The 72,089-nt window shown below is 36.4% G+C and overlaps 3 protein-coding genes across 3 annotated transcripts; all 3 read right to left on the reverse strand.

Moving 5' to 3' along the window:
* Positions 1 to 20,716: 20,716 nt before the first annotated feature.
* LOC145164910 (uncharacterized) lies at positions 20,717 to 22,627 on the reverse strand. Its single transcript, XM_079083568.1, has 4 exons — positions 22,507 to 22,627; positions 22,242 to 22,336; positions 21,688 to 22,162; positions 20,717 to 21,609 (listed from the first exon to the last, which is right to left on the reverse strand). The coding sequence occupies exons 1-4, from the start codon at positions 22,625 to 22,627 to the stop codon at positions 20,717 to 20,719; spliced, it is 1,584 nt and encodes a 527-aa protein (XP_078939694.1).
* Positions 22,628 to 22,783: 156 nt separating this feature from the next.
* On the reverse strand, positions 22,784 to 24,013 carry LOC145164911 (uncharacterized). Its single transcript, XM_079083569.1, has one exon. The coding sequence runs from the start codon at positions 24,011 to 24,013 to the stop codon at positions 22,784 to 22,786; it is 1,230 nt and encodes a 409-aa protein (XP_078939695.1).
* Positions 24,014 to 29,047: 5,034 nt separating this feature from the next.
* On the reverse strand, positions 29,048 to 31,756 carry LOC145163149 (WAT1-related protein At4g08300-like). Its single transcript, XM_079082020.1, has 7 exons — positions 31,456 to 31,756; positions 31,069 to 31,131; positions 30,578 to 30,694; positions 30,106 to 30,337; positions 29,823 to 29,981; positions 29,589 to 29,740; positions 29,048 to 29,355 (listed from the first exon to the last, which is right to left on the reverse strand). Exons 1-7 carry the CDS (start codon positions 31,647 to 31,649, stop codon positions 29,217 to 29,219), a joined length of 1,056 nt encoding a protein of 351 aa, XP_078938146.1. The 5' UTR covers positions 31,650 to 31,756; the 3' UTR covers positions 29,048 to 29,216.
* Between the last annotated feature and the right edge of the window lie 40,333 nt (positions 31,757 to 72,089).

Here is a 72,089-nt window from a genome sequence, read left to right on the forward strand (position 1 = left end):
CGAACCATGTCTAACAAGGTTCGATTACGCCTCTCAGCTACACCATTTAACTGTGGTGTCCTAGGAGGAGTCAATTGTGAGACTATCCCACATTCTTTCAGATAGTCGTTAAACTCGATACTAAGATACTCCCCGCCTCTATCGGATCTAAGTATCTTTATCTTTCTGCCCAATTGATTTTCGACTTCATGCTTAAACTCTTTGAACTTTTCAAAAGTTTCTGACTTATGCTTGATCAAGTAGATATATCCATATCTGCTATAATCGTCAGTGAAAGTCACATAGAATCGATTAGCATCTCTTGTAGTTGATCTGAAGGGCCCACACACATCCGTGTGTATGAGATCCAACAGACCTTCACCTCTTTCACAAGACCCTGTGAATGGTGATTTTGTCATCTTTCCCAAAAGACAAGATTCACACATATCATCTGACTTTAGGTTAAATGATTCCAACACTCCATCCTTTTGGAGTTGGGCTATGCGTTTCTTGTTAATGTGTCCAAGACGACAATGCCACAAGCATGCCTTGTCTACACTATTAGACAAGTCAATATTAAGTACACTATTTCCTAAGCTATCAACACAAGTCACTGTTTCATACACACCATTACAAGGCAAAGCTTCAAACATAAAAACACCATTCTTATAAACAGAAATTGAACCATTCAAATCATTAAAAGAATATGTAAAACCTTGTCTGAACAATGCATGAAATGAAATAATGTTTCTCGTCATCTCAGACGAATAGCAACAATTTATTAAATCTAATCTAACATCATTACTAAGCAGAAGCTGATAAACTCCGATCTTGGTTACTGGTGAAGACTTTCTGTTTCCCATGATCAGGTTTATCCTTCCTCGCTCTATCTCCTCACTTTCCTTTAGACCCTGCAAATCAGAACAGATATGAAAACCACATCCTGTATCAAGGACCCATGAACGAGAAGATAATGAGTTATTAGCAGAAATAGTGTAAATACCTGCCGAAGATGGCTTCACTTTGCCATCCTTGATATCTTGCAGATATTGTGGGCAAGATCTCTTCCAATGCCCCTTTTGGTTGCAGTAAAAGCAAACTGCCTCTTTTGGATCAGAAACATGGGGAGTGGAACCATTGGGCTTAGCCTTTGGGCCATTACTAGATGACCCAGCTTGAGCCTTGCTCTTCCAGTTTTGTTTGGGAGGACCTTTCCTCTTTTTCCCCTTTCCCTGTCCAATAGCCAAAACAGGGGCACTAGCAGGTGTGGAGGGTATACTTTTACCCTTCATCCCTGCCTCAGCTGTCTGCAACAAGTTGTGCAATTGGGCCAAGGTCTGCTCAGTATTGTTCAAATGGTAAGTTAGAATAAACTGACCATAACATTCAGGAAGTGAGTTCAAGACCATGTCAATGGCCAATTCCTCATCAAAGTGAATATTGAGCTTGACCAAACGCTCTATGTAGCGTTGCATTCTTTGCACATGTGACACAACCGACTCCCCATCTTTCATCTTGCAAGCCATGAGTGACTTGACTACTTCGAACTTTTCTTGACGAGCTCGCTTATGGTACTTTTCCATAAGGTCCTTGTTCATCTCGAAAGGCCAGTAGTCCTCATAGTACCTCTGCAGTTCTGGGGACATAGTTGCCACCATGATGCATGCCACTTTGGTAGCATCATCGTAATGTTTCTTGTAGGCAGCAAGATCTTCAGGAGTAGCTTCATTCTCATCAAGCTCTTTGAGCTCCTTTTCAAGAACATATTCTTTGTTCTCGAAACGAAGAGTCATCTTGATGTTGCGCATCCAATCGTTATAGTTTGAGCCATCCATAACGACTTTGGAGCATATATTGAGCAAGGAGAAGTTCTGGTTGGAGGAGGATGAAGTAGAAGTGTTTCCAGGAGTAGACATCTGAAAAGAAAGAAAGTTTTAGTTAGATTTCAAGATACCTTAATAGAATAACCCAAAGATATAATATCAAGGTTAGGATCCAACTATGAAGATTCACAACTCAGAAATGGGATGCCGAGATCCAAGTGCAAATTTCATAAAGGTAGGCGAATGACGATTCACCAATTCCACCATTAGACGAAACAAACGAAGTGAAATTCCTAATTCTTTTGAGATACATTGAAACTATTCAATGGCATGTTTTAATCTCAGATTATGCTCTTCTATTTGTGACTGGGATGCCGAGGATCACAAACAAGATGTGAATAACCATGCAAATGTGCTTGGTAACCTCATTGTCTTTATCATTAACTATTGATGTGCTGGTAAACCACACACGCTCCATCAAAATGAAAATTATGAGATACCCATTACTACTCTTTATTGGTGCCTTTTAGTGTGCTGGTTAACCACACACGCTCCACTAACGACCAATAAAGCATAATGTGCAATTTCATGGATTAGCATACTTTTCACATTTTTCCTAAAGTAACTAGAGTTGGGATTTTGAAAACAATGTTCTAGTACTTTTAATATCATTATACTTTTAATGAGAAGTAGTTGTCCTATCAAATCCATTCTGCTAACGACCCTCCACTAATCAAGGAAGCGGTGGGTGAGAGTGGACACCCATTCAACTACCATTTTATAGGCAGTTTCCTTATACCCCCCTTATAGATTAGCTTCGTGAATGAGGCATACTAGCGATTTGACTGACCATATTCTTATACATATAATATTAAACCTTTAATTATAATATATATAAGGTGTGTTTTAAAACTTTTTAAATTTCGAAATTTAAGGTATTAATTTCAAATTTAAATAAACCAATTAACTAGATTTAATATTTATCTATTAATTAACTATTAATCAAATTATTAAATCTTGTAAGGATTATCTAATTAAATTAATCAATTAATTTAATCCTAATCCTTGTCCCTCTAATTTCGAAAAATAGGGTAAGGATAATTATCCAATTAATCTAATTAAGTAACAATTATCCAAAAACAAGAAACCCTAGTTATCCTCTTAGCATATTTCGAAATTCGTAAGGGAGGAGGCTAGGGTTTTCAAAACCCTAACCCTAATTTCGATTAGGGTTCTTTGGAGGCTAGGGTTTTCGAAAAAACCCTTTGATCCAAAACCCTAGAAATCAAAAGATTGGCCTTTAGGGTTTAATAGATATAAACCCTAATTTGCAATTCAACAATTGTAGCAATTCAATTTAAAACAACAATGGCTCTGATACCACTGATGGGTTTTAGGTACAACAAATAAACTAGAAAACAATTCCTAAGTTCACATGCAACCTACTTTGGATCTATGTTTTAACTATTGAACATACAACTTTGAATTGCAAAACAAGAACCCTAGAGGAGAGAGGCTAATTTCAAAATTAACAAACTAGGGTTTAGGGTTTACATACCTTTCAATTGTTATAGCAAACAATTGATATTCCCTTGATCTTGATCTTGATCTTCTTGGAAGCTTTAGCACCACAAGTGTAATGCCTCTAATGGAATCACACCCAAACTAGCAAGAAGGAAAGTAGAAGAGAGAGGGGAGAGGGAGTATGCAAAATCTCGGCCTTAGGGTTTCTTCAAAAGAAAGAGTCACCAAAAACATGAACCAGGAGGCTCCTTATATAGCTGAGGGATCTAGGGTTTAAGGGAAACCCTAGTCATCCTTTGCTTAGGGCCTAAGCAAACCCAAGGGCCTTATCCAAGCCCCTATGGACGAAATTATTAGGGTTTCCCCTAAAGATTTCGTCCACCCTCTTCCAAGGGGGTTCTAGAGCCTTCCACTCAACTATTAGATAATTGCAAACTAGTCCCTGCACCTTATAATTAATTCTTTTAACCCCAAAATCAATTCTGATTAATTTCTGGCTAACAATTAATTAAACATAATGATTTCTAATTAATATATTAATCCATTAACATATTAATAAATCATTTATATATATATTAATTAATCTTATAAATTAATATCTCTCCTTTCATAATTTCCTTGTCCAATTGCTAGGTTGAGGGCAACCCAAAAGGACTGTGCTGCTATCAATTCAACTACATACCAATTATAGTTAAGGGCTTAGACACCTAATCCAACAGTCTCCCACTTGGATAAGTCTGTAACTATAATTGCTAGTATGCCTTCTAAATTTGACCAGCAAATTGTAGCTTCCAAAAGCTGCTGCCGAACTCTGACCCAGTCAGTTACGTGTCCTAAGATAAGTGATCATATAACCCTTCGTTCTGCTTGATATCCCCAGACAAAAGACATGGAATGTAATCAATCTGTTTGTCCAGAATCTATGTTTCCCGATTCCTGATTTGTGATGATGTAGGACTTCTAATCGAACACATCAATTTAGTCCTGGCTGGGCCCAGCACATAAGTCAACACCAAATCATCGAGGGGCCCACAGATATCGCTTTTCCTGTTAGGGCAAAAGGAACGAATAAACGTTGACTCATATGCTTGTATCTTTTACTCATCAAATTATGCATGACAATACGTTTTATAACACCAAGTTACTGATGCGTTTTCGTATCACCAATGCACAACCGACTTGTAAATTACAACTCATATAACTTCGTTTCAAGATTATAAGATATTATCGTCTCAGTATTACTCGTGATGAATTCCATGAAGTAATACTCTGAGCGTGGGTTTATCCAATACTCAAATCTCAATTTCTGAGTACTCATGAACATTGCAGCAATTCTATTGCCATGTCTATCCTTAGACAATCTGCAATCCAATTCATGACAGTCTTAATTCACTACTTACTTCCAAGAGTACGAGCGACTGTGGAGTTTGAATAATCTCATTATTCAGGAAGTAAAACATGCAAAATATGAAACACAGTAATAAACAATTGACAAAAGGTAGTAGCCAAACTTATAAATAATACTTTATTATTTAATCACCAAAAGTCAATTACATTTACTTTGTTACAAGTTTCAAAAACTAATCTAACTACTAAAACTAATATCATCTTTCAGTCCTATGCTCCGAGCATGCTGAATATGATACTTGACAAGTCTTTTGCTATAATATTTCCATATATAGAATTTCCAATGTTGAAATATTTCAACATGGTATTCATATATACCCATGACTAAGTTTAATTAATAATTTAATCTAAACTTTTAGATTCGAAATAAAGTATAAGTATCCTCTCCCTTACTATAGCGAAACAACTTTTCAACCTTTGCAACTTTGCAAATTAGAACTTTGTTTCCTATAAATAGTATTGCTAACTCGCAACACTCGCCATAATAATTATGCTCCCACTAGCATAACAATTATTTTGTTACTAGCATAACATTTATGATCCCACTAGCATTGACATATATCCAAAAATAGTTGGACTTCTAGAAATCAATACTTTATTGATTTTCTTACCAACGTTCAGATTTCTGATATGAGATGCTTCGATAAGCCTTTATCTAAGCGCATACACCTTTTATTAGAAAGCCCATATGTGTGTCTAAACTATTTCAGAACTTACAGCAATAAGTTCTGAATGTTCAAACTATTTTCCATTTCTCACAATTCGAACTATGAAGTGGGATGCCGTAATCATAATCGAATTTGAGAATGCAATTAACACAACTGTAATCTCTTTAAAATCTACTTAGTGAAAGCATTTCCTCACAATCATTTTCATGAATTGGAGAGAAACCTTATGATACTTAGATTTTATGGTGTATGTGTTCCTATCCATGTGAATATGTCATTTCCAACCATTACCAGAAGATAAGGTCTCTGACAAAGTCAGCCTCATATGGACTAAACTTGTTCAATCTTAATTTCTTGCCACTTGGCAGCATAAGGGCCTACCATGTCTTGCAAGTTGTTAAGCAGCTCACCTATACAGATCAATGAACTTTTACTGATCAAGGTCCTTCGCCTTATGCAAACAATTGAGAACTCATAGAACTCACATGTATAGTCAAATTGTAACTGGAATGAGCACAGAAACAAGAATATGTCAACATAATAGATTACAAACCTCAATTCATGTGCTAGTGATAAACAATGGTTTATTCTTAATCAGTTCCTGAACCTTTTCAAGATCTTTAAGACTCCCACTGACGTCTTGGCAGATAAGATTCTCTTATCAAGGAACATTCCTCGACAAAACAAATATTCAAGAGTTAGCGTGAATTCTCCTCAAGGAAAAACACTTCATACAATTGGTCTTAGTTGGTCTTTGTCTTAAAGACATCACAACTACAAATTCTAAATGTGTCATAAACCTACTTAAGATATGTCAGTCAAGGAACAATCTTGGAGTATGACTCTAAGACTTGATTTTGAAACGAAGTATGACTCACCTTAATTGATTTAACCATTTCAACAATTTTCGATTCCACTTCTTAGCCATACTTATGTACTAAGGTGTCCTTAGAGGATCAATTGTGATATGGTTTTCATAATCATTAAGATGATCATAAAACACGATACTTAAGTACTCTCCATTCCTTTCAGATTGGAGAAACTTTTATCTTTCTGCCTAATTTGATTCTTCTTATTCGTTCCACCATACATTGAAACTTTTTCAATGATTCAGAATTATACTTAATCTTGTAAGCATAATCATATTCACTAAACTTTTTGTAAATCATGACGAATAGTCTTATCGTTCTTTGTGGTGGACCTGACTGGTGCACAACCAAGCGTACCCGATCCCCTAGTCCTTCACTTGACTCACACATACATGTGAACAAGGAATTAGTCTTAATTTCCCAAATACAAAGGTTCTCATTCATCATACAATACAAGTTGCATGATTCCATGTTTCTGTCTAATTGAAACTCGGTGATGAGAACCTTTCCTTATTTGGTAAATTTAGACACTACCACAAATGAAAGAATCAAATCCATATTGCTAAAAATAAAAACATAAAAACATCAATTTTTACAAATGCCATTGCAAGGAAATATAAAATAAAGTCAAATCAAATTTTCCTTTATTTATTAAAATTGCGGAAAATCTTGTCCTTACAATGCAATTACAAATGAAAACTATGTCACTACATATTTCTAAACAATCTATCATAACTCCTAAGTAGCAGCTCACAATTCTGATCATCGAATCATGCGATCGAAATCCATCTATTCGCGATCAGACTCAACATGCTATTCCTTTAAGCTTCCTTTCTTTTCTTTGATCCTACAAAACATCAAAATGTGATCTCATCACATCATGTATTAAGAATCTTCAAATAGGAACTTAAGAGAGTTAGATAGTGGACTTACCTGAAGCAGAGTCAACCACTTTTACTTTACCATCCTTGTGATCCTTTAGGTAAATAAGGCAGCTTCGCAACCAGTACCCCTTCTCTTGGAAGTAGTAACAAACAGACTCTTTTGGAATGGCACACAGGACAATCTCAAACTTAGCCTTTTTCTTTACCATTTGGTATAATGGTTCGACCATGGCCGATCCCTTACCATTGGGAAGAGAAGACTTTTCTGGACTTCCAATGTTTCCATTGTCAATGTCCATCGAAGTTTGGGAAGTAGATCTTCCAATCAAATTTGCATTACTAGTGCGCCAAATCATTTATGATTCAACAGCAATAAGTAAATAAGTAAGATCGATAAGGGTCACATCGTGGTCTGTCATATAGTAATCTTTAATGAACTCACTATATGACTTAGGAAGTGATTGAAGAACCAAGTCAACAACCAACTTCCTCGAGACAATGACACCTAACATTCTCAGCCTGTCAATGTGTGACTTCATCTCCAAGACGTGTACACACAGAGACCTCCCATCTTGGTGTTTTCTTGCCAATAGGGTTTGAGTGACCTTGAACTTTTCAAGTCGACGAACACATGGATCAGGGAGAATAATTGGAGGAGGTGGAGGAAGTGAAGTATGATTTTTGTGAACATCATCTTTATGAGGAAAGATTTTTCCATAAGATTCGGGAAGACCATAGTTGTCAGAACTAGACATCTACAAGGGAGAAATTCAATTTAGTTGATTTAAGTCCTTAATATAACACCCAAATGAAATATTAAGGCTAGGACCCAACACAATATTTTGCAATTCGGAAGAGGGATTCCGTAATGCAATTACAAAATATTTGAATTACGTAAATGATGATTTACCAATTTCCACCAGGAAAAAATGAAAATGAATATTAGGTTTTAAATGAATTGAAATTCCTAGATTCTTTTGAGATTCATTGAAATTTTCAATGCAATGTTGAATCTCGATTATGCCCTTCAAGTTTGTGATTGGGATACCGAGGATCACAAACAAGGTGTGAATAACCATGCAAATTAGCTTGGTACTCTCGATGTCATTAATCACCTAATCAATGTGTCGCTTAACCACACACACTCCATTGATCAATGATAATTTATGAGAAACCCATTGCTATCCTTCATTAGTCCACATTAGTGTGCTGGTTAACCACACACGCTCCACTAACTGACCAATAAGGTGCAATGTGCAATTTCATTGGTTAGCATCAAATTCACATTTTTCCTAAGTAACTAAGATTGGGAATTTATAAATTGTTTAGTTACTTTGTATTTCATTATATTTTTAATGAGGATTTAAGTGTCCTATCAAACCCGTTCGGCTAACGACCCTCCACTGGTCAAGGGTGCGATGGGTAAGAGTGTATACCCAATGGCGGTCATTTTACAGGCCGCTTCCTTAAACACCCCTTATAGACCAGCTTCGTGAATGAGGCCTACTAACGGTAAGACTGGCTTTTTTAACTTATACATATATAATATATTAGACTTTTAATGTTATATAGTATAAGGTTGTATTTTATACTTTTAAAATACTAGGTGGTTTAATCTATTAGTTAAACTAGACTTTTAATTTAATTATACTCAAACCATATAATTATGGATTTATTAATAATCTTTTAATTAATCTTTTAATTAATTATCAACAAAGCCATAATTAAAATTCTAAGTCTAAATTTAAGTTATGAAGCCAAAAGGTTTAGAATTTAATATTTCACAATTAAAACTTTTAATCAACTTTTAAATTCCAAAACTTGAGGGCAAGTTTTGAAACTCTTGAAAACCTTTTAGATTCATAAACTTGATGGCAAGTTTTGTAACCTTTCAAGACTCTTGAATTCTATAACTTAAGGAGTTAATTTGTTTCATGAATGAGACTTTTCAAGTTCCATAACTTGAGGACAAGTTATGAAACTCTTCAAGAAACATTTAGATCAAACTTTAAACTAATAAAATAATCATATCATTTTATCTTTTACTAAATTGATCTAATTCAACTCTTGTAGCAAAATGATTCAATTTTACAAATAATTAGTTTTTCACAAAATCAAGTAATTATCTTAAAATTTGGCAATCGTCATGTTATTGGATGGGGATAATCATTACCATATCAACAAAATCAAATTTTATGAACCAAAACAGTTTGTGGTAATGATCCTAATCGAAAACAGGCGAAAAACTCGAAAATTCTGCCAACAGACTGCCCAACTCGTCGAGTCAAGGCATGGACTCGACAAGTTCATCCCCAGATGATCCAACTTGGCGAGTCCACTCATGGGACTCATCGAGTCCAGCAGTCAGACAACAAAAATTGAAAATTTTCAGCTTTGAAAATTAACATAATTGCATCTATATAACAGAAAACAACCCATGACTCTGATACCAATGTTGGGTTTTATGTACTCTAACATCCCTATGGTGCACATACAACCCTAATGCTTTGGATCTAAGTTTTCTCTAGTTATACATGCAACAATAAAAATATCCAAAGCATGAAACCTATAACTAGCATACAACTTGATGTTTGAAACATAAAACAAGTTAGACAATTACCTCTTTGTTGTAGCTTGTAGAGTTTTGGCCTTTCAATAGCTTAGTGCCTCAAATGTTGTACCTCTAATGGAATCACAACACACCATGAACAAATGGAGGACTTTGAGAGAGAGGTTGGACATACCAAAAACGGCTATACTCTTCATGGAATACACTTGTGTCGATTTTAGGGTTTAGGGAATACATATGTAGTGTAGAATTCCAAGAGTCATATGTAAACCCTAATTCTTTCACTTAGGCTTATGATCCAATAACTCATATGGAATAACTCTTCATGGACTCTCACATAAACTTCGTCCATCATGGATCAATATCCCAAACCATATGTATCACTGATTTACATAATCAGTCCCCGTTAATTTAATTAGTCTCTTTTGATCACTAAATTAATTCCAAATTAATTCTTGATCAATACTAATTAAATAATATGATTTCTCAATTAATATATTATACTTATAATATATTAATAAATCACAAATAACCTCTTTCTCAAATATCCGTCCTATCAAATTGCCCTGGTGAATGCAACCCAAAAGGACCATGCTACTCTCGGGTCAAATACATACCAGTTATAGTTATCGACTTAGACACCTAATCCAACAGTCGTGACATCCTCTTGAAGACAATCGATAATCCTGCGTGTCTGATCATGATCTCCATCTAGACTACGAAACCGGGCAGCGGTGACCTCAGCAGTGGCACCAACATATAGGATCTAGCTGGTAAACGCCCTAGCATGCTCGTCAAGGCGCGAGATGTGGCGAATCATGACAGGAAGAGCCCTGTCGGATGAACCACCGTTACGGAGGTCGTAGAACTCTCGGCAAATACCGTATAGGGGATGTTGACCATGCTCGCAACTCCACCTGTGTAGGTCCTCTGCCCGACGGGGTGTCGGTCCCTGGAGTGGTACACCTGTTAGAAAAATCATGGATCTACGAAAGGGGGTATCCTCTTACGAGGGGTGTGCATCCATAATGGACTACCTGGATGGCGTTATACCTAAAAGCTCGGGTCGAGTATAGGATCGTACAGGCTGCGGACGGCAAAGCATGGGTTGTTGACCTCAGAATCAGCATCAGAGTCCTCCTCCATTAGGTCCTCGTCAATTTCCTTATCATCATCTTGACTCTCATCCAATGATGGTGCATCCGGATATAACAAGGTAGAGAAAAGTATGTTGAAAGTCTATGTAAACGCGAGAATTTCTATTGGAAAATCACTCCCTCTTTTTATTTAATTAAAAGAAATTGTCACAACTAGCAAATTTGGCTAGGAAGTTCTACCCTTATGTAAGCATTATCAATGGCAACAATTGTAACCATGACTTGAAAACATGATGGTTATTCAATAACAACAAGATTCCATCAATCACTCTATGCAAACACTTTAAATAGTCAACAAAAGATTGGAAACCCTAAAAATCCCGGTTTAAGTCCAATGTGGACTAGGATTTTCTTATTTGGGCCTAATGGCCCAATAAGTCTCCAATTTGACTAGTTTGGACTTAGAACTCTTAATTGGGCTCTAATTCAACCCACCTTCATAAGAATGGACATTTTGGGCCATATTGGGCCTAAAATGGAATAAACTTCTCCAATAAGCCTTGTTGGGCCATAACAAATCTAAATAACCCTAATGGGCCATAAAACTCATTCTTTTATATAATATGGGCCGTGAACCATCCAAAGAAGCCCAATGGGCCGAAAACCTCCTTTATTAATATCGTAGTTTCGAACTTAGGCTAGAAGTGGGCCAAGTAATCCATGTTTCTTTTACGAAGCCCAACTCGGCCCAACATCAAAAAGAAAAGGTAAATGGGGGGAGGGTTAACTTTGGGAGTTGACACCTCATTATTGCATACCATGTATCCATGCAAGATCCTTCATGTATCCATGTTAGTTATTTAACCACCTCTCTCTTCCCTCTGTTCTTCTACTCGGTCGAGAGCCCCAAACAGACACACACACATCACACCAAACTCTCTCCAAACATCTCTAAATCATCCTCCTTCTTCCTCCAAAAATTCTCAAGGTTTTTGCTTGTGTCTCAAGAGGATTTTTACAAGATAATTATCACTTTTGGTAAGTTGTTGTTTGGATCCATGACCTAGTTTCTTTATTTCATCAAATCCTCTTCCTAACTCATACAATTTTCGTGATCTACTCCTTAGAAGCTTCTTAATTTCGAAAACAACTCAAGGAGGCTTGCTAGGACCAAAAATCTTCTTTATTTCTTCTCCAAAACAGAAACCACAAACCAAGGTGAGTTTATACCCCCTTGTTTTCGGTTTTTACTTGTTTTTGGGGGGATAATACAAGTACTATGTGATGATCTATGTGTGTTTGCATCTTATGTGTGATTTCCTTAGTTTTTGGTTATGATAATGTGTAATACTTGTGATATTTCGAGATCTATAGCAAGAAGGGTGAAAGAATCATGAACAAAAACATAATAAACAACATACATCATAGATCTAAGGGTCCTTAAGCTTAAAAAGTGAAAAACAAAACCAAAAGAACCTTACAAGTGTCATTTTTGCAAAAATAACAAAGATTGGGTATAAATTCTAAATTGTCGGTTTTATGAGGGCTATAAGTTGTTTATTTGTAAAAAAGCTGATTTCTATGAAAATAACACTTTTCAAGGGTCAAAAACATAAATTTTAGCTTAATAGGCTTAAAATTGGGCCTAATGGGTTTTGGACCCAAAGTTGCGAAAAAATGAGGTTTTGAGGGGCTGAATTGGAAAATTTAACAAACTATGGGTCTAAAATGTAAATAAACTTTTTCAGGGGTTAAAAATGAGTTTATTACCAAATTTGGACTAAAATTGCAAAGTTTTTGAATTTGGGGTCGAAACTGTAAAACTTACGGAATTCGGGCCAAAAATGTAAACTTTTTACAAATAAAGGATGGAAATGACAAATGCAATACTTTTGGGCTAAAATTTCTATTCAAATAAAGTTTGGGTGGAAAATGTCAAGAAAAATGGTTTAAGGACCAAAAATGTAAATTTTCATAAAAATGGACTAAAAGTGTCGTTTTTCTAGAAAAAGGGACCACAATGATCAACCAAAATGTTTTGGGCCAAATAAACAATTATAAATGTTTCGTTTAAAAGTATCAAGTTTATAATGCATGATTTGAAATATATATATATATATCTATATATATATATATATATATATATATATATATATATATATATATATATATATATAGGTTTAGGTTCTATGGAAAACAAAAAATCCTAAAAAAAAACCCTAAAAATCATTAAAATCCATAAAAAAATACTTAGAGATCACAAAACTTTTTTTTGAATTTTTTTATCAAAAAATCGCAACTTTTAGGTCAAAATCGTTGAAATTTTTTTTTGCAAAAAAAGACTTTTTTTACAAAAAAAAAAAAAAAAAAATTGATTTTTTATTTTTTTTTTCAGCGAAATTGTAAAAAATGCTGCGATTTTTTTGATAAAAAAATTCAAAAAAAGTTATGTGATGTCTTGGTATTTTTTTTATGCATTTTTATAATTTTTAGGGTTTTTTTGTTTTCCAAATAACCCTTCCCTATATATATATATATATATATATATATATATATATATATATATATATATATATATATATATATATATATATATACTAAATGTTTATTCACAATGTTTGAAAAGAAATAACTTAACGTTCGAATTAAACTCGATAAAACATAAACGATTCAATGGTTGGACTCAAATACCTTCTTTCGTGTTATTGGGCCTTTGTGGCCCAATATCATGATTTTTGGGCCCAACATAAATACACATGTTTATTGGGCCTCAGGTGACCCAATTACATGCCTAATGGACCCTCAATGGCTTTTACATGCAATTGGGTCGTAGTGGCCCATTTGCATTGCTAGTAAGGTCCAAATAAATCATATGCGTGATGGGCGAATGAGTCCTTCGCATACTCGACAACCTTTAATAACATAGGTGATTAGTGGGCCCCCGTAGTCCTCTTCTCTTCGTCTGTTAGGCTTATCTTCTATTCAAGTAAACAAAAATCAGGTCGTTAAACAAGGTTATTCAATTTCATTTGGATTTAGTGAGTAATAACGGGCGACACCAATAAGTATTGGTCGTAGTCTGTAGTTATAATCAAAGTCTCCTGGAGGGAGAGCGAGAGTTTGTGTATAGATCTATACGGGGGTGACTCCGCCACACCTAAGTTGTTCGCTACAGTTAGACTCGGCTAGTCTAGGGTGACAAAATCTTAATTTCAATACCAGCTTTCGCAAAAATGCCAAGACAGACGAACTAGTCATTATTATGCATGGTTATAACGACTCACATAGAGATCCAATACCATCTAAGTAATCATGGGAATCATATTCATTCGTTGTGACGATACAATAATACAAAACGAACATACTATTTTATCGGAAAACATCGGGTTTTCTGGGGAAACAACATTATTCACTTGCACTTTCAATACAAGAATTCATTATGAGAAACATATCACTTTTTCACGTTTTGAAATCATTCACGCATATACTTATGGATCATCACACCTATTGTAATAACAATTGCCGTTTTAGAAAATATCGGAAATTCTGGGTTTTACAAACCATACAAACATTTTCATAACAAACCTGCTTATGAACTCACCAACATTATATATGTTGACCGTTTTCAAAATAACTTGTATTCTCAGGTAACAGATAAGCGGAAGAAAATTTCCAAGTGTGTTTGGATGTTATGTTTTGTGACTCTCAAACAATTTATGCTATTGATATGTAATATTTAGACAAAGTACTTGATGTGAATAAAGTCAGTTGTAATGTATTAATGCATGGTGATGTTTATGTTATGCTTCATGTATATTCATTGTGATGATATTTCAATTTAAGTCACGCGAGCCATCGGACGTTTCCGTCGTCTGGTTCGAGGGTGTGACAGAAATGGGCAAAATCAATAAAAATATGATTAACCTTTACTGTATGTCTACCCCCATTAAGTCATTGCTCCAGATTTGAAAAAGCAATATGAAACGATAAAAAGAGATACAAAACTGATTGATAGATGAAGAAGGCTACAGTTCCAACCTTTATAATTTCATACATGTAATAAACCAATGACCATATAAGGCATCCATGAAAGCTTCATTCGTTGTTCATTATTGAGGGAAAAATTGTTGGTTTAGAGTTAAGAAAAGGTATATAGACATGAAGGATATGGTGATGAGGTTCACTTCAAACCGAACAGGAGACCAAGGTTTATCGATTATGTGTGACGACAAACCTGTAAATGGAAACACTTGTACAGAAGATGTTTAATAAAGCGGTTTATTTTATTTTTTGATGCGGTTATTCAACCGCTTCAAAAAATATAGCATTATAAAATAGTGTTGTTTTTTGAGGCGATTCTTAAACCGCTTTAGAAAATGTCCAAACCGCCTCATAAAAATAGCTTCATAAATTATACTTATTTTTTGATGCTGTCCAGAACCGCCTTATAAATTATACTTATTTTTTGATGCTGTCCAGAACCGCCTTATAAAATATAGCTTCATAAAATAGAGTTATTGAGTTATTTTTTGATGCTGTTATTAAACAGCCTTAGAAACACAATTATTTTTTGATGCTGTTATTAAACAGCCTTAGAAAATAGAGTTATTTTTTGATGTTGTTATTAAACAGCCTTAGAAAATAGAGTTATTTTTTGATGCTGTTATTGAACAGCCTTAGAAAATAAAACGGCCTTTTAAAATACAATATGAATGGCAACATAAAATATCATAAATCATTTGTTGATGCTTACAGTCAACATCATTAGAAAATGGAACCACCTTACGCCAAAAAAAATGCTCTATTAAATAACACAATTTGGTTGCCATCAATGGCAGCAAAAAAAATAATACCAATAAACAAAAAGGTATTACAAAATATTGCACCATTACACAAAAAACAATTAATTTATAGTTTAAATTTTAGTTATAATAAAACACAAAACATCCTAATGAATTCTTACTGAGTTCTTTTCCGACTATCATTCACCATTTCAATCAAATGCGGTATCATTTCTAAGACCATATCTTCAAGTTTATCAGGCGAAGCAAACATCTTCTTTTTCCAAAACTGCAACAAACAAACAAATTATATAAATATATATACAACTATATAGAAAAATTGATATTTTAAAAATATACTAGACACTTACTTTATTTTGAAAATCATGTTGAATGGTCTCAACAAACTCTCGCATGTGTTTAATCACTATATATCCACATTCCCAACCACCTTTTTGTTTATAGCACTACATTTAATTCACAATTAAATATTTCAAACCACTTGAAATAAATTGATAAAAAAAACAACAAAAAACATACCTTTACCGTTTCCCACTTATCAAATTGTCCCGGGAAAATTCTATTTATCAAAGAAGCAAAAAGGTATTCGTCTAATTTCTTTTCATCATTTTTTGAAGAATCCAGAATATAAGCAGATTTGCTATTCGGACATAGGATAAAAAGAACCCAATGGTCACTACAAAAATAAAATATATAGAGCAAGTAAGCATATATGTGTAGTGTGTATATGTATGCGTATGTATTATGGAAAGAAAAAAAAATACCCCTGTAAATATGGAGCAATAAAATATTTTTTGCCTTCATGATACGAAAATACTTCTTCGATATGTTCGGCGACAGCCGTCATCCTTATTTGCGTATCTAATCTTGCAATGCGTAACGGATCAAAAAAAGCGCATTCGGAATTGGGAGACCTAGAAAAACACCTCTATATACTACACAATCTTAGTAAAATTAATTATATCTAAATGTTATTATACCATATTAAAAATATAATAACTTACATCGCAAACCAATGTATAATGCTATAATAAAGCCAACCCCTTAAAAATAATTGTAACACCTCGCTATATTGGATGGGAAGTCGAACTTTGTCGCGATACATCCCTCTGGGTGAAAAAATATAAGTGCCATGTGCATTCTTAAAAAAGTATGCTACTTGAAAAGCAATAGCTTGAATTTTAGGACTTTTTTTGTTGTACTTTGCTCAAGGATAGATAAAGAGCATGATCTACACATGTAAACGGTTCGATTTCGGGTTCGGATTCGGATTCAGATTCGGGTTCGGGTTCGGGTTCGGGTTCGGGTTCGTGATCGGGTTCGGTGTCGAGTTCGGGATCGGGATCGCGTTCACGTTCTAGCCTAAGCCCGGGCCCGGATCCGAGTGCATTTAAATCAATTTGTGGTGGATTCATAGATAATATCTAAAAACAAACATAAAGCATTAGTACTACATATGATTGTATACAAACATTAAACATCTAAAAACAAACATAAAACAAGTTTTTTTAAGACTAACCATATCAACTAAACCACCTTGAAAAGGTTCATTAGTATCCATTTGATGATGATAAGGAAATTGGTTTTCCTCAAACTAAAATAACAAACAAATTGTTATAATATTAACAAATAAAACTAAATTAACAACATTTTATAAGAGTGAACCGGTCGACTACGACTACCTATGGACGATAAAATGAGGTTGTGGTGTCATCAACGTGTATCTGTGGAGAAGAGTGATTCGAGCCCATTCTTGTACCACTATTTGACTTGCTCGGTGTTTTGTTCGCAAGCTAAATAGATTGCAATATTTAAATAAAACTATATTAAAATATATTTTTGTATTTAAATAGAAATATACCTTTAATACATATCTCGGCCACTGAACGATGCTATGAAGCAGATGTTTAACAAATTCAACTTCATTCGTTCGTGTTACGGCATGCACAGGCAAGTTCTCATATATTTCTATGATCTCATCAACTTGAACTTTAACACAACCTTCATTTACTGGTTTTGAATGTATAACCGTTTCTGAGGTTGGCCATGCCATACCAGAAGCTACTTTCAACTCAGTATCAGCAACTTTTAATAGCAAATCACATGTTGTCATAACCTATAAATCATACAAAAAAAAAAACTATAAATCTAATATAAGTTTATATAAAAACTATAAATATATTACCTCAATAGGTGGATATTCTACCAATCGTCCACCGGACACACCATTAGATTCACGGAATGTTTGGTTCGTGTCGACCCGCGGTATCGATTTTCGACTTTTTTTCACATTCTTAAACAATCCACCCGAAACCTTGGTAGGCCCAATGATATTGGATACTGTCCCTGATTGCCCCCCGTGCTTGGGCCCCAAAAGCCTAACTAACGGGTCTTCCTCATTTTGATAATAACTCCCATCGGCTATCATATTTTTCTCTTCTCGTTCCTATATAAAAAAAAGTACTTGGTAACATTTATTTACTAAAAATAATCAAAGTCTCATTATTTAAAAAACATAATTGTTACCAAAAATTTGAAATTTTCAATTGCCGTTTGTGGAAGATCATACATCTTGGTTTCTTTGTCTTTTATTGCGAAAGACATTAAATACAACTTAGACCAGTCATTTTGTATGCTTTCTAGAAACTCATATTTTGCTACAAGTTGAGGCCATATAATAGGTCTTTTTTTTCAAGACCCGACCATCCACCTCGTCCTACGTGGTTTTGGGATTTATTTTTAGCACTATTTTTTTTAGCTTTTGCACTTTTTGCCTACACACATATCAACAAAATTTTATTAATTATTTGTAAACATACTAATAATATTATCAATAATAATAATAAATAAACAATTAAAACATACCAAAAACTCAGGGGTAGTTTTTTGTGCAACGAATCTATCCCAAACATCGTGAGGTATAAATGTATATATAGCACATGCATCTAATTCATTATTTACAAAATTTGAAACTAGCCTTGATTTAAAATTTGATCCAAGTTTCACAGCTCTCCTCTTCATATAATCTTTCATGTCATCAGACTCGATATTCCATTGCTTCTACAATTTCAAAACAAAAAATGTTAAACATAATAACTAACTAACAAGTTATTCATATTTGTAATAAATTAAAATATAATACCTTAGCTTCCAACCATAAATCTTCAAAATATTTATCTTTAACTTTACCCGGATCTTCATCTATCGGAAACCTATGTTGAACATTCATGCCAAACCAAGACATAAATTGGGTTGACATGCCACCATTTGGGATATTATTCTCATTGAACTTAACATTATACTCTTCAGGACGATAATTTTTCTTGAATGCAGCAATACCGCGTTGACCTCTTTTTCTTGTTAATTGTCTTACCTCATCCATTTTTATAACCTAACAACATTATACAAATTAAAAATAATTTTATCCATGATAAACACTAGAGCATAACATATTCCAATACAATAGTATATTACAAGAAAAACAAAAACATAATCCAACATAAAAGTTACAGATCCAATGAAATTGGTAGACCCCATATATGTGGGCCAAATATTACGTTTATTAAACAAAATAAAACATCTTCTCATATTCTAAACATATTCTAAAGATTCCTAACATCATATAGTTTGTTCTCATATTCTAAAGATTCCTAAATATAACCTAAAGTAATAGTGCTTTTTGACAAAAAGAAAATTAATACTATAGTCACGTGTTCATCTTGTCATATATTTTAAAGATTCATCTTATCATATATTCTAAAGATTCATCATCATCTTCTCATATTCTTAAAGATTCCTAAAGTATAAAAAGACAACAAATCGATATATATACATACCTTATTCGACAAAGAAACTCGAAAATGCCAACGTATTGAAACCGAGGCTTGTGGAGCGATTTAGGCGTCGGGGACGGCCGGAATAGAGGTCGGCATGGCAATGTGAATGTTGTCTGATGTAGCGTCGACTATGGATGTTTTACAGAAAGAATGGTTTACGAATTCAGCTATGGACTACAGAAGAGCTGGCGCGCAATGAAAATTTTAGAAAGCTAAAACGAAAATTTTAGAGGGAAAGAGATGATTTGGGGCGGTTTTATGTTTTATGATGCGATTTGTGTGGAATTTGGGGGCCGCTGTGGAGGGTTTTTTGAAGCGGTATCCTGGACTATTAATTTATCTTTTGATGCTATTAAGGGCTTTTCGATGCAGTAGCAAGGTATTCGTAACCCACAATCAAAAGTTAAAAAAAACGGCACTAGCTCCTAAATTTTAATGTGAGCTAGTAATTAATATTTGATATAATAAGTTGATTTATTTAATGAATTGAAAACACGTCTTATTCTTTTTAATGGTAATTTAGACGTTCATTATTCCTTATTCATCCTGGCCTTCCTCTCGTTCGAATGGTTGGTAATTTATTGAACTTTTTTTGATGCTTTTTTCTATTTTTTAATGCCATCAATTATAATCCCATAATTTTTTGATGCGTTACAATATTATTGATGCTATTTCTATTCTTTTGGTGCTTTTTGAGGCGGTTATAGGATTTTTTAATGTTTTTTGTTTTTTTAATGTTGTTTATCTTTTGATGCTGTTATAAATATTTTTTAAAGTTATTTTGTATATATTTTAGGGCGGTTTATTTGTTGAGGCGGTTATTGAAGTTATAACTACGTTACCTTTTTCTGAAAGTGTATGTGTCCATTTTGTTAACAGAACAGGTAAAAGTCTTAGTTGTCTATTTTATTAACAGAACAAAGTAAAAGTTTTACACTCTTTTATTTTATTAACAGAACAAGTAAAAGTTTTACACTCATACTGATACATTTTAATGGATAGTAATATAGAAACATTGTAATTATCAAAAGATAAGGACCGTATTGTAATTACTCTTATCAATAGATAGTTATTAACAGAACAAGTAAAAGTTTTACACTCATACTGATACATTTTAATGGATAGTAATATAGAAACATTGTAATTATCAAAAGATAAGGACCGTATTGTAATTACTCTTATCAATAGATAGTATTTCATACAAAAATCATGTAATCGCAATAATCAAAAATGCATAAGAAAAACCTCATTCATGCCCTTAATCAACGTATGTCCCTTCAATGTTAGATCGTACGAATGTTGTGCGTTCGACATTATCGTAATTATCAGGTTCAATACCGACCGAAAATGGTGGTAGATCATCAAAGTGGTCGTATTCTTCCTCATCAACGACATTATCAACACCAACAATACGTCGTTTACCTTGTAAGACGATATGCTCTTTTTGTTTGCTCGGGTCTTTGACATAGAAAACTTGTGTGACATGTTTTGCGAGAACGAATGGTTCAGATGCATAGCCATTAGTTGTAAGGTCGACAAGTGTAAAACCATCTTTGTCGACTTGAACACCTGTACGGTTATTCACCCACTTGCATTTGAACACGGGAATAACAAAGTCAAAATAGTTCAACTCCCAAATATTTTGTATAACACCGTAATAAGAATCTCTGGTTATTCTTATCAAAGTATCATGATCCCGTCTGTCGAATTCGGTCGTTGATGCTATCATTGTAACTCCACTATTTTTCATTGTACTTTTTTGATCTTGATCTTTCGTGTAAAAGGTATACCTGTTAATGTCATACCCTTCATAAGATTTAACTCTACAATCTGGCCCATGTCCCAATCTTTTCACAGTTTCATCAACATTAGTTTCTGCTACCTTATTTTTCAGCCACCTTGAAAACTCTTTCTTATGATTGTTTATGTACCACATTTGTTCCTTGCCCGGGTATTTCGACTTCAACATGTCCATGTGTTCATCAATGTATGGAGTAAGACATTTCATGTGTTTTAGGACCACTAAATGTGCAACTTGTAACTCTTCATAAGTTGGCATGGTTATTTTTAAACCGACTCCTCCCTTACCTTCAAGTCGACCTGAATGACGAGTTTTAGGAACACCAACACTTTCGACATCTTTCATATAGCCTATAAAAAATAAATTATTATATTATATGTAATATATTATAAATGTTTATAACTGTAATATATTATTAATAGGATTACCTTGGCAGAACTCAATCACCTCTTCAGAAGTATACCCTTCAACAATACTGCCCTCAGGTCGATTACGGTTCCTTACATAACCTTTTAGGATACCTATGTATCTTTCAAAAGGGTACATGTACCGTAAGAATACGGGACCACAAGCCTTAATCTCTTGTACGATGTGAGATATCAAGTGAACCATTATATCAAAAAATGAGGGTGGAAAGTGCATCTCTAATTCACAAAGTGTAACATAAACGTCTTTCTCCCATTTATCCAAATCTTCTACATCAATAACCTTTGAGTGAATGTTGTTAAAAAACAAGCAAAGCTTAGTGATAGAATGTCGTACGTCATCTTGTAAAATTCCACGAATTGCGATAGGAATCATATGTGTCATCAAAACATGACAATCATGAGACTTCATTCCAAACAATTTACAGTCTTTCATCGACACAAATCTTTTAATGTTTGCATAATAAGTTGATGGAACCTTAATATCATGTAAACATTGACAAAACTTTATTTTTTTCTTCTTTGGATGTAGTATAACAAGCAGCTGGGAGATAAACACGGTTAGCACTCTGTTCGGGAGCAAGATCTTCACGTATCCCCATCTCGACCATGTCCTTTCGGATATTAAACTCTCTAGTTTTCTGCATCATACCTAATATAAGCATATCAAGCTCTCACATACGTTTTTTTCAATATGCATAACATCTAGACAATGTCTAACATCCAAATGTCTCCAGTAAGGCAATTAAAAAAAATGACTTTTTTTTTTTCAAAGGGCATCTTTATCAACACGAAATCTTTTTCCCAACACAACATTTATACTTGCAACTCGTGAAAATGCATCAAATCGTTTCATCATCCTTCTGATCTCGATACTTCCATAAAACTCAATAGTTTTCTTCCTAAAACGGTGACCCTTCGGAAGGAATCTTCGATGTCCCATGTATACAGTTTTTTTGCAATTTTTTAACCATATCGAGCTTGTTTGATCTTCACAAACTGGACAAGCTTTCTTACCCTTTGTTTTGTATCCTGACAGGTTACCGTATGCTGGAAAATCACTTATAGTACAAAAAATCATGGCCCACAATTGAAAGTGTTATTTCTTATAAGCATCATATACGTCTACACCCGAACTCCAAAGAGTTTTTAAGTCATCAATCAAAGGAGACAAATACACATCAATATCGTTACCAGGTTGTCTCGGCCCCTGAATCAACAACGACATCATAATGTATTTCCGTTTCATGCATAACCACGGTGGAAGATTGTAAATGCACAAAAGAACCGGCCATGTACTATGACGACTGCTTATATTCCCAAAAGGATTGATCCCGTCTGAACTAAGCCCAAACCGTATGTTTCTCATCTCTTTTCCAAATTCAGGATACTTCTTATCAATGTTTCTCCACTGAGGTGAATCTGCAACATGTCTTAGTTTTCTATCAGTTTCACGTTCTTCCGAATGCCAACAAAGTAACTTTGCTTCTTTTTCGTTTGAAAATAACCTTTTCAGTCTCGGTATAATAGGGAGATACCACAACATTTTAGCCGGTGGTCCATTTTTTGTCACATCATCATCAACTTCATCCAAATCTTTTTTCCGTTTATACCTCGATGCACCGCAAAAAACACAATTATGTTTATTCTTGAACTCCTTTCTATACAACATACAGTTATTTGGACATGCATGTATTCTTTCAACTTCCAATCCCATCGGACACATTAGCTTTTTTGCTTGGTATGAAGAAATGGGTAATTCATTGTCTTCCGGAATAATGTCATGCAGAAGCACTAATAGACCTGTGAAACTTCCGTTTTTCGACTTTAAGTTCATCAACCTCAATACAACATCAAGTTTCATAAATTTACAACCGCTATATAACGGTGTTTCTGCTTCTTCAAATAGGCCATGTAATTTTTCTTGTTCAACATCACCCATATTAGCCTCCATGTCATCGAACATTTCATTGAAATTGTCATTGGGATCATTTGAATGGTGATCATCATCAACAACATATGAATCTTTGTTGTATGTACTATTATTAATATGTAAATTGCTCGAGGATGTACTACAATCAAGTAGTGTTTCTCCATGTCTTGACCAACAAGTGTAATTAGGCACAAAACCATTTTGCAACAAATGATACTCTATTTCTTCGGTACAATTAAACGTTTTAAAGTTTTTACAAACGTTACAAGGACAACAAATCGATCCACTTCCTTTTTCTAAGCGATTTTCTTCGGCAACCCTAATAAAAGTTTGAACACCCTCTATATAAAATTGAGAAAAACGCGAAGTGTTGTACATCCAATAATCACGATTCATCTGAAAATTAAAATAAACATTCAAAGAAGGTAAATATATTGATTCTAAACAAACAAGTTATGAAAATTTTCACATGTTCACAATCTACACTAATCAATTTAAAAAATATCAATAAACAATCATTTAATAAATAAATACTTAGAATAAAATCAAAAGTACAATAAAATTAAAATTACCTTCAGTGAAGATAGCAAAACAATTAATGAGGGTATTTTGAGTTATTACGCATTTATGTTTATGTTTCATAAATGCAGAGAATCTTCATGTTCCAAAAGTTCGAAGTATGTTAGTGTTTACAGAAACCCTAAAAGACGGATATAGCTGGTTTTCATTTGATGCTTTTTTTTTTTAAAATATAGCATCAAAAAATAAAGATTTAATAATGCTCTTATATTAAAAAGAGCAACAAAAAATCCTTATTTAATGATGTTTTTACAATGAAGTAGCACTAAAAAATCATAGTGTTTTCATTTGATGCGTTTTTCAAAATATAGCATCAAAAGATAAAGATTTAATGATGCTCTTTTATAAAAAGAGCATCAAAAAATCCTTATTTAATGATGTTGTTACATGAAGTAGCACTAAAAAATCTTTTTTTGATGCTATTTATTTTTAAACGCCTTAACAAAAGCTTTTCAAAATTTATCTGGTGCTTTTTTAAAGCGGTTCTTGGATTATATAATGCTCTATACATTTAATGAGGCGGTTTTTACCATCAACCGCCTCAAAAATAAAGAATGGTTCGACTTAATAGAAACCACAAACCAAGGTGAGTTCATACCCCCTTGTTTTCGGTTTTTACTTGTTTTTGGGAGGAGAATACAAGTACTATGTGATGATCTATGTGTGTTTGCATCTTATGTGTGATTTCCTTAGTTTTTGGTTGTGATAATGTGTAATACTTGTGATATTTCGAGATCTATAGCAAGAAGGGTGAAAGAATCATGAACAAAAACATAATAAACAACATACATCATAGATCTAAGGGTCCTTAAGTTTAAAAAGTGAAAAACAAAACCAAAAGAACCTTACAAGTGTCATTTTTGCAAAAATAACAAAGATTGGGTATAAATTCTAAATTGTCGGTTTTATGAGGGCTATAAGTTGTTTATTTGTAAAAAAGCTGATTTCTATGAAAATAACACTTTTCAAGGGTCAAAAACATAAATTTTAGCTTAATAGGCTTAAAATTGGGCCTAATGGGTTTTGGGCCCAAAGTTGCGAAAAAATGAGGTTTTGAGGGGCTGAATTGGAAAATTTAACAAACTATGGGTCTAAAATGTAAATAAACTTTTTCAGGGGTTAAAAATGAGTTTATTACCAAATTTGGACTAAAATTGCAAAGTTTTTGAATTTGGGGTCGAAACTGTAAAACTTACGGAATTCGGGCCAAAAATGTAAACTTTTTACAAATAAAGGATGGAAATGACAAATGCAATAGTTTTGGGCTAAAATTTCTATTCAAATAAAGTTTGGGTGGAAAATGTCAAGAAAAATGGTTTAAGGACCAAAAATGTAAATTTTCATAAAAAGGGACTAAAAGTGTCGTTTTTCGAGAAAAAGGGACCACAATGATCAACCTAAATGTTTTGGGCCAAATAAACAATTATAAATGTTTGGGTTAAAAGTATCAAGTTTATAATGCATGATTTGAAATATATATATATATATATATATATATATATATATATATATATATATATATATATATATATATATATATATATATATATGTTTAGGTTCTATGGAAAACAAAAAACACTAAAAAAACCTTAAAAATCATTAAAATGCATAAAAAAAATACTTAGAGATCACAAAACTTTTTTTTGAATTTTTTTATCAAAAAATCGTAACTTTTAGGTCAAAATCGCTGGAAAATTTTTTTTGAAAAAAATATTTTTTTTACAAAAAAAAAAAAAAAATTGATTTTTTATTTTTTTTTCAGCGAAATTGTAAAAAATGCTACGATTTTTTGATAAAAAAATTCAAAAAAAAGTTTTGTGATGTCTTGGTATTTTTTTTATGCATTTTTATAATTTTTAGGGTTTTTTTGTTTTCCAAATAACCCTTCCCTATATATATATATATATATATATATATATATATATATATATATATATATATATATATATATATATATATATATATATATATATATATATATATAGTAAATGTTTATTCACAATGTTTGAAAAGAAATAACTTAACGTTCGAATTAAACTCGATAAAATATAAACGATTCAATGATTGGACTCAAATACCTTCTTTCGTGTTATTGGGCCTTTGTGGCCCAATATCATGATTTTTGGGCCCAACATAAATACACATGTTTATTGGGCCTCAGGTGACCCAATTACATGCCTAATGGACCCTCAATTGCTTTTACATGCTATTGGGCCGTAGTGGCCAATTTGCATTGGTATTAAGGTTCAAATAAATCATATGCGTGATGGGCGAATGAGTCCTTCGCATACTCGACGACCTTTAATATCATAGGTGATTAGTGGGCCCCCGTAGTCCTCTTCTCTTCGTCTGTTAGGCTTATCTTCTATTCAAATAAACAAAAATCAGGTCGTTAAACAAGGTTATTCAATTTTATTTGGATTTAGTGAGTAATAACGGGCGACACCAATAAGTGTCGGTCGTAGTCTGTAGTTATAATCAAAGTCTCTTGGAGGGAGAGCGAAAGTTTGTGTATAGATCTATACGGGGGTGACTCCCCCACACCTAAGTTGTTCGCTACAGTTAGACTCGGCTAGTCTAGGGTGACAAAATCTTAATTTCAATACCGGCTTTCGCAAGAATGCCAAGACAGACGAACTAGTCATTATTATGCATGGTTATAACGACTCACATAGAGATCTAATACCATCTAAGTAATCATGGGAATCATATTCATTTGTTGTGACGATACAATAATACAAAACGAACATACTATTTTATCGGAAAACATCGGGTTTTCCGGGGAAACAACATTATTCACTTGCACTTTCAATACAAGAATTCATTATGAGAAACATATCACTTTTTCACGTTTTGAAATCATTCACGCATATACTTATGGATCATCACACCTATTGTAATAACAATTGCCGTTTCAGAAAATATCGGAAATTCTGGGTTTTACAAACGATACAAACATTTTCATAACAAACCTGCTTATGAACTCACCAACATTATATATGTTGACCGTTTTCAAAATAACTTGTATTCTCAGGTAACAGATAAGCAGAAGAAAATTTCCAAGTGTGTTTGGATGTTATGTTTTGTGACTCTCAAACAATTTATGCTATTGATATGTAATATTTAGACAAAGTACTTGATGTGAACAAAGTCAGTTGTAATATATTAATGCATGGTGATGTTTATGTTATGCTTCATGTATATTCATTGTGATGATATTTCAATTTAAGTCACGCGAGCCCTCGGACGTTTCCGCCATCTGGTTCGGGGGTGTGACAGAAATGGGCAAAATCAATAAAAATATGATGAACCTTTACTGTATGTCTACCCCCATTAAGTCATTGCTCCAGATTTGAAAAAGCAATATGAAACGATAAAAAGAGATACAAAACTGATTGATAGATGAAGATGGCTACAGTTCCAACCTTTATAATTTCATACATGTAATAAACCAATGACCATATAAGGCATCCATGAAAGCTTCATTCGTTGTTCATTATTGAGGGAAAATTTTTTGGTTTAGAGTTAAGAAAAGGTAGATAGACATGAAGGATATGGTGATGAGGTTCACTTCAAACCGAACAGGAGACCAAGGTTTATCGATTATGTGTGACGACAAACCTGTAAATGGAAACATGCCATGTAGAAGGAGAGGAAACTGGTCCTCTTGTCGAATTTCAACCGACTGTTGATATATGATGATCGGAGCATCGGTTATGGACTAAAACTTTACACGAACAGTTGCATCAAGAAAACCACATCTGTCGTTGTGTGGAAAGCTGTGGAATAACCAACAAACCTTGAGGAAGAAAAGAAACAAAGTACCAAAGGTCCAGTTTCGAACGACGCTTTCTCGATCATCTTCTCCACCTATGTCGATGTCGACAGCTAAGAGGGAAGTAAAGAAATGGCGTAGTCTATCAACCTTGTGGAAGACACCTATTTCCTGATATAGGAATCTCAACAGTAGCAAGAGATAGTGAACATGACTATTTGTGTAAAGATTTAAATTGAAGCGAGTCAGAGAGGATGATTTGCTAGACGAGGCGATGCGCTACTGTTCATAAATGCTACAGTTATTAATATGTATATAATATGGCATTAACTTTATAACTTCTTCGTATATAACGTTTAGACCAAATGGTATTTGGCCTAGAGGTACAAGGTGTTTGAAAATGTATGCCTCCCTCAAGTGGTTAAGGGTTCAAGTCTCGTCGTTGACAAAATGAGTAGTTTAAAAGTAGGATTTAATGGGTGTGTGTGTGTTTGGTGTTTAAAAAAAACGATATATAAGGTTTAGAAAAAATGAATAGTTTAAGAGTACGATTTAGTGAGTGTATGTGTGTGTGTTGGGTGTTTAAAATATATAAGGTTTTTCAAAATAAGTAGTTTAAAAGTAGGGTTTAGTGGGTGTGTGTATGTTAGTTGTTTAAAAAATAAGATATATAAGGTTTAGACCATCTCATTGAGTTCCATTTTGGGTTGCCGAATCATACTATATGAGGAGGAGAGTTTGTTGGGTGTGTGTATGTTAGTTGTTTAAAAAAAAGATATATAAGGTTTAGACCAACTCATTGAGTTCCATTTTGGGTTGCCGAATCATACTATATGAGGAGAGTTCGTGTATCAGTATCGGTACGATACAATCATATATATTAGTATACTAGACCCGATCTCGATCGCTTGTATGCAATAAATTTGTAAATGTGTGCTTCGTTTTCTTCATTGAAAATAACTCTAGAGAGCTTGTCTAGTTGCACAGTGTTATATCCAATCTCTCGTTGTAATTTCTAAATGAATTGCACTTTTTGTTAGTACTTTTGTTGTTTTGATTTCTAGAGACATGTATAGTAGTTTGATGTAAGAAACCTGTGTTCAAATAGAATATTATAACATCCTCGCACTATGTTATCCCTTTTCTTTATGTTTCTTATGTTATCCCTTTTCTTTATGTTTGTTATCATTTAATCATTAAAAGTTTTGAAAAGTACATGTCTTTTTCTAATAAGTGGAAATCCTTTCACTTCTTTGGGTCCTCTTGGTCTACTTCATGGGTTATATGTTGTTGTTCGATCGTCTTAACTTGCTCTTCTTTGTCACCTTCCTTTCCCCAAAGTAGCATGTATAAACCACTTATAACAACCACTCCCCCTACAATGCTGCAAAATCCAACAAACAATATGTAAACTTTTTTATAAGGGTGAGAAAGGTATTAAGGTCTTATATATAGATAAATGATCCAGAGTGATCAGTCTAGTACGAAATATCCAGAGTGGGTCTTTGTCCCGCCTTCCACCTATTTTAGAGACACGATTTTGCAATTTTGTCCCATTGATATCACAGCTCAATGCATGCCAAACATAATACAATATGTTTGTATTGTCTTATTTACCTGCCAGTGTAAAGTTTCTCATCAACAACAAAGTATGCCAAAACCGCCACTAACAACGTTGAGAGTGGATTGAACATTGTCACAAAAACCGGCCCTTTTTCTTTGGTGCACCAAAGTTGAATGTACACAATTAAACCAGATACCACTATGCCCTGCAATATGCATAGTAAGTTTGCTATATTTCAATCATTAAATTAAAAGAGAAACTTGATTAAATCATGTTCAAGTGAATACTCCATATATCGTTGACCATAGATCAATATCAAACCCAATTCTCCAAGCAGCTCCTTTGTGTTCTATCATTGATGTGAAAACTGCCGATTGTGCTCCTCCAAGAAAGCTCATCCATGTCGTAAGCGAAAGTTGTGCAGGATATCTTTTCAGTGTATATGCCTGTACAATTTACCACAAATATGGTTATTACGGCTGGGTATGCATGCCCCACCAATTTATCCCATGGACAACATAGAGAGGTAAATCAAAGCTAAATAAAGAGGAGCCAAGGTAACATAGAAACCTGCATTATGTACCATATAGACCACGTTAAACAGCTGGCGACAGTAAGAACGGAACCCTTTAACCAATTTTCTTGGATGACTGTGGTTTGTGTAAAATGGATGGCAGAATGGCCGAGGCTCGGCATAATGGGCCCCTTGTACAAAGTCATGGTCATTACACCGGCCAATGAAACTAGGGTTCCAACTACTTTTGCGATCCCTCGAGGGTTTTGGAGATCAATAACTTCCAACCTATACATGAACATGGCTCAATAGGATAACAAAAGAGATTTTACTGCTTTTGACATTTATACCGGGACTCACATTGACATCAATATATGGGATAAAATATTGCAATATTTTTTCCACCAAAAAACGTGGGACGTGGATTTTCTCTCCATATATTGTCTCTAGAAAAGACATGAATGCTAAAGTTCTGTCATGTCCTATCAAGACTTGTGTGATGTAATAAATGCAACCGATATTACGTACCTTAATATAACTGCAATGATAAATGTTAGGCAAGCAATGGTGTTGACCATTGATGCAACGAGCGTCGGGGAGGTGCATCTCAGACTTGTAAAGTACATATTAAGGGTCAATGTCACCCTGCGATCCATAAAAGATACGTACCACCTCATTCTTTATAAATACAATTGAAGTGCCGTAAACAAGTAGGGTCGGCACCATCTTAGATGTTTTTAGTTTTTTTTTTCCGGTCTTTTGTTGTATAAAGCAATAAATAGCATTTGAACTGAATACATAAGTTGTTGAAGTCAAACTCCAAGAATGAAGAAATTACATCAAGTTCCCGGTTTAACCGGTTTTTTGTTGTAGTCTTTTTTTAATAACAAAAAATGTAGGTAGGTTCTTTTGACGATGTCTCTGTGTTTTTTGGTCTGTTTTGGTTTAATTCATAGTCCAAGAAACAAAAATAAGCGATTAATCCAAATATGTTGCTGATCAGTTTGAGTCGAGCTTACCCTAAAAAAGAGAGAAGGAAAATCTCCAAAAATATAACCAATGTCATTTTTGGCCTCTTATCTCTGCAATAAACAAGAATCCATCAAACCGGGTTGGTTTATTTCAGTCTCTTATGGCACAGTTTGTTATGTAATTCAGGACACGACATGATGTATTGCTTTTTCGACAGGGACTAATGTCAATATATAAAATTATAATTTTTGTCATGACCCAAAAAGTTGGAACAACAAGAATAGTAAAAGACGTGAATGCCTTCATCTTTATCTTCAAGATTATGCCTTATAAAGTTTTTCCTAGCCGAGTCCAATCCAATCTGGTTATGTCCGACCTACCTTGTTCTTAAAAGTGATAATGATACAAGCATGCATGCTAACATCGACGTTTACCTTTCAAGAAAATAGGCAAAAGGGAGAATAACAAAACCAGCAACAACATGCCGATAAGTTACATAGACATGCGGATTCATGCCATGCTTGAATGAGGCCTCGGTTATGAAGTAGAGAAACGTGTACCCAAGTTGACATAGGACCATCAATATGTGGGGCTTGAAATGCCAATAATGGCTAGCCGCTGGCTCCATGGGAATATCTATAAAATGATCGCAATCAACTTCTTATGTATCTCGGATTTGATATGACTGCTGCATTTGTACATACAATGCGAATAAAGTTGAGGGTTATCATGACATCATGGTTTCTTATTTTTTAAGTTGCATCAAAATTGTTGTTCCGTATTTAAAGCCAAAAAGAAGAAAGTAAGATGCCAAAATAAGTTTATTGTGGAAGCAGGATAGAATATGATAATATTGTTTTGTGTTTAAGATGCATTGGATATGACCGAAACTAAGATTGATATATGTAAAAGAAACAAAGATGATAATGTCCAAAAAAGTGGACTAAGGTTAGATATATGGCTCGTTTCGATATCTCGTTTGTACAAAGGATGTCTCATGATCTCATACTCATTATCAAAAACACAGCTCGAAAATTTTGTCAATCCTTTTAGGTGTAACAAGCGTTGCCCAAGCAAATGGAAAATACACATGTTTCTTTTTCTCTCAACGTGTAAAATTGAAATGTTAAATGGTAAAAACAAAAGCTAAAATCTCCGGACATATCTTTTCTGTCCCTTTCACATGCGCGATAGTGCGATCTTTTGAATGGCCATGGTTGGTGGATTTGTTTCTATATATGGCGTCGCTTTGGAATCAGGTGCAAATAATACTTTTAAAAAAGTATGTCCACTTATAGTACTCTTTAGATATAATAAACTTGAACAATTTATTTGCATTTTAAAAGGAGGCGCGTCAAATTCTGCAAAATATGTAAGAATACTTTTAAAAGTTTTGATAGTTTTATGCGTATCTTCTTTTAGTTATAATTATTATAAATGGTTATATGGCGACATATAAATTATGTATTGTAACAATCTAAGCTTTCACTAACAGAGACGCGGATTTTAGCAACGGACGTTATCCTTCATTTTCCACAAAATGTAATACCAAATTTCCGAAGTTATGGCGACGGATCAGTTGTGATTTACGGAATACATGGAATACTGACAGACGGCCTCCTTTGGCTAACCTATCACAAGATTTTCAACATTACCCAAGGATTAGCAATAGAAGTTTAACAAAATGCTTAAAAGTCCGCCTCTATATTAGTTATAAAAATGCAATATCTTTGAAAACTAAATTTCGGTGGCTAATTAATGTGTAATCAATCGTCCACTTTTAAAAAATAAAGATAAAACTGCAAAAAATGCTATGTGTTTACATTTTTAGGAAAAATATTTAAACCATTAAAGATTTAGATCGGTGGTATTTTGTGTTAGCTTCGTTGCATATTTGATCCTTTCAAAATATGAAATAACTGTAATACCTTTGATGTATTTATTTTTCAAAATTTTAAATTTAATACTTATTTATTTATTTTAATAATTAAAAAATTAAGAGAGGATCTCTCTCACTCTCTCTCTCACCTAAATCACTGAAGGTTGCCGGAAACTTAATGTCGTCCGATCTACCGTCCGCGAGGCTGTCGCCTTGGCTTCATCTTTTCCAAAATTTTCTCTACTCCACCTATGCCTCCTTCGCTGCCTCCACTAGAAAGTCCACTGGATCTCAGTCCACTACAACCGGACCTGCAAGGCTGCAATCTATTGTTGGATTGTTGTTGGATCTACCGTTTCCGACATATCACCTTTACGCCCTCTCCTAACGCTAGAAAACGCTCCCGCCTCCACTCTTTACTTCACATCTTTCTAATCTCTAACGTTACGAACCCCCCCCCCCCCCATTCAATAAATTTTGTTTCTCTATTCTCTCTATGAATACTGTTATGAAATCAAGATATAATACATTTTATGAAGAGAGATTTATATCTATACCTAGACCAAGGGACATGATTCAAAAATCTTTTAGCAAGAACGCAACTCAAGCTAAAGATGTATCTGGTGGCACATATTCTATCGCTAAACCATTGGAACCTAGGAAAAGCACTAGAGTTAGAAAAGCTAAGTCTTTTGGTTCTGATTTTCAACTTTATTTAGTCGAAGAAACAAGAAATGAGACTATATCTCAACATCAATATTGTTTTATTATTGAGGAGGATCCAAATACTTTTACTGAAGTAATGGCTTTTAGTGATGTTGTTTCTGGAAAGAAGCAAACCAAGATGAGTTTGCTTCTATCATGCATAATAATACTTGAGTATTGGTTGATTTACCTCCAGGATGAAAAACATTAGGATTTAAATGGGTCCTTAAAAGAAAGATGAAAGTGGATGGCACCATAGATAAGTAGAAAGTCAGATTGGTTATTCAAGGCCTTACAAAAAAAAGGACTTGACTTCTTTGATACTTATGCTCATGTTGCTAGCATTTCTACTAGTAGATTGATGTTAGATCTTGCAACTATACAAAATATTGTAATTCACCAAATGGATGTTGAAAGTACATTCTTAAATGGTGAATTAGATGAGAAGATTTACATGAAACAACCTAAAGGGTTTTTAATGCCTGGAAATGAAAACGATGAGTGTAAGATGAAGAAATCTATGTATGGTCTGAAACAAGAAACAAAAAAATGGCATCAAAAGTTTGATGATGTGGTATTATCTAATGGTTTTGAATTAAACCAAGATGACAAGTGTGTATATAGTAAATTTGATGCTTTTGGTAAAGGGGTTATAATTTGTCTATATGTAGATGATATGTTGATCTTTAGTACTAATCAAGATCAAGTTGATAAAACAAAGAAATTCTTATCATCTAGCTTTGATATGAAATACGTTGGGGAGCCTAAGGTGATTCTTGGTATAAGAATCAAACAAGGAAACAATGGAATTTCAATTACTCAATCTCATTACATTGAGAAGATATTGAAAAATATTAACTTTGAAAATGGTTCTCCAGTTATCACTCATATAGATCATAATATAAAGCTTCTACCCAATAAGGGATCATTATTGCCACAACTTGAATACTCAAGAGTTATTAGATGTCTTATGTATGCCATGATTAGCACTAGGCCAAATATAATATATGTTGTAGGAAAGCATAGTAGGTATACTAGCAATCTCAGTTCACATTATTGGCAAGATTTAAATAGAGTGTTCAACAACTTGAGAGGAACCATAGAATATGGTTTGACATATAATGGATTTATTTTTATTTAGGTTATTTAGATACCACCTAGATTACCAATTTGGAAGATCACTCATCTACAAGTGGTTAAGTATTCCTTCTTGGAGGATGTGTCATTTCTTGGGCATCCAAGAAACAGACTTGTATTACAAACTAAACCATGGAGTCTGGATTTATAGCATTGGCAACTAATGGTAAGGAAGTTGAGTGGCTAAGGGATTTAATTTATGAAATTCATTATGACCCAAACTGATATCCACCATTTTTATAAGGTGTGATAGTACTGACACTTTGGCTAAGGCTTATAGTTAAGTGTATAATGGGAAATCTATACATTTAGGTGTTAGACGTAGCATGATTCATGAGCTCATAATGATTGGTGTGATACATGTAGACTTTGTGAGAACTCATTTGATTTTAGCTGATCATATAACTAAAGGGTTAGCTAAAAATCTTGTACACAAGCCGACTATGTGAATATGTTTAAAGTCTACTTAAGATCTTTCATATTAAGATACCTAATTCCCATCTAATGTAATGTTAGATGTTGAATTCAATGTTGAAAGCTTGATATTTGAATATTGTAACACATTATTAACATCATCTCAAGGTATGTGTTCAGAACTGCAAGTAAAGGATGTTGAAATTTTATTTCTCAATAGTCATTTTAAAAAATGCATTTGTAGGTGCAAGAATAAAAGGAATACCTATATAAGCATGAAGTTTAGCCATTTCAAGAAGTTTGGACTTAGCTTTGATATGCTTATTGAAGGATAGGACACATGCTAGTAAAATATAATGTCAAGTTAGAACTTATGAGTATATAAATTGTTGTGTGTATTACTTTCATGTATGAATAAAAAGGGTTCAATCTTAGTGACATCCTAATATTCAAATTTTTGGAATGAGTAATATACTAATGAGAAATACAATTGTCGCCACATTTCATTTAATCATCGGTTTTTTTTGTTATGACTTTGCTTTAAGTTAATCACGATTATACTAAAATGGGGGAGGTTTGTGTGTGTGTATATATATAGGAATTTTTATAATTTTTTATTTTATGTTTTAGTTACATGTCATTAAGCTATTCACATGTGATTAAACCGGTGTTCTCGTGTTCTTCATTTCATAATGGTTCTCATTTCAACCTCCCCATATATATATATATATATATATATATATATATATATATATATATATATATATGTAGATTCCTTTGAGATTTAGGAATAAAAATTGAGATCTCGAGTGTTAACCTCGACCACACACTTCTCATATGTCGCTCTAACACTCCACCAAGACGAGGGAGGATTATCCATAAATGATTATGCAACACCGCTAGTTACATTCTCTTGTACCACTTTAGTCATCACCACAACCGCCACCGCCAACACCACTACCACCTTCTCTGTCACAAACGACCCTACCACTACCACCTCAGTCACCTCTACCATCACCATCTCATTCGCTACTTACCACTATAATCATATATGATTAATCACTTTTTGAACAGACACATATGTATAATCATTTATGATAGGCATATATTTCTAATTATATATGATTACACCTTTTCAATGTACAATCAATTATGATTAGTCCTATGATTATACCTCTCCCCCCCCCCTCCCTTTATCGTGTCGATATGTTGGAAGGCAGGAGTGGTACATGAGAAATGTGTGGCTAAGGTTGAATCTCAATATATATATATATATATATATATATATATATATATATATATATATATATATATATATATATATATATATATAGTTTGGTGATGGAGCATGTGCGGTTTTTTGGCACATCAATCTGAGAGTATATATGAAAATGATGTGGAAATTGTGAATCTCAAGCATAACATGAGCTGGGGATCATGCAAATTTTACATTGGTGATTCACCATCTAATCTATGATCAACGAAATCCCTCTCATAGACTAATATGAGCATTAACGAGATTACCTTGCCATTGACCCTAGTCGATGAATCTCAAAGATCTAGGTATTTTATGATGATTGGAAATCGTAAATAGAGTTTTCTATCTTAATAGCTTCATTGTGTGATTACGGCATCTCTGTTCACATCATGAAGTGAAATATGGTTCCTAGTCTTATTTAAAATAATTATTTTGTATTGGGTAATTATGTTCTAAGAATTAATAAAACAAAATAGAATGGAAATTAATATTGAATGATGTCTATAATTTTATTCGAATCCACTACTATATATAAAACATCTGAAAAAATAAAAATAATGTGCTTGTCAATCTTGTCCAAATTCGTAGTTTGAGAATAGTTATCATGAACAAAAAGAAAGGTCATATGTTAGATAAAGCTCTTCTTGAAGTTCCTCTAGCCACTACATATTAATTTGTAAGAAGCAAACATCAAATGTACTTTGTATACTGGCATACTGAAGAAAAATGGAATTTCATTAAGTTAGGAGTTGAATATGATATCAAAGTCAACCAGCTAACATGTATATATATTTATGTCACTTTGACTGTGATATGAACAACTTTGAAATATCCATGAAGGAGTTGCACGGCATGTTGAGGGCCTTTTGGAACTAACATGGTCAATCATACAAACTTCAAATTCAAATGCTCCTATCATGAATGGAAATGTCAAGAAGAAGAAGAAGAAAGCCAGTTTCTCATTGGTAAAGGGAAGTTAGTGGTGGTATATGTAATCTAGTCCAAAATTCCATGAAGAATATGAAGACTTATTTTGATACATGTTCTGATAGGCTATTCGTTTCTATAAAAAGAAAGGACTAAGAAAGCATACATGACTTTTATATATGAAGGGAGGTAAAAGACTAAAACATCAAGAAGATAATTTTATTGTGGATAATGAGCTCCTGCTACTATCCTTAGGATCAAAGACAACTCACTATCCCCAATATTTACTCTATAGTCAGATATATAAGTTTATAATACCATTGAAACATTATTTATAAACCTTTATACTAAGGAAATATTACTGACATTTTCAAGGATGTGCCGTGACTGAAAGAAAGTAAGAAGACTAAAACATTTAGCAAAGAGAACTTGATCATGGATATTAAGCCCTTGCAACTACTTAGGGGATACAAAGACAATTGTCCTCCCCAAATGTTTATTCTATGGTCTTATGACTCGAATTGTTTATATAACTTTTCATGAGATTAATATGACTTAATTAAATAGTGGAATGTTTTAACATGTTTAAAAGAAATTGATGAAATCTATGAATATATCACTTAGTAATGTGATGTATTATTGTGTGATCATCTTCTTGGACATGTAAAAAATACAAATCTTGTTTATCAAAGTAAATGATCAATATATCACTTAGTAATGTGAATATTTGTTGGAATTAGTACACACTAATGGAATGTTCAGATTAACAACAATAGTTGGTAAGACCAACTTCGTTGCCTTTAAAAGGTATGAACATGTTTATCTGAATAAACATAAGTCTGGAACTTTTTAGGTATTCAAAGCTCTCATAAAAAGAAGTTAAGAATCAACTGGGCAATAGGATGAGATACGCAAATCCAATAGGTAAAGTGAGCATCTTATTCAAAACTTTATTGATCATCGAAGGAACTATGAAAAAGTTTCACGAGATGTCCCCACCTAAAACACTGCTACAAACAGTGTTAGTTGAAAAGAGAAATAAATCATGTTTGTTTTGATATTCGATTATTCATAATATTCTTACCAACAATTCATCGATTGTATTATGAATAGTGTTACAATATTCCTTGGTCTTGCACCAACTAAAAAGGTTTATGAATCACTCTCTACGATGTGGAGGAGGTTTCATTTCTCACGTTCACATATACAAGTCTAAAGTGATGAAGATTATGCTCATCGTGAAGTGCTCAACAATATAAAACCTAAAATACAGACATGTTATCCCATTGATATACCAACAATCCTTTTGGGTAGTTGTTTAACAAACTAAAGAACAAAGGTTTTGTTCCTTGAGGTGAAGTCTTCAAAGAGAGGAAGATGATATCCAAAAGGGCTACTGAGAGCCATACTGATCCTGATAAGATTCAAATAGAAGAACCTAATTTTGACCCTTACATTCAATTCAAGGTTAAAAGTGTTGGATTAGTGTCTAAGTCCATAACTATATTTGGTATGTACTTGATCCGATTGGCATGGTCCATTTGGGTTGCATGGCATCATGCATTTGGATAGACTAAAATGAGAGAAATAACACTTAAGGTTTATTAATATATTATAAGTTCTAATATATTAATAAGATTATTTAATTAGTATTGATCAAGAATTAATTTGGAATTAATTAATTGATCAAAAGGAGACCAATTAAATATATGGGTTGATTGCGTAAATCATCCATACTTGTATAGTGGGCTAATGCTCCATGGATTATCAAGTTGGGCTAAAACCCATAGGATGCTCCATGGATGCTCCATGGTGTTTTTGTACCCATGGATCATGGAAATGAAAGGCCATGACAATTAGGGTTTACATGGTGTAACCCTAATTGTGACACACTATATAAGCGTCTTATTCTTCCCAAAAATCGGTAACTATGAAGGAATGGTGAGGGCTAGCCGATTTCATGAAGTGTCTCATTTCTCGCAAGTTATTCTAAGTGTATTTGGTGTTGTGTGAACCATTTGAGGTGTCACACTTGGGGCACTAGGCTCTTAAGCTTCATGGAATCAAGCTACAACAAAGAGGTATGTTATTCTACTAGATTTTATATTACATGTACTTTATATTATGCTAGTTAGAACAATACCTTGGAAATTTGATATTTACATGTATAATAGAGAAAACATAGATCCAAGGTATTTAGGGTTGCATGTACACCATAGGAGTGTTAGAATGCTCAAAACCCAACAGTGGTATCAAAGCCTCGACTTGTTTTCAATTATACTTGCTTATATTTGCTGAAAATCGAAGTTTTTGCTGTTTTGGGCTGTGGACTCGCCGAGTCCACTGATGGACTCGACGAGTCCATGTGTAAAATCATCCAACTCGACGAGTTGGTTCATGCACTCGACGAGTTGGACCCCCTGACAACATATCTTCGAGTTTTAAGGCTGGAATTGGTCTAGAATCATTACCTTAAACTATTTTAGACTTATAAAACCTGTTTTTGATGTGGTAATGATTATGGTAAACCAATTTCAAATTTATTATCAAAGTTTCAAGTTTTATATATGTTTATATGATTCTTGAAAATTGTTGATATGGATTGTTCATGCTTATGAGTTTTGATAGATCATAGGAATTATGTGCAAATTGTTTGTTAGTGTAATTCTTGATCTTAATGAAATTGTATGGACTCCATAACTTGTCCTCAAGTTATGGATTACCAAAAAATTTTTGTGTTACCTTGTTTATGAGTTAATTTAGATTATGAAAAAAATTATGTGTTAGTTGTTTTCAATCCATATTGATCTAAAAGTAGTTCATAAAATGTGTTTTTGTAACTTTTCCTCAAGTTATATGAAAAGTCAATTTATGAATCTTAAAACTCATAAAAGTGTCATAGGTTACAAAATGAAGAGTCATCTTTGTCATAAATAGTTTTATGAACTCCATAACTTGTCCTCAAGTTATGGATGTTCAAGAGTCTCTTCATTAAAGTTTTTAAAAATTTAATTAAACTCATAAGTTATGAAAATCCAAGAGTTTTGAAAAGTTTCAATACTTGCCCTCAAGTTTTGGAATGTGTAAAGTTTTGCTTATGAATGCTTTAATTCCAAATCAAACCATAGAATTTTAAAAGTTTAAAATCCAACCCTTATACTATTATTATAATTTTAATTATATAGATATGTATAAGATAAAGTCAATCTTACCGTTAGTAGGCCTCATTCACGAAGCCGGTCTATAAGGGGGTATAAGGTTACTGCCTATAAAATGGCAATTTAATGGGTGTCCACTCTCACCCACCGCTTCTTTGACTGGTGGAGGGTCGTTAGCCGAACGGGTAGGATAAGGACTATAATTATCCCTTCATTAAAAGTATAATGATAAATACTAAGTAACTAAACACTTATAAATTCCCAATATTAGTTACTTAGGAAAATGTGAATTCGGTGCTAACCCATGAGATTACACTTTGCACCTTTGCTAAGTCGTTAGTGGAGCGTGTGTGGTTAACCGGCACACTAACATGGGACTGGCAATGTATGGCGAAGGGTAACTTAAGTTTATCATAGATTGGTGGAGCGTGTGTGGTTAACCGACACATCAATTAGGTGATAAAGTTAAGGGTACCAAGTTAATTTGCATGGTTATTCACACCTTGTTTGTTATCCTCGGCATCCCAGTCACAAATTTGAGAGGGCACAATCGAGATTCAAACATGCCATTGAAAGTTTAATGTATCTCAAAAGATCTAGGAGTTTCAAATCCAATTAAAAATTAATTATATTTCGTTTTCATGGTTGAAATTGGTAAATCGTCATTTACCTACCTTCAACTATTTTATAGCTTGGATTACGGCATCTCTCTTCCGGTTATAAATAGGTTGTTGGATCCTAGCCTTAATATTTCATATTGGGTTTTATATTAAGGACTTTAAATCAACTAAACTTGAATTTCTCCCATTATAGATGTCTAGTTTCAGACAACTATGGTCTTCCCAAATCTTTAGGAACAAGCTTTCCTATTGAAGATGATATCCCACATGGCAATCAAGGTGAAAGATTATCCTTTTGTTGTGCATTAATGGGACTGGAAATCATGCTTCACTTCCTCCACCCCATCCAATAATTCCCCATATCCCACAAGTTTCAAGACTTGAAAAGTTCTAAGTCATTCAATCCCTATTGGCAAGCAAAGACTATATGTGCTTACATCTTGGAGGTTAAGTCACATATTGGCAAGCCGGGAGAGTCGGGTGTCGAAGTCTCGAGGTAGCTGGCTGTTGACTTGGCTCTTCAGTCACACCCTGATAACAGACTATGACATGACCCTAATGATCTTATCTATTTGCTAGGTACTGCTGATTCAGCAATTATTTGGAGCACTGGTAAAACAAATTTGATTGAAATATCTACTTCCCAACCCTATTTGGACATTGACAATGGTGACATTGAAAGTCCAGAAAAGCTTTCTCTTCCCAACAAAAAGGGATTGGCCATGGTCAAGTCATTTGACCAATGGTAAAGAGAAAGGCTAAGTCTGAGACAATCAAGTGTACCATTTCCAAAAGGTCCATATGTTTCTTTTGCCAAAAGAATGGGCATTGGTTGCGAAGCTGCCGAGTTTACCTGAAAGTTCATAAGGATGGTAAAAGTCAAAAAGGTTTGACTTTGTTTCAGGTTAAAGTCCATTACCTAACTCTATGAAGTCTCTTTTGGAGATTCTTAATACATGATGTAATGTAATTACATTTTGATGTTTTGGAAGAATCAAAGGAAGCTTAAAGAAAGAGTGTGTTGATTCTGATCGCGAAGATGGATTTCGATCGCATGGTTCGATGATCAGAATTTTGAGTTGCTGCTTAAGAGTTATGATATGTTGCTTAAGAATAGATAACAACATGTTTTTCATATGTATTTGCATTGTAAGGATAAGTTTTTTCCGCGAAGTTTAAAAATAAAAGAAATTTTTGATTTTATTTATTTTAAGTATCATTACAATGGCATTTGTGAAAAAATTGTTGTTTATATGTTTCCATTGATAAGCAATATTGGAAAATGGATTTGATTCTTTCATTTGTGGTAGTGTCATAATTTACCAAATAAGAAAAGATTCTCATCACCCAAGTTTCAGTTGGATAGAAACTTGGAATCATGCAAGTTGTATTGTATGATGAGTGAGAATTTTCATTTTTGGGAAATTAAGACTAATTCCTTGTTCACATGTACGTGTGAATCAAGTGAAGGACTGAATGATTGGGTACACTAGGTTGTGCGTTGATCAGGTCCACTACAATGAATGATAAGATTATTCGTCATGATTTACTAATGTTTAGTAAATATGGTTATGCTTACAAGTTTAAGTGTAATTTTGAATCATTGGAAAAGTTTCAATGTACAGCAGAACGGATGAGAAGAATCAAATAAGGTAGAAAGATAAAGGTTTCTCCAATCTGAAGAGATGGGAGAGTACTTGAGTATCTTGTTTTATGATTATCTTAGTGATTATGAAACCATATCACAATTGATCCTCTAAGGACACCTTAGTGCATTTGTTTGACTAAGGAGAGGAATCATGAATTGTTGAAATGGTTAAATCAAAAGATAAATCATACTTCTTTCCAAAATTAACTCTTAGAGTCATACTCCAAGATTGTAACTTGAGTGACATAATCTTTAGAAAGTTTATAACACTTGTCAAATGTAGAGCAAGATGTTTCCTATTCTTCTACATTTGAAGTTGGTTAGTTGTGATGTTTTGGATAAAACAAAGACCAACTAAGACCAATTGTATGAAGTGTTTAACATGATAAGAATCTGCACTAACTCTTGAATATTTGTTTTGTCAAGGAATGATTCTTGACAAAAGAGAATCTTATATGTCAAGAGGTCAGTGGGAGTCTTAAAAGATCTTGAGTTAGTTTCAAGATCTAATCAGGAGTATTGTTTAATCACTAGTACACGACATGAGGTTTGTAACCTATCGTGTTGACATATTCTTATTTCTGTGCCTATTACAGTTAAAGTTGACAATGCTTGTGAGTTATATGAGTTCCCAATTGTTTGCATAACAATGTAGAAGCAATGGTAGGCTCTTGAGCTGCCAAGTGGCAAGAAATTAAGATTGAACAAGTTCAGTCCATATGAGTTTGGATTTGTCACTAACCTTGTCGTGTGATTATGGTTTTGACAAATTCACATGGATAGGAACTCATGCACCATAAAAATCTAAGTGTCATAAGGTTTCTCTCCGATTCATGAAAATGATGGTGAGGAAACGCTTCCACTAAGTAGAATTTAAGTAGATTGCAATTGTGATATTTGCATTCTCAAAGTCATTAGTTGAGCGTGTGTGGTTAACCGGCACACTAACATGGACTTGTGAGAATGGCAAAAGGTCTAAACATTATGATTAGGGCATCCCTCTTCATAATGGTTTAGACACACATGTGAGCTATCTAAGGAAAGGTGTATGATTTTGATAAAGTCTTATCAAAGCAATATTGTATCAGAAATCTGAACTTTGGCAAGAAAGTCAATAAAGTATTGATTTCTAGAAGTCCAGTTGATTTCTGAGTACATGTCAAAGATAGTAGGAGCATAAGTGTTGTGCTAGTAAGATAATAATCATTGTGCTAGTGGGAGCATGATTATTATGGTTAGTGTTGCAAGTTAGCAATGTTAATTATAGAAAAACAAAAAGGTTCACTTCACTTTGAAAAGTTGTTTTGCTATAATTAAGGGAGAGGATTTATACTTCATTCCAATTCTAAAAGCTTAGATTGAGATTTTAATCAACTTTAGTCAAGGATATATATGAATGTTATGTTGGAATGGTTCAACATAAGGAAATTCTATATATGTTGCATTCTCAAAATTCGATTATTATTACGGCATCCCTCTTCATAGTTTGAATTGTGAGAACATGGCAAATAAAAATTTTTATAGCATGAATCGTGTCCCATATGCTTCGGGTATAGGATCGATTGCATGTGCTATAATATTTATCCATTCTAAAATTTTCAAATGCCTAGGGCATTAAGAAGGAAAAGGATTAGAAGTGGATATGATTAAAACGATTAAGCAATTGTCGAGGACAATCTAGGGTTTACCAAAGATTGGTTGCTCAGGGACAGTTGGAAGTATATAGTGTTTAACTTTGGAAAGGACCATATTGACATACTCTAAAAAGAGGAAACTCTTGTTCACAAGTGATAGTCAAAATGGGTATATGGAAATGTTTCCATAGGTGGAAGTTATTCTTTAAATCTGTGGAAGGTTAGAAAACTTAATGCAAAGAAGGATGTTCAAAGGAATGTACTTTGAATGTTAGAATTCGTTTCCATGGAATTGATCTCCATTGGAATGCTTTGTAATGTTTGTTGCCAAGTCTTTGTGACTTGGGCATAGTCATTACAAGGGGATCATTGCATATAAGTTTAGAATCTAGTAGATCACAGTAAATGGCAAGAGTTTGGTATTCTTACATTTAAAGTAAGGATTGGGATTGTGAAATGAGCATCATTGAAATATTATCAATCGATCTGTTTCACAGAGTAAGGACAATAGACAAACATAGTGTGCATACTTGGAGTATGGCATAGCTAGTGTTTGGACAAACATAGTATGCATGCTTGGAGCATGGCATGACTATTGTTTTAATTCAAGTATTAAGTTGATGAATCGAAACATTGAATAATGAGTAATCAATATGGTGCTTAAATTAAAGGTATTTTTTATTTACTCTCAAGGTGTTGGGGCCATATAGGATTAGTATTATTCTTGTGTTTCAGTTTGTATGTTTTGACTTCCAGAATAACTAGGTCATTCTTACCGAATGACTAAGTTATCCAAACCATCCACAGTCGGTCATATGTTGGAAGTAGATATGAATCAAGACTGTCATGAAGCTGGTTTGTAGATGTCCAAGGTACTGGACATAGCAAGAGTTGCTGCAACATTCATGAGTGCTCATAAGTTCTAAGTATTGGATTAAACCAACGGTCATTTGACTCACTTCACGGATTTTATCACGAGTGAATCATGAGACGATAATATCTTATATTCTTCAAACCTAGAGATATGAGTTGTTGACTATGAGTTGGTTATACATTGATTGCACGAAAACGCATTGGTAACTCGATGTTACAAAACGTGCATTTGTGTTTGATTCAACAAGTACTCAGTACAAGCATATGAGTACAATTTTATCCATTCCTTTTACCCTTAAAGGGATAAAAGCGATATTTGTGGGTCCCTCGATGATTTAGTGATGACACCCTAAGTGCTTGGCCAAGCCTGGACTGATTTGATTTGTTCAATTAGTCGGTCGTCATAAATCAGACATCGGGAAACAACAAATGGACAGAGAGAATGATTATAATCCATGTCTCAGTCCATATAATATCTAGAATGGAGGAATATATGATCACTTATCTAATGGACGCGTCAGTGATTTGTTTAGAGTTCGACGGCAGCAGCTTTTAAGAGCTACGATTGCTAGTCGGGTTTTGAAGTCATACGCAATAATAGTTTTAGACTTATCCAAGTGGGAGACTGTTGGATTAGTGTCTAAGTCCATAACTATATTTGGTATGTACTTGACCCGATTGGCATGGTCCATTTGGGTTGCATGGCATCATGCATTTGGATAGACTAAAATGAGAGAAATAACACTTAAGGTTTATTAATATATTATAAGTTTTAATATATTAATAAGATTGTTTAATTAGTATTGATCAAGAATTAATTTGGAATTAATTAAGTGATCAAAAGGAGACCAATTAAATATATGGGTTGATTGTGTAAATCATCCATACTTGTATAGTGGGCTAATGCTCCATGGATTATCTAGTTGGGCTAAAACCCATAGGATGCTCCATGGATGCTCCATGGTGTTTTTGTACCCATGGATCATGGAAATGAAAGGCCATGACAATTAGGGTTTACATGGTGTAACCCTAATTGTGACACACTATATAAGCATGTACACCATAGGAGTGTTAGAATGCTCAAAACCCAACAAAAAGAGATACTGAGAAAAGTAACATACCTCCACCTCTTCCTTATAATGATATAGGGCGGTATACACCTAGTTATATAGATACTATATTATTAAGGTAAATGTGTCACTGGTATATATCAGTCAGAGTATACCATCTTTTAGAAGTTATAGAAGGCCCTGAAAGATGTAAGATAGAAGGAGGACATTGAAATATAGGTTTATTTCATGTATGTTTAAAACCTATTTAATCAAACAATTGGCCTTAAAACCATTAAGTGTAAGTAGATCTTCAGGAGGAAACAAACATGGATAATAAAAAACACATATTCAAGCCAATATATGTTGCAAAGGATGTGTAAGTTTATGAAGCTCATTTATGAACTGAAACAAGTATCTTGTAATTGGAATATTTGTTTCGATGGAGAATTTGTAACACTCGATTCCATGTGTGAAATTAATTCGAATTGTTCATGATTTCTCTTTGGCCACGACATAGTGAAGCCTCACCATGGTGTGGTGATAAAACTTTCGCCCGCGATGTTTATTAGACCAACACGGCGTGTTGGTGTCATTACACGGCGTGTTGGCGGCTGGAGGAGAAAACCCTAATTTTAAGGGTGTTGCATCCTATATAATCTCCTTAAGTCCCCAAGAGATGGTCTCTTTATCAACCTCCATTCCCCCAAATCGTCCTTTGCAACCATAATCATATTTCCTTCCTATTTTTGAGCTAGTTTGGTGTTTTTGAAGCTAAAGAAGGAAGAAGGTGGAACTAGGAAGCAAATATCCAACAAGCAAACCTCATTCTTCAGTTTGGCACTTTTCTGGACCTTTATAAGTGTCCAAGACTCAATTTTTGTCATTTCAAGTTGTTAGATCGTGAGTTTTTTCCCTTTAGTTTCTTTTTCTTGTATATTGGAAGGGTTGGATCTCATAAAGTTTGCAACTTTATGAATCTCCAAGTCAAGGTGATCTAGTAGTGTCTTGGATCTAGTCTATAATCAAGTTTTGAAACCATGCATAGAGATTAGGTCATAAATCCTCATTTTGACCTAATATGGGTTCAAGACATGTATTAGACATGTATGTCTAAAAAAGCACCAACCTTTGTGATGGATTGGGTGTTAGAATCAATTCTCAAAAGGATGGACTTTGGAATTTAAGGATTAAGTGTTTATTGGTTAAGCCCTTGCATTGTCAATCTTTATGCTCTGGGTTTTGGACCTTTTTGGTAGTCCCACAGGATAAAGTTAAAAACTTTACCCTTCTAAATCTCATTTTGGTAACATCTGAGCTTTGGAGCTCTTGGAGTCGAAGAAAGCAACTTAATGTATTAAGTTGTTGGAACTCAGGAAAACACGGCGTGTTTGCAAGACAACATGGTGTGTTGGTTGGGGTTTTCCCGACTATGTGGATGATGGCGAAACACGGCGTGTTGGGTCAACATTGATTGTTGACCTTGACTTTTTACTTTTGTCTTTGACCAAGTTTGACCTGAAGGGGAGTGTTGAGGTATTTTGAGTTGTATCTAAGGATTAGTTACTGTTTAGGTGTTGGGTAGAGCTGATATTCGAAGTCGGGACATAATCAGCTATCACTCAGATTCAGAGGTGAGTTTCCTCACCATGAATAGCGAGTCGAAGGTACCAATGTCGATCCATGATCTGTTATGTTAGAATACTCATTGTCTGTGTGACACTACTATGTGTATGTGCTTGTATGGTTACTGGGCGGGGGTGATGATTATCATGTATACTATTACTTGTTATGTAGTATGAATTGTATCTAGGCTGGGCCCGTTATGCGAGTTAGGGTGGGGCCAGTTATACTCATTGGGCGGGGCCCGCTATGCGAGTTAGGGCGGGGCCCGTTATACTCATTAGGTGGGGCCCGTTATGCGAGTTAGGACGGGGCCCGTTATACTCTTTGGTTGGGGCATGTTATACTCTTTGGGCGAGGCCCATTATGTGTTATATGTTTGGTATGCGGTATCTTGGGGATCTCACTAAGCTTTGTGCTTATGGTTTTCAGTTTATGTTGCATGTACTTCTGGTTCCAAGAGGAAGAGCTCGGGTTGACTGCATGGCACACACCACACGGATTCTGCTTCTGAGATATCACTCTGATTGTTACGATGTTTGATACATTTATTTTCATTGGGTTATATGGATAATGTTTTTGGAATACCGATTTATTTAAATTAAAAATTAAATTTTTGGATCATATTTTTGGAACGTTACAAGTTGGTATCAGAGCCTTAGTTTGAGAGATTCGGACATACTTGCGGGTGCGTCTGAACTCATACTGAGGATTTGGTAAAGTTTTTCTGAAAGAAAATATGGTTTTGAAAAAAGAGTTTTTCTAAAAAATAAGAAAGGGTGTGGTGCATGTAATCAGCCAAGCTAAAGTAAGTTTTTCCAAAATACCCATACATGTTATCTGATATGATTTGATCTGTGAATCTATGAATCGCATGCTAGTTAGGGATAAGGATCTACTTACTTTTTGCATGATAGAATGCCAGGAGAGATGCCTTTGTATGCCTATTGTATGAGCTTGTAGACTTGCATGCTAGTACTGATCAGTCAGTGATAGGATGGCATGCTTAGGTGATGCATGATTCTGATTACTTGATGCTCCAATGCTGTTTGCTTTGTGCTATTAGGAGTTCTTACTAACTTCAGCTAACTAGTAAGCGAATATGTTAAGTTACATATTATGGGGACTGAATAATTTTAGAAAGTTACGTTTTAACTCTATTGAGAAGCTCTTGTTTGAGTCCAACCGTTGTAGTGTGAGACCTTTCATTCAAAGAATTATCTGGTTTTTGTTGTATGTAATTATATTCGTGGGCTAGTTAGAGGGAGTTAGCGGGAATTCCTTTTATAGCTAATGGCGGAGAGTGGTGTGGAGTTTGCCCTAGAAAACCATAGGATGAGATCTAATGCAGGGAGCCTTATCTGTGAGGGGGAATTGTTTGGATATAAAGTGACTTGGTGGGGTCAAGGAAATCTTTGAGGAAAGTATAGATAGATGTGGAAGGTAATATGGGCCCGTACTACTGGAAGCAGATGATGCATACCCGATTCAAGGAAGGTTGCGATGAAACCAAGAAGCTTTGGAGTTGTGATTTACCGATATATTTTGATGCGTATTCGATGGTTTGACTTGTCTATTTTCAATATGGTGACATTATGAGATAGGATAGGAGGTGGTTAGCAGATGTTGCTAACGCCTTCCATACCAGCCGTTGTCCTAATAGGGACAAGGTCAAACTAGCTTCCTGCCTTCTGAAGGACAGGGCACGAGACTGGTGGGAGGAGGTAGGGCGTGTGGTGGGTGATGATGTTGTTGATGTGATGACCTAGGATGATTTCTCAACCATATTTCAAGCTGAGTTTACACCAGTGATTAAGGTGCAGCAGTTGCCGTGAGAGTTTCAGGATCTCCGCCAGACTACGGAGACGATGGTTGAGATCACTGTTATGTTCCGGGAGAGGGCACTTCCAGTTCCGCAGTATGTGGCGGACGAGGAGATGAAGAAGGCCCGGTATGTAACACCAGCAAAATTTAGGTCAAAAATAAATTGTTCAATAACCCTAATTGGGATAAATGAAGTGATAGAGATCGTATTTAGGTTTCCAAAAATATAAAGAACACTAAAATCCGAGTTATAACGAAGAAGTTATGACCAATCGAAGATCCGTAACAAAACCGACAAAACACTGTTAAGCGTAAAATGCGAAATTCCGATAAAATACTTTTTAGCCTCAGGTATCTAAATGAAAGTCTTAGATATCATTAAACCGTAAACATACATAAAAAGAGCGCCCAAATCTGACTCCGTATGAGGAAGTTATGATTTTTCGAAGTTTCGGACATAGCAGTAGACAGCTAAAAACTCGAATTAGAGATCGAGCGACTTTTTGCCAACATGACCGAAACGAGAATCGAAGATCTCATCAATGGTATTCCAACGGTAAAAAGTCTGACGAAAACGGACATCGAATGAAGAAGTTATGGATTTTTAACGGACTTTTCCTGTCCCGGCCTGTTAAAAATGTAATATTAAAAATAAATTCAAAATTAGCCAACAAAGTCTAAACAAGAGTTGTAGAGCATAATCTCACCTACGCGTGGATATAAAGAACGTCGAAAACGGAGCTCGTATGCGAAAGATATGAATTTCTGAAGTTCGAGGCACGATTTTCGACGCCGTGTCAGGATTTGTCAGTGTTCACGACGTGAACACTAAAGTTCACGACGTGAACAGTCTGAATGACCCTTCCAGAGCAAGTTGACGAGTGATGCATGCCATGACGATTCGGGACCAAACTCACGACGTGAGTTATGCAAAACTCACGACGTGAATGTCAAAATGATGGCTATATATAGAAATCTAAGCCTTCCGACTTTGGTTGCTCAACCCCATCCTCTCTCCCACTTCTACTCTGTGTTAAGCATCCCGAGACCACCCCGAAGCCCCGAAAACAACCCTAGCACACGACGCAAGGCTCGAAGTCCCATAGTTCCCGAGGAACTTGCTTCTTTCCAGTCGAAGTACTGCCCGAGTTTAGTCTCGCCTTCTTCAACTCACCACTTCTATTAGGTGAGTTCATATCCCCATTTCTACGCTTTTAACTGATTTTAAATGCTTTTGAACACTTTACGGGGGGGGGGGGGTGGAATACAAGTAAGCATACGGTCAACCCCGTGTGAAAACATCTATCTTTCGTTATACATCTCAGATTGTTTTCTATAACTATCATATGGATCATGTCTAACTTACAAAACATCTTACCTTACTTTACCCTCACGGGATAAAACATGAGTATAAATAACATAAGCTCTATTTATATGTTAGCATCATATAAAGGGTAACCACTTTCGTTATGACATCTTTTATACATACAAGAAAATCCACCTTTTATTATGCCTTTGTTAACATTGTGAAAAAGAATAATCATTTCAGAAACAAACATATACATTTTAATACGAGACTTAATTGAGAATTCGTGAGGCATTCATCTTTAATATACCTTTTAAGGTACCACTAGAAGTCCTGTTTATAACCAAGATATCCCGTCCGGAGAACGTGACAAGTGTGTATAGATCTATACGGGACTAATGATCCCGCGCCCTGACTGCTAGCTACAGTCCCCGGGGTGGCAAGTGTCATCTCATTTCGACGTCTGAAGAACGTCGCTACAGGCAAACTATGATAGTACGGTTATAAAAACTCACTGGATAGACAATTATTATGGTATTACGTTTTAATGGGGAAAAGTAACAAATACAGTTCTTTTCACATTCAAATACAAATCTTCTTGTAGTTTTGTTTTATAATAAGACTATCCATCATCTTTTGAGCATGTCATATTTGCTTACAAGTTACGGTCTTCGACATTTAAGACTGCAACTCATTTAGGAAAATATAGGATTTTCCTGGTTCAAATACATACAGTTTATACAACGATCTTTCATATTCATTTCATACATTTGTTAGAAAATATCGGATTTTCTGGAAAACATACACGAACTTTCGAATGGCATACATTTTATCAAAACACTACTTATGAACTCACCAACTTTATTGTTGACACTTTTTCTTTGAAATAACTTGTATTCTCAGGAAAACGCTAAATCAGGTAGCAACTACTTTTGAAGACTAACGCGCTGGCGTTAGTAACATATTTTGGATCACCATATTGTATTTGATATTTAAACATGTAACACATACAATCATGTAAACTTTTCAAATATATTTATATTATGGTGGTGTGTACTTTCTTTACTATTCAATTGTTATGATACTGTACATGACGTCCTCCGCCCCCGAACGTTTCCGCCGTTCAGGTTTGGGGGTGTGACACAGTATCATGAGATGTTGAGGAGTGACATTCAGCAGTTTGTGAGCCGATCCAGCTGCAAGACGCTGGAGATATGATAGCACGAGTTAGGGAAAGGGAGATTGATCTGGAGATGGAGAAGAAGAGGAAGCCAGATTTTGTGTCGAGTGCTGAGGGTTCGGGAAAGAGGCCCAAGGTTTTTGATTCGAGAGGGAAGGGCTAGCAGGGCTGAGGCCACCGCGACAAGTGAGACAGGGCACATAAGGGGATGTGCTGGGTGGGTGGTTCTGGCTGCTTCAAGTGCGGCGGGACTGGTCATATTAGCAGGGATTGTACTGCTACCACCACCATCACCTAGGTATCTGATCTAATTCTCCTTAATTGCAATCAGAGCGGCTACAATAGGGCCCATTTTCCGAGTTTGGTTGCAGCAGGACCGGTGTCATCACCCGCTCCTGCGACTCTTCGGAATACTGATGGCCGCCAGGGCCGGGCAGATGCGCCTTTGGCGATGATCTGGGCTTTCCAGTTGACGGTCGAGGAAGAGCGTGCAGCTCTCGATGTGGTGATGGATATGTATCTTCTCCTTATCTCTTTATTTATATTGAATTGCTTGCTTATTTTTATATGTTTTATTTTAGGATCGTTCCAATCGTTTGTATCGCTTGTGCTTAGCAAGAAATGTGTTGGAGCCCTGGGGGAGCTAGATTATCCTCTAGATCTAGAGATTGTTGATGATAGGTATTTTCGGGTTGCGAGGGTTCATCGGGTTTGTACTCTCCCGTTGTTCAGCGAGCAGTATCCGGTTGATTTGGTTCATATCCCTCTACGTGGGAACAAGGTTATCGTGGGCATGGATTGGTTTAGCCCTAATGGGGACAGTCATCGACTGTGAGCAGCAGTTGGTTCGGGTTCAGACCCCAAGTGGGGAAGAGTTGGTGATTCATGGGGAAAGACCGTAGTGTGGGCCGAATTTGTGTTCTGCAGCAAGGGTCAGACGCTATTTTCAGCAGGGTTGCTCCGGTTATATTGTTGGATTAGATGTCTAAGCCCATAACTATTATCGGCATGTATTCGACCCGAGAGTAGCATGGTCCATTTGGGTTGCATATCATCAGGACAATTTGTTAGGATGGACTTTTGAGAGAAGAGGTTATATATGATTTATTAATATATTATAAGTTCTAATATATTAATATGAAATCATATGTTTTAATTAGTGTTGATCAAGAATTAATTTGGAATTAATTTAGTGAGCAAAAGATACTAATTAAATCTATGGGGACTAATTATGGTAATTAGTTATATTTATATGTGTTGGGCTTATGATCCAAGTTGGACCAAGTTTATGTATGGATACATAAAGAGTTGGGCCATATGAATCATGGATCATAAAACCCATGGGTATGGGTTTGGGTTATACCCATGACTCATAGAATTCAACACATATTGATACACATGATGACCTAAAACCGCCAACCCTAGTGTGTGTGCATGTTCTTGGAGTTCATGAAGGTTTTAGAGTGCATGGAGATTCTCTCTCAAGTCCTACCTTTGTCCTTGATGTGTTGTGACTTCAATTGAGTCTTCCACACTATTGGGGCTAAGCTCTTAAGGCCAAATGCATCAAGACTTCCAGCCATATGAAATGTATGTTACACTAACTAGTATCTTATGTAGTTTACATCTTTGTATGCAAGTTATAGGCTTAATACCTTGGAAACACCTTTGCATGTATAATTAGTGAAAACATAGATCCAAGGTATTTAGGGTTGTATGTGTACCATAGGATGTTGTATTATACTAAAACCCAACAGTGATATTAAAGCCATGGGTTGTTTTCATGTTATACTTGCTAAAATAGCTTAAAAATCGAAAATTCTGGCTTTCTGGGCACTGGACTCGCCGAGTCCACTGATGGACTCGCCAATTCCATGAACAAAATCATCCAACTCGTCGAGTTGGTTCATGCACTCGGCGAGTTGGACCCCCATACAACATATTTTTGACTTTTAAGGTTGGAATTGGACTAGAATCATTACCCTAAGCTGTTTTTTAACTTATAAACCTGTTTTTGATGTGGTAATGATCATTCTAATCCAATTCAAAAGATAATTGTCATAAAATTCATGTTTTGTATTAGTTTAATGGTTAGGCTAATTACATGAAAGTTGGTTGATTTGAATTATCTTGTTCATACGAGTTTAATCTAGATCATAGTTTTCTTGACATGTTTGTTAGTTGAATTGATGATCTTAATGTGTTTTTAATGGATTCCATAACTTGTCCTCAAGTTATGGAAAACCAAAAGTTTTGTGTTAAGTTTTCATTAAAAACCATAGGTTACACATTGGAAGAGTTCTTTTGTCATAAATTGTTTTATGAACTCCATAACTTGTCCTCAAGTTATGGATGTTCAAGAGTCTCTTCATTAAAAGTTTTTTAAGTCCTTCATTAAACTCATATGTTGTGGAATTGAAAAGTTTTTGAATTGTTCAAAACTTGCCCTCAAGTTTTGGAATTTGTAAAGTTACCCCCATGTATACTTTAATTCCAAGTTAGACCCTTAGAATTTTGAAGTTTAAAATTCAACCCTTATACTATTATAATATTAATGGTTAATATGTATATATATGTATAGGAACAAAGTCGTCTTACCGTTAGTAGGCCTCATTCACGAAGCCGGTCTATAAGGGGGTATATGGTTACAACCTATAAAATGGCAGTTTAATGGGTGTCCACTCTCACCCACCGCTTCCTTGACTTGTGGAGGGTCGTTAGCCGAACGGGTAGGACAATGACTTTAATTCTCATTAAAATTATAATGATTATTATAAAGTAACTAAATGTTTTATAAATTCCCAATCTTAGTTACTTTAGGAAAATGTGAATTTGGTGCTAACCCATGATATTTACACTTTGTACCTTACCAAGTCGTTAGTGGAGCGTGTGTGGTTAACGGGCACACTAACATGGACTAGTAAGAGTGGCGAAGGGTAACTTAATGTTTATCATAGATCGGTGGAGCGCGTGTTGTTAACCGGCACATCGATTAGGTGATAAAATTAAGGGTACCAACTTAATGTTTCTCCATCTTCTCCAATTATTCTCCCTAACCCACAAGTTCTTGAATAGTTCAAGGTCACTCAAGCCCTATTGGCAAGCAAAGTCTATTAATGCTCACATCTTGAAGATGAATTCACTTATTGACAAGCCGTGAGCGTTGGGTGTCAATGTTTTGAGGAAGTTGGTTATTGACTGGGTTCTTCAGTCACTTTCTAAGTCACATAGTGAGTTCCTTTAGGAGTACTATGTGATGGACCATGACATGACCCTTAATGATCTTACCTATTTGTTTGATGTTGCTGAATCAGCAATGATTTGGAGCACCGGTAAAGCAAATTTGATTGGAAGATCGAATTCCCAAACTTCCATGGACATTGACAATGGTAACATTGGAAATCCAGAAAAGCTTTCTCTTCGCAATGGAAAGGGATCGGCCATAGTCAACTTGGTTGACCAAATGGTAAAGAGAAAGGCTAAGTCTGAGATAGTCCCGTGTATCATTCCCAAAGAGTCCATATGTTTCTGTTGCCAAAGGAAGGGGCATTGGTTGTGACGCTGCCCTATTTACCTGAAAGATCATAAGGCTGGTAAAGCCAAAAAGATTTGACTCTACTTCGGGTAAAGTCCGCTATATAACTCTATTAAGTTACTATTCTGAGATTCTTATTACATGATGCGACTAAGACACATGTTGATGTTTTAAGAATCAAAGAAAAGAGGAAGCTTAAAGGAAGAATATGTTGATTCTGATCGCGAAGATGGATTTCGATCGCATGGTTCGGAGATCAGAATTTTGAGCTGTTGCTTAAGAGTTGTGATAGATTGCTTAGGAATAAATAACAACATGTTTTTCATATGCATTTGCATTGTAAGGATAAGTTTTTCCGCAAGTTTTAAAATAATAGAAAAAAAGTTTTAATTTTATTTATTTTAAATATCCTTACAATGGCATTTATGAAAAAAAATTGTTGTTTATATGATTCCATTGATAGCAATATTGGAAAAATGTATTTGATTCTTTCGTTTGTGGTAGTGTCATAATTTACCAAATAAGGAAAGATTCTCATCACCCAAGTTTCAGTTGGATAGAAACTTGTAATCATGCAACTTGTATTGTATGATGAATGAGAATTTTCATCTTTGGAAATTTAAGACTAATTCCTTGAGCACATGTATATGTGAGTCAAGTGAAGGATTAGGGGATCGGGAACACTTGAGTGTGCTCTGGTCAGGTCCACCACGGAGAACGATAAGACTATTCATCATGATTTACTAAAGTTTAGTAAATATGGTTATGCTTAAAAGTTTAAGTGTAATTCTGAAACATTGGAAAAGTTTCAATGTAAGGCAGAACGGATGAGAAGAATCAAATTAGGCAGAAAGATAAAAGTTTCTCCAATCTGAAAATATAGGAGAGTACTTGAGTATCTTGTTTTATGATTATCTTAGTGATTATGAAATCATATCACAATTGATTCTCTAAGGACATCTTAGTGCATTTGACTAAGAAGAGGAATAGTGAATTGTTGAAATGGTTAAATCAAAAGATGAATCATACTTCGTTCCAAAATTGAGTCATAGTGTAATACTCCAAGATTGTAATTTGAGTGACAAAATCTTAAGAAAGGTTTAAAACACTTGTCAAATGTAGAATGAGATGGTTCTTATTATTGTACATTTGAAATTGGCAAGTTGTGATGACTTGGATAAGACAAAGACCAACTAAGACCAATTGTGTGAAGTGTTTTTCTTGATAAGAATCCGCACTAACTCTTGAATATTTGTTAGTCAAGGAATGGTTCTTGACAAGAGAATCTTATATGTCAAGAGGACAGTGGGAATCTTAAAGGTCTTAAAAGTTTCAAAAACTAATCAAGGGTGAAACCTATTGTTTATCACTGGCACACGACTTGAGGCTTGTAACCTATCGTGTTGACATATTCTTATTTTTGTGCTCATTCCAGTTAAACTTGACTATGCATGTGAGTTCTGTGAGTTCTCAATTGTTTGCATAACAACCTGGAAGCAATGGTAGGCCCTTGTGCTACCAAATGGCCAGAAGTTAAGATTGCACAAGTTCAGTCCATATGAGTTTGGATTTGTCACTAACCTTCCCTTGTGGTTATGACAAATTCAAATGGATAGGAACACATACACCATAACAAATCTAAGTGCCATAAGGTTTCTCTTCGATTCATGAAAAATGATGGTGTGGAAATGCTTTCACTAAGTAGATTTTAGGAAGATAGCAATTGTGATATCTGCATTCTCAAAGTCGTTAGTGGAGCGTGTGTGGTTAACCGGCACACTAACATGGACTTGTGAGAAATGGCAATGGTCTAAACAATTAAGACTATGATTACGGCATCCCTTTTCATAGTTCTAAAAATTGTTTAGACACTCATATGAGCTGTCTAAGGAAAAGTGTATGATTTTGATAAAGTTTTATCAAAGCATCTTGTATCAGAAATCTGAACTTTGGTAAGAAAGTCAATAAAGTATTGATTTCTAGAAGTCCAGCTGATTTCTAGATACATGTCAAAGCTAGTGGGAGCATAAGTGTTATGCTAATAATTATCATGTAAGTGGGAGCATGATTATTATGTTAACTGTTAATTATAGAAAACAAAAAGGTTTCAATTGGGAAAAGTTGGTTTGCTATAATTAAGGGAGAGGAAATTATACTTCATTTCAATTCTAAAAGCTTAGATTGAGATTTTGATCATCTTTAGTCAAGGATATATATATGAATTTTATGTTGGAATGGTTCAACATAAGGAAATTCTATATATATTGTGTTCTCAAAATTCGATTATGATTACGGCATCCCTCTTCATAGTCAAATTTTGAAAACATGGCAAATAAAAATATTGTAGCAAAAGACTGGTCTATGATCACTTCTTTATGTGAGACATCATGAATCGTGTCCCATATGCTTTGGATATAGGATCGATTACATGTGCTATAATATTTATCCTTTCTAAATATTATAACACATGTAATCAATCCTATATCTGAAGCATATGGGACACGATTCATGATGTCTCACATAAAGAAGTGATCACAGACCAGTCTTTTGATACAATATTTTTATTTGACATGTTTTCAAAATTTGACTATGAAGAGGGATGCCGTAATAATAATCTAATTTTGAGAACGCAATATATATAGAATTTCCTTATGTTGAACCATTCCGAATGGCTAAGGCATTAAGAGGGAAAAAGATCTAGAATTGGATATGACTAAAATGATTAAGCAATTGTCGAGGACAATCTAAGGTTTCCAAAGATTGGTTGCTCATGGACAATTGGAAGTATAGTGTTAAATTTTTGGAAAGTACCATATTGACATATTCTGAAAAGAGGCAACTCTTGTTCAGAAGTGATAGTCAAAATGGGAATATGCAAATGTTTCCATAGGCGGAAGTTATCCATTAAATCTGTGGAAGATTAGAAAACTTAATGCAAGAAGGATGTTCAAAGCAATGTATTTGAATTTGAGACTTCGTTTCCATGGAATTGCTCTCCATTGGAATACTCTGTAATGTCTGTTGGCAAGTCTTTGTGTCTTTGTGCATAGTCATTACAAGAGGATCAATGCATATAAGTTCAGAATCTAACAGATTTCAGTAAGTGGCAGGAATTTGGAATTCTTACATTTACAATAAGGATTTGGGATTGTGAAATGAGCATCATTGGAATCATGTTCAATTGGTCTATTTCACACAGTAAGGATCATAGACAAACATAGTGTGCATGCTTGGAGCATGGCATGACTATTGTTTTGATTCAAGTATAAAGTTGATTATTTGAAACATTATACAATGAATAATGAGTAATCAATATGGTGTTTAAATAAAAGGTGTTTTATTTACTCTCAAAGTGCTTGGGACCATAGAGTGATTAGTATTATGTCTTGTGTTTCACTTTGCATGTTTTGACTTCCAGAATAGCGAGGTTATTCTTTCCAAATGACTAAGTTATTCAAATTCTCTACAGTCGGTCATATGTTGGAAGTAGGTATGAACCAAGACTGTCATGAAGTTGGTTGTAGATGTCTAAGGTGTTGGACAATACAAAGAGTTGCTACAACATTCATGAGTGCTCATAAGTTCTGAGTATTGGATTAAACCCACACTCATTTGACTCACTTCATGGATTTTATCACGAGTGATCATGAGATGATAATATCATATATTCTTCAAACCTAGAGATATGAGTTGTTGACTATGAGTTGGTTGTACATTGATTGTACGAAAACGCATCAGTAACTTGATGTTATAAAACGTGACTTTATGTATGATTCAACAAGTAGTTAGTACAAGCATATGAGTCGAAGTTTATCCATTCCTTTTACCCCTGGAGGGATAAAAGCGATATATGTGCGCCCCTTGATGATTTAGTGATGACAAACGTAAGTGCTCGGGCGGGCCTGGACTGATTTGATTTGTTCAATTAGTCAGTCGTCATAAATCAGAAATCGGGAAACAAAAAATGGACAGAGAGAATGATTATAATTCATGTCTCAGTCCATATGATATCTAGAATGGAGGAATATATCATCCCTTATCTAATGGACCTGTCATTGACTTGGTCAGAGTTCGACAATGGCTTTTAAGAGCTACGATTGCTAGTCGGGATCTTGGAGTCATACATAATAATAGTTTTAGACTTATCCAAGTGGGAGACTGTTGGATTAGATGTCTAAGCCCATAACTATTATCGGTATGTATTCGACCCGAGAGTAGCATGGTCCATTTGGGTTGCATATCATCAGGACAATTGGTTAGGATGGACTTTTGAGGGAAGAGGTTATATATGATTTATTAATATATTATAAGTTCTAATATATTAATATGAAATCATATGTTTTAATTAGTGTTGATCAAGAATTAATTTGGAATTAATTTAGTGATCAAAAGATACTAATTAAATCTATGGGGACTAATTATGGTAATTAGTTATATTTATATGTGTTGGGCTTATGATCCAAGTTGGACCAAGTTTATGTATGGATACATAAAGAGTTGGGCCATATGAATCATGGATCATAAAACCCATGGGTATGGGTTTGGGTTATACCCATGACTCTTAGAATTCAACACATATAAATACATATATGATGACCTAAAACCGCCAACCCTAGTGTGTGTGCGTGTTCTTGGAGTTCATGAAGGTTTTAGAGTGCATGGAGATTCTCTCTCAAGTCCTACCTTTGTCCTTGATGTGTTGTGACTTCATTTGAGGCTTCCACACTATTGGGGCTAAGCTCTTAAGGCCAAATGCAGCAAGACTTCCAGCCATATGAAAGGTATGTTACACTAACTAGTATCTTATGTAGTTTACATCTTTGTATGCAAGTTATAGGCTTAATACCTTGGAAACACCTTTGCATGTATAATTAGTGAAAACATAGATCCAAGGTATTTAGGGTTGTATGTGCACCATAGGATATTGTATTATACTAAAACCCAACATATATCTCCTATGTCATGGATACCCCGGATAAGGGTAAGGCGACCATGGATGATGTACTTATTATGCGGGATTACCCGGATGTATTCCTGGAGGATTTCCCCGGGGTGCCTCTGGATAGGCAGGTAAAGTTTAGGATCGATCTGGTTCCTGGTGCGGCTCCGATAGCCAAAGCACTCTGTCGGTTGGCTCCTCCCGAGATGCAGGAGTTGTCTACACAGCTGCAGGAGGTGTTAGACAAGGGATTTATTCGGTCGAGCAGGTAGCCTTGGGGAGCACCGATTCTGTTTGTGAAGAAGAATGATAGGTCTCACTATATGTGTATCGATTACCGAGAGTTGAATAAGGTAACAGTGAAGAACCGTTATCCACTCCCGATGATTGATGATCTTTTTGACCAGCTTCAGGGTGCATCTTGGTTCTCCAAGAATGATTTGTGATCGGGTTATCATCAGATGCGGGTCAGTGATGAGGATGTGCAAAAGACCACTTTCTGGACTTGTTATGGTCATTACGAGTTCGTGGTGATGCATTTTGTGCTCGCCAATGCTCCAACCACGTTCATGGATCTCATGAACCGCGTGTGCAAACTGATGTTCGATCGGTCTGTGATAGTATTTATTGATGATATCTTGGTTTATTCAGCAACATGAGGAGCACTTGAGGGAAGTGCTGGAGACTCTCAGGAGGGAGAGACTTTTCGCAAAGTTCTCCAAGTGTAAGTTCTGGTTGCGCGAGGTGCAGTTCATGGGGCACCTTGTCAACCAGAAGTGTATTCTGGTCGATCCGGCCAAGGTTGAGGTCGTGATACGGTGGGGGGTTTCGGGGTCTCCATCTAAGATTCATAGTTTTCTTGGTTTGGCTGGTTATTATTGGAGATTCATCCAGGATTTCTCCAAGATAGTTGTTCTCTTGACCCGACTAACCAAGAAGACAATTACTTTACGCTGGAGGTCTAAGCACCACGCAGCTTTCGAGACTTTGAGACATCGGTTGTATGAGGCGCTGATTCTAACCCTGCCAGAGAGTGTTGATGATATCGTGGTTTATTGTGATGCTTCGATCACATGTTTGGTGGCATTGCTGATGCAGAGAGGTTGCGTGATCACTTACGCTTCGAGGCAGGTGAAGTCTCATGAGGCGAATTATCCAACGCACGATTTGTAGTTGGAGGCCATGGTTTTCGACCTCAAGATTTGAGGACATTACCTCTATGGGGTCCGTTGTACTATTTACACGGATCACAAGAGCCCGAGGTACTTGATGGACCAGCTGAATCTGAATATGAGGCAGTGTCGATGGTTAGATGTGGTGAAGGATTATGGAACTCCCTTATTCCGAGAGTTCAAGGATTGTGGAGCTCTTGAGTTCATTGGGGCTAAGGACCCCACTACTAGCCGTCACTGGATCGCTGACTGAAGAATGCTCAGCGGACGAGTTTTTTTCCCTGATGAGACAAAGGTGGGATTTGCATCCTGCCTTCTGAGGGACCGAACACTAGACTGGTGGGATGAGGTTGTCCGAGCATGCGCCAGCTACCTTGAGGATTACTGATGGCCGCTTGGGCAAGCCGGAGGCACCTATGGTGAAGAGCAGGGCATTGCTCTCAGGATTCTAGATTACCCATTGGAGGTTGAGATGGTAGATGACCGTACTGTGAGTGCTTCGAGGGTTCATCATGGGAGTGTCCTGAATCTGTTGAGTGAGAGATACTCCATTGATTTGGTGTCGATGCCTCTGCGATGATCGAAGGTTATTATCGGGATGGATTGGTTGGGCCCTAATGGGGCCATGATTGACTGTGAGTGCATTCTAGTGAGAGTTCGAACTCTAAGTGCGAGAGAACTAGTTATTCCTAGCGAGGAAGTTTCGCATGAGCCGGCTCTCTATTCAACTGCGAGAACTAGGAGATATTTTCAGCAAGTTTGTGCGGGATTTTTGGCTTACGTGGAAAATACCCGGGTGGAGGGCATAGCGACGTTGAATGAGGTGCCCATTATACGGAATTTCCCCGATGTGTTTGCTAAGGAGTTACCGGGAGTACCTCCTGAGCGGCAAGTCGAGTTCTGGATGGATCTAGTTCCTGGTGCGGCTCCAATAGCCAAGGCATCGTATCATTTGGCACCACCAGAGATGTAGGAGTTGTCTACGCAGCTTCAGGAGCTGCTAGAAAAAGGATGTATTCGTCTGAGTAGCTCACGATAGGGAGCACCTATCCTGTTCGTGAAGAAGAAGGACGGTTTGCACATGATGTGCATTGACTACCGAGAGTTGAATAAGTTAACGGTGAAAAACCGTTATCCACTCCCGAGGATTGATGACTTATTTGACCAGCTTCATGGTGAATCTAGGTTTTCCAATATTGATTTGCGATCACGCTACCATCAGATGAGGGTCAGGGATGATGATGTATAGAAGATGGACTTCAGGACTCGTTATGGTCTTTACGAGTTTGTGGTGATTTCATTCGGGCTCACCAATGCACCGACAATGTTCATGGATCTCATGAACCTGGTTAGTAGGCCGATATTGGATCGGTCAATGATAGTATTCATAGATGATATTCAGGTCTACTCCAAGACCAAGCAAAAACACGAGGAACATTTGTGATAGGTGTTGGAGACCCTGAGTGGTCATGTGATTGATTATGCTTCAAGGCAGCTGATGCCTTATGACGTGAATTACCCAAGATGTAGTTTTATTATTATTTTATAGCCAAATTAAATAATAATTAGCTGGGTGTTGGTTTCGGGAAGCCAAATGACAAGATTGGAACCTCCGGGGGTTAAGGTGTAATTTTCAGGACTTGTTTTGCAAAGGATTTTAGAAGTCAGGGGGGTGTTTGGTATTATTTGTACTTAATATGTAAGGATTTAGGGATGCAGGGGCTGATTGATAACAAGTTGGACTTGATTTAGAAAGGTTTTCAGAAGGCGGGGTTTAAATGGTAAATATTGGGTTAATTTGAAAGGAATAAGCGGAGGGGGGACTAGAAGTGTAAATTATGGAAAGTTCTTAAGTGACCGGGTATATGAACCCGTCACCTTCACAAACCCTAACCCTAAACCTTATGTGCAGCCGCCATCTTCTTCCCCATCGTCCAGCCGCCACCCCCCCTTCCTCATATCGCTGCTCCGACCGCCCAAGGCCACCGGCGGACCTTGCTTCCGGACGACGTAATCGGCCGAGAGAGAGAACCGTCGAAGATCGTTTTGGATTTGTGAACACCAAAGTGTGTGTTATGAGTGACTGAAGTCGTCGTCGCCGCTGCAGTCGTTCGCGAATAGCAATTGTCGTCGTTGTTTCTCCAGTGCAACGTTCCAGCTCCGCCCGCCGCCGCTCACAAGACTCTTATTCCGAACACCGGTAAACATCAACCACCCCCAAGGATGGCTGTCGTGTTTGTGTTTTCAGACGTGTGTCGCAAGGATGGGTGTGTTCTCGGTATTCATCTCGTGTTAGTGACTATGGTTCGTGGTTTGCGGTTGGAATGTGTGTGTGTGTGGTTTCTGTCGAATGGGAGCCGTGAAGAACCACCATGGCAACCGGCCATGGTCGCTGTCACCGACGACGCTGTCGTTAGCCGCTGCTACTGTTGTCACCCTCTACATCGCCGCCACACGCCACTAGGTGGATGGCTTGACTCATTATGAGCATTACAGTGTGAGTGTGTAATTTTTTGGCCGGAAATCGAGAGGGCCATCACCACCACCACCGTGAGGTGGTGGCTAACACCTCCGACCACCACTTGCCGCCACATTACGACTATTTGTGTGTGTGTGTGTGTGTTATTTATGTGTGTGTTTATTTGAGTTTTTGGATGTAAATTGTAATATATTGTAATCGGCCGGAATAATAATAGAAAGCTTATAACCACCACCAGCCGCCGTGTTGGGTGGCGGTGCGCCTCATTGCTTTTTGACTCATTTGGGATGCTTGGGCAGAATGGGCCTAAAGAAACCTTAATGGGCCCAATGAAGCCGTAATTGACCTAAAAGCCCAATCATGTGACTAATGGGCTAGTATTGGATTGGAAACCCTAATTAGGGTTTGGAAAACCCTAATGACATAAAACCCTAATTTTGGGAATTATCGGGACCCGCACTTGAATTATTTAATAAATTTAAAATATTAATTAATAATCATTGGCAAATTAACCTAAGGCAATATTTGACTTAATGGATTAAGCCCTAAATGGGTTAAGTAGGAACACTGAATCCTAATCGTCATTTCATGTGAAAACCCTAATTTCACTTGGGCCTCTAATTGGGCCTCTAATTGGGCCTTCCTACTGGGCTTTGGTGATTGGACTACTGATGGGCTATCCAAGAAAAAGTAAATGGACCAAAATAATTATATGGGCTTTAGGATAAGGCCCATGTGAAGGACTTGGGCCCAATTTGGAAAATTGGGCCATAGGTAGGTCATAACTAGGCCTTGATGATTATGTGATATTCGGCCATGGGAATACCAAGAGTTTAGACTAGAATAGCTGGATGGGACTTAATGAAAGACCATGTAGAGGTATGGGCCCAATGTGGATAATTGGGCCATATATTGGGCTTTGGCCCATTACTTGACTTTTGGGCCTTTGGAGTGTGAGTTGGACCTTGGACTTGGAACCCAATTATTAATTGGGTATTGTTTGATGTTGAAAGTTCGGGAATCTGTCAACCAGCAGCTGTAGTTTTATCTGCGGGACTTCAGCAGTTCCAGGTGAGTTCTCCTCACTATATCAACAGGGTCTACGGCACCAAGGCCGTCCCTTTATGATTTACATCATGGTTTAGGATGGTTGTTATGTTATTGATCTGTTAGATTTCATCCTTGTTTTAGGATGGTTGTTATGTTAGTAATCTGTTAGATTGATATCCTGGTTGTAGGATGGTTGCTATATTAGAGATCGGTTAGATCGGTATCCTGGTTATAGGATGGTTGTCAGGATAGTGATCTGTTAGATCCGTATGACTATTTGTCATTGCATGCTAGCGTATGATATTTATGTGCACATGTTTATTAGTTTGGGGAAAGGGTTGAGGTAGGTCTTGCTGTGTGCAGTAGGTCATGACACCCTGGGCGGACCGGGTAGACTGCAGGACCGGGCCGGGCAAATCTAGTCAGCCCGAAGGCACAGCGAGCGGTCCGGATAGGCTGAAGGCCCCGAGGAGGGTGGTCCAAACGTGTCGAGGGCTCGGAGAGCGGTCCAGATAGACTGAGGACCGGGATTTGGTCCAGTTAGACCGATGGCTCATTATGCACGCTGTTTGCTTATATGTTTATACGATATGGTTATATCTGTACGACGTTGGTATTTTGGGGGCAACTCACTAAGCCTTCGAGCTTACATTTATCGATTATTGTTTCAGGTACTTATGATGATCGCGGGAAGGCGAAGGTGTGATCGTGCACCTCCTTATATTTTCATGATTGATTCTGGGGATACTCTGATGTTTAAATTATTTTGAAAGTAAACAGTAATAACTTAATGGTTTTAAAAGTTTTAAAAAGTTTTAAATTGGCTTGAATTTTATGCGTGTTACAAGTTGGTATCAAAGCCTTGGTTTGAGTGAATTGGAGGAAACACTCGCGTGTCTCCAGTCTCAAACTAAGGACAAAATTTTAGAATGATTTTCCTATAATGTTTTCAAAATATTAAAGGAGGATGCAAGTGTACGATCAGCCGGAGCTCGAGGATAGACCCCAAAATACCTTACCGATTATTTGATTATGTGATATGTTAGAACATCATGTTAGTACTAGGCTAGGGATCTTCAGGAATTGCATGATAGAATTTCCTGATTATATAATGCCTGATAGCCTAGGGTTTTCCTTATATGAAATTGACATAATTACTGTAGTTCCTTGGTGTATGCATCACGGCTGTACAAAATTAAGATCTTATAGCCTCAGAATGTTTGGTTTGGCCTTATTTCCTGTTCTTGTTTGATGAAGGGCTTAGGGTAGGATCAGGTATTCGAAAGTTTATAGGGTCCAGCGTTATGTATGGTTAGCATACACGAGTGTTGCAGGGTTGGTCGAAGTTTCATGGGTGGGTTGTGAGAGGCCAGGAGGCCAGTTATGAGATATTTAGCATTCCTCTAGGAGTGAGGATTGATCGCTCGCTATGTTTATGTATATTGTTAGGGTGTTGTGGTGATACTTGAGACAAATATGGGTATGTGTGGAAGCTAGTATGGGCCCGTACTACTGAAAGCACAGGACCCATACGCGTAGCAAGGAAGTCACAACCCTTGGGGTTTAGTTGGGACTTTGTTCCCGGTTATTATATGGACTATACAAGATCTTTCTGGTGTATTATCAGAATGATGGTTACGAGACGTTTTGAGACCGGATCCGGATCAGGATCGGGAGCTGGCAGCCAGGATAGGCTAGTATTGTCGGAGGATTGTGTCAGTGAGATCATCCGGGAGGAGGTGATCGAGATTGTCCGGGGTCATATTTCGCGGATGTTTGGGTGTATTAAGACCGCCATGGTTGAGTATTTGGATGAGCGTTATGCAGCCCTTGCTGAGACGGCTGTCGCAGCAGCTGCAACAGCTGTAACGACGGCAGGAGGAGGAGCTGCCTGAGGTTTCCAGTACCGAGACTTGTTACTGGGACATATTCTGATGAGCAGGGGGTTGCAGTTATTTGGGATCAGGGAGATGATCTGTACCCGTTATATTCCGCGGGTCGAGCGGGAACGGTTGGCACATGAGTTTCTGGATTTAAGGCTTCGGGGGTTTTGCTCGAGGCCGGAATGCGAGTCGTGGGGACTCCAGAAGGGAATGATGATTATGTTCAGCTGGAGCTTTAGAGATGGAAGTAGAATGGTTAATTGATGGATTGGAATGTCGTTTTCTAGGGAAAGGATTGTGCCTTTTCAGTTTTTTCGAGCTCGAAGGAGTGAGTAGGCTTGTGACCCCAGGATCAGGTTGTATTCCAGCTCGGGGTCGGTTAGTCTCGGGGGTTGACGACATTATTTCAGCGCCGGTGAGCGCATGTGGTCGATTTGGCATGAGTATCTTGGGAGGCGTACACGATTACCGTCCCTACCCATAGGAATTAAGGTCTGGTTCACTTTGGATCTCTTATATCAGGAGACAAGTATTGATTGTGCGATCTATTGCACTTTTGGGATTGGAGACTATGTCTTTGGGAGTAGTTTGTAGCCCGGATTAGGGCAGAGGGTGCTTCAGCTACCGCAACTTAGTTGTGGACGACTGAGCTGGTGAGTAAGTCAGGGTGCGAAACCATGAGTGATATGATTTCTAGAGCCCGGGAGCGGGATATTAGTTTGGAGAACCTTGGAAAAAAGGGCTAATATGTGGGAGGTCTATGGACCGGGTCTCACAGGATGGTTATACAACATTGTCAGGATTCAGTAGTTTTAGTAACCGTTATTGATTGGCGGAGGAAAGCGCCAAGGGAAAGTAGCTCGTTGTTGAGATATTAGTTGGAGCATCTATCTTTGGACTTCAAGAATTGGGTGTGGGATCATTCGAGCATTAGGGACTGTTGGTTTCCCTTGGATTCAGAAATTGTTCATCTAGTTCTTAGAAGCGTGTGATCATTTGGGATCGGCCAGTAATGGAGCATTGGTTGGAAGGAGTTGGTGGTCATCGGATCGATCGTTGGAAAGTGAGAAGGATTGGGAATCCTCCAATTTTCATGTATTGTGAAGGCTTAGTCGAATCTAAGTGGGGGAGAGTTACCCCAGGATGCAAAGGCGGGAGAGGTTTCGAAACGGGGATAAGTTTCACATCCCGATAGGGAAAAAGGAGGCCCAGGTGGCTGTTGGGTTTGAGGGTTGTGTTAGTTGGGGGTTTGGTAAAACTCCCCAGCGTGGGAAATGCGTCTTCCTGGTGCTTGGTAGCAGAATTTGGGAAACCAGGTTGGGGTTCTCGTCATGAATTGAGTTCAGTTCGGGTGTTCGGTCGAGTGTGTTCTCGACTTTGAGGGTTGTTGGATTGATAGATTGAGGATTTTGTTAGCTGTCAGGGCTCGGCAGTACATTCCGCACGGGTGTGTGAGTCATTTAGCGTATGTGGTAGATACGTAGGTTAGAGACCAGACCACGGTTTCCCGAGAGGGTGGGCGATCAACATGAGGTCTAGGGTTAGGCCGAGATTATAGTCCAGGTTTATGCACAACAGAGTTAGAGCGGTCCGGATAGACTAAAGGCCAACGGGGCGTACCAGTCAGGCCGAAGGCTCGGAGAACGGTCCCGACATGGTGAAGGTTCTGAGAGTGGTCCAGATAGACTAAAGGTCCGGTGAAGCGGTCCAGTCATGCTGAAGACTCTGTATGTAATCCGTTAGACCTAGCGGTCAGATAGTGAGGGAAATGTTGTGAGACTGCGGAAGGACCTGTAGCATTCACGAATTGTTTCAGACAATTAGGCCAAGGTGGGCCAGTTCGCAAGATTGTGGGTAGACCACAGCATAATCGGAATCAGGAAACGGTAGGTCGTTGGAGACCGGACATGATGTAAGACTACAATATTCTGGTAGCGTTCACTTTTCGTATCTGATTCGATGGCGACAGGTGGTCATGCTGTTATGATCGGATGGATCAGAAGGATTGATAGAGCCATGAGTGGCGATATAGTTAGGGCGGTTATTGCTAGTCGAAGTTTCCTTCAGGAGTCGCGTGGGGCGACTGTGAGATTAGTATTGGCTCAGCAACCGGACAGGACTTCGGTATTCCAAATAAGTTAGGACCGGGGAGGTCTCAGTGGACTTCGGAAGCAACCAGAAGGCAGCCTATTGTTTCGGACAGTTTCTGTGTTCAGGGCGGTATTGACGATTTGGTTTTCTAGGTGTAAGAAAAGTATCTAGATGTTGGAACCCCGGTTATTACAAGTTGAATCGTTAGATGAGAGATAAGCGGACCGGGTTCTACAACAATGATTTAGTATGGGCGGTCTGTCAGGGAGCCAGGCCATCTCGAGACTTCAGATTTCGGATTGAGGAAATGTGATCATATTGCAAGGAATTCGTTTATCTTAAGGTTTTAGAACCCTGCGAGGGTTGGTTACGGTTACCTTGGAAAGGCTGGGGTTATGCTCGTAGTTGTGGTCGTGTTGCTCGAGTTGTCTGGCATGTAAGGAATGATAAGAAACCATTACGAGGACGAAATCAATTTTAAGTGGGGGAGAGTTGTAACATCTCATTTAAAATAAAATAATTAAATAATAAATTCGGAACCCCGAGATGTAATTTTATTATTATTTTATAGCCAAATCAAATAATAATTAGCGGGGTGTTGGTTTCGGGAAGCCAAATGACAAGATTGGAACCTCCGGGGGTTAAGGTGTAATTTCAGGACTTGTTTTGCAAAGGATTTTAGAAGTCAGGGGGTGTTTGGTATTATTTGGACTTAATGTGTAAGAATTTATGGAAGCAGGGGATGATTGATAACAATTTGGACTTGATTTGGAAAGGTTTTCAGAAGGCGGGGTTTAAATGGTAAATATTGGGTTAATTTGAAAGGAATAAGCGGAGGAGGGACTGGAAGTGTAAATTATGGAAAGTTCTTAAGTGACCGGGTATATGAACTCGTCACCTTCACAAACCCTAACCCTAAACCTTATGTGCAGCCGCCATCTTCTTCCCCATCGTCTAGCCGCCACCCCCCCTTCCTCATATCGTTGCTCCGACCGCCCAAGGCCACCAGCGGACCTTGCTTCCGGACGACGTAATCGGCCGAGAGAAAAAAACGTCGAAGATCGTTTTGGAGCTGTGAACACCAAAGTGTGTGTTATGAGTGACTGAAGTCGTCGTCGCCGCTGCTGTCGTTCGCGAATCGCAATTGCCATCGTCGTTTCTCCAGTGCAACGTTCCAGCTCCGCCCGCCGCCGCTCACAAGACTCTTATTCCGAACACCGGTCAACATCCACCACCCCAAGGGTGGCTGTCGTGTGTGTTTTCAGCCGTGTGTCGCAAGGATGGGTGTGTTCTTCAGCTGTGGTTTGCGGTGAGATTGTGTGTGTGTGTGTGTGTGGTTTCTGTCGAATGGGAGCCGTGAAGAACCACCATGGCAGTCGGCCATGGTGGCTGCTGCCGACGGCGCTGCCGTTAGCCGTTGTTGCTGCTGTCACCCTCTACACCGCCGCCACACGCCACTAGGTGGGTGGCTTGACTCATTACGAGCATTAGAGTGTGGGTGTGTAACTTTTTGGCCGGAATCGAGAGGGCCACACCACCACCACCACCGTGAGGTGGTGGCTAGCACCTCCGACCACCACCTGTCGCCACAGTGCGGCTGTGTGTGTGTGTGTGTGTGTATTTTATGTGTGTGTTTATTTGAGTTTTTGGATGTAAATTGTAATGTATTGTAATCGGCTGGAATAATAATAGAAAGCTTATAACCACCACCGTGAGGTGGTGGCTGCCACCACCAACCGCCGTGTTGGGTGGCAGTGTGCCTCGTTGCGTTTTGACTCGTTTGGGATGCTTGGACAAAATGGGCCTAAATAAACCCCAATAGGCCCAATGAAGCCCTAATTGACTTAAAAGCCCAATCATGTGACTAATGGGCTAGTATTGGATTTGAAACCCTAATTAGGGTTTGGAAAACCCTAATGGTATAAAACCCTAATTTTGGGAATTATGGGGACCCGCACTTGAATTATTTAATAAATTTAAAATATTAATTAATAATCATTGGAAAATTAACCTAAGGCAATATTGGACTTAATGGATTAAGTCCTTAATGGGTTAAGTAGGAACACTTAACCCTAATCGTCATTTCATGTGAAAACCCTAATTTCACTTGGTCCTTGAGTTGGGCCTTCCTATGGGGCTTTAGTGATTGGACCACTGATGGGCTATCCAAGAACAAGTAAATGGACCAAAATAATTAGATGGGCTGTAGGATAAGGCCTATGTGAAGGACTTGGGCCCAATTTGGAAAATTGGGCCATAGGTGGGCCATAATTGGGCCTTGATGATTATGTGATATTGGGCCATGGGAATACCAAGAGTTTGGACTAGAATAATTAGATAGGCCTTAAGGAAAGACCATGTAGAGGTCTGGGCCCAATTTGGAAAATTGGGCCATATATTGGGCTTTGGCCCATTACTTGACTTTTGGGCCTTTGGAGTGTGAGTTGGACCTTGGGCTTGGAACCAAATTATTAATTGGGTATTGTTTGATGTTGACGGTTCGGGAATCTGTCAACCAGCAGCTGGAGTTTTATCTGTGGGACTTTAGCAGTGGCAGGTGAGTTCTCCTCACTATATCAACAGGGTCTACGGCACCAAGGCCGGCCCTTTATGATTTACATCATGGTTTAGGATGGTTGTTATGTTATTGATCTGTTATATTTCATCCTTGTTTTAGGATGGTT

The sequence above is a fragment of the Lactuca virosa genome, chromosome 3 (assembly GCF_052849685.1).
Source record: "Lactuca virosa cultivar CGN04683 chromosome 3, Lactuca_virosa_CGN04683_v6, whole genome shotgun sequence".
Lineage (NCBI taxonomy): Eukaryota > Viridiplantae > Streptophyta > Magnoliopsida > Asterales > Asteraceae > Lactuca > Lactuca virosa.

Coding starts and splice junctions, on each gene's coding strand:
- LOC145164910 (XM_079083568.1), bottom strand. CDS start 22,627: ATGGGACATCGAAGATTCCTTCCGAAGGGTCACCGTTTTAGGAAGAAA. Junction 22,337..22,506: donor TGCATTTTCACGAGTTGCAA/GTATAAATGTTG, acceptor TGCTTATATTAG/GTATGATGCAGAAAACTAGA. Junction 22,163..22,241: donor CCGAACAGAGTGCTAACCGT/GTTTATCTCCCA, acceptor CATGATATTAAG/GTTCCATCAACTTATTATGC.
- LOC145163149 (XM_079082020.1), bottom strand. CDS start 31,649: ATGGAGCCAGCGGCTAGCCATTATTGGCATTTCAAGCCCCACATATTG. Junction 29,982..30,105: donor CTATATGGTACATAATGCAG/GTTTCTATGTTA, acceptor TAAATTGTACAG/GCATATACACTGAAAAGATA. Junction 29,741..29,822: donor TATGGTCAACGATATATGGA/GTATTCACTTGA, acceptor TGCATATTGCAG/GGCATAGTGGTATCTGGTTT.
- LOC145164911 (XM_079083569.1), bottom strand. CDS start 24,013: ATGAATCGTGATTATTGGATGTACAACACTTCGCGTTTTTCTCAATTT.